Source organism: Myodes glareolus, chromosome 17 (assembly GCF_982192425.1).
Source record: "Myodes glareolus chromosome 17, mMyoGla1.1, whole genome shotgun sequence".
In the NCBI taxonomy this organism is placed as follows: Eukaryota; Metazoa; Chordata; class Mammalia; order Rodentia; family Cricetidae; genus Myodes; species Myodes glareolus.
In genome coordinates this window covers 56,028,311-56,099,771 of record NC_142042.1, presented here as the reverse complement: position 1 = coordinate 56,099,771, position 71,461 = coordinate 56,028,311, and the positions used below count along the sequence as shown (strand labels likewise).

The window sequence follows — 71,461 nt, the reverse complement described above, 5'->3', positions numbered from 1 at the left end:
CCTGGGACTGGCTGGGGGGGCACAGCCTACTGCTCCTGGGACTGGCTGGGGGTGCACAGCCTACTGCTCCTGGGACTGGCTGGTGGGGGCACAGCCTACTGCTCCTGGGACTGGCTGGTGGGGGCACAGCCTACTGCTCCTGGGACTGGCTGGGGGGGGGGCACAGCCTACTGCTCCTGGGGCTGGGACTGGCTGGCAGGTGATGGGGGAGCACACAGCTCACTATTCCCAGGACTGGCTCCAGAGCCTCCCTGTGACCGTGGTCTGTTTCAACACACATTCTACTTCTGGCCGGGAGCCAGACTCTGCCAAAGCCCCCTTTCTCCTGCCTGTCACTCACCCCACTTCCCTGTGATGGCGCAGGTGGCTGTCCAGGGACCAGGGGTTGTCCAGGGGTTTGTCCAGGGACCAAAGGGGATGCTAACTTGAAGCATGCAGCTGTCCTGCTGGTATCACTTCGCATTTCTCTGTCCCCTGGGAGCCCTAGAGGAAGCCATGCACCTTGAGGACGGGTGACCTGGTTGGCCCCAGCTTGTCCTTTTCTGCTGACGGGGAACCCCCTAAGTCTTGAAGGGATGTTAACCAGGATGAAAATGGGAGGGGCAAATGATTGGCACCAGCTGTCACCAACGTGAAATTCGCCAGCTGATTCTCCTCCACAGGACACACTTGGAGGACATTTTCCACGCGGTCGTGAGTGGCGTCTAAGGCCTGTGCCACTTCGCATTGGGATACTACAATCACATTTACAAATCGGGTTTCTGCTTCCCTGACCATCCCGTTTCCATATATCGTAGTCACACACGGCGGTTTAATACAATCTGTTTTCATATTTTAAGTCCATATTTCAAATTTTCTACAATCCCGTTTTCAGGTTTTCAGATTTTTCAGGCTGGTATGGAGGTGCATGCCTTTAATACCAGTCCTTGGGAGATAGAGACAGGTGCATCTTTGAGTTTGAAGCCAGCTTGGTTTTTTGGGTAAATTCCAGGCCAGCTAAGACTACATAGTGAGATATTGTGTCAAGAATAAACACACACACACACACACACCCCAGTTACCTTTCAGTTCTCCGTCTCAGGACAGGCACATTTTAAGTGTTTGGCGCAGGGTAGCATGTGGTAGCGTACAGGTTAGCCCTGGAGTAGGCTCAGGCCGTCAGTGCAGAAAGCTCTGTTGGCCAGTTCAGACAGGAGCTATTTGGGAGTCCTAATGCTCAGTGTGCTGTTTCCATATTACAAGCTACAAATAGCACAAAGCTCCCTTGGTAATGCACTGTTAGCCTGTGGGCTGTCCACTAAGCAATGTCAGAGAAGGCCATCAAAAGGAAGTTTTTACCCAAGGAATAAATGTTTTGTGAGGACAGATTTCTAAATACAAAATTTTAAAGGTGTAAGTGTGTGTGTGTGTGTGTGTTTAGCTTGCATGTATGTAAGAGCACCATATGTATGCTGTACCTGCAGAGGGCATTGGATTCCCTGGAACTGGAGTTAGAGGCAGTTTTGAGTCACCATGTGAGTGCTAGGAACAGAACCTTGGTCTTCTGTAGGAGCAGCCAGAGCTGTTAACTGCCGAGCCAGCCCTAGGAGTATCTGTAATGTACCACAGTGTTAGAATTACTCATTAGTCTCCAGAAGCTGAGGTCATGTCCTGCTCCCAGGATGCCTTAGCTAAGAGGAGGGGCACTGAGCACCTACGGGTCTTGACAACACTTTGGGCTAACTTCATTTAAGTTCCTTCAAGGGGAGAAAATGACCACCTCTGGGCTTAGTACAGTTTATCCTGAGGAACTTCCAAGAACTGATCCTTCAGAAGCACTCCCTTCCTTAACCTAACCTTGACGCCTTTAATTGGAAAGCAGTGTAACTCTTGACGGAGAGCCTTGCCGAGGGCCAGAGGCAGAGTGTGAACAGTCTACACAGCTGGTTGGAGGGGACAGATAGCCCTGTAGTCTATCCTGTGGTTGGGGCTTGTGGACCACGGGCCCAGCTCTAGGCTGAGCCCAGTGCCCTTTGTGGGGAGGAAACATGAGGTATGGGTGTCCACATGCCTGGGATCATCTGTATCAGTCTGTGTGGCTGTGGAGCATGGGACTGTGGCGGTCCACGTGTGTCCGACTGTGAGTGGAAAATACACAATGGAGTTTTAGGACTTAATCTGGCAAGATGTAAAATACCTCATCAACAACGTTTATACTGTGTGCTTGTTGGCAGGATAGCGTTTTTAATACATTGATATAAATAAGCACCAATCATTCCCTGTGGGACAATGGCAAAGTTCTAAAATGGATGGTAATAATTACACAGCTGTGAATACGTAGGTCTGTACCCTTTCAATGGGTGCATCGTATAGTATGTGAATTAGGCTTCAGTTGAGGCTGTTTTTGTTTGTTTGCTTTAAAGAAGAAAACACAAAGAATGTTAAGGAATTAGAGGAGGGTAGAGATTCTCATCTAGACCTCTCCCATCAGCTTTTTTTTTTTTTTTTTTTTTTTTTTTTTTTTTATTTACCTGAGCTCTTGGCATAGGCCAGTGTAGGTCCTTCTGGACTCTAGTTATTTTCCCCATGCTACTAGGGAAGGGAGTTTCCAGGGTATGAAGTACTTGGTTGGAAGCCCCAGAGCCAACAACAGTCTAAGCACACACAGGCTGGGGAGCGGGGGAAGGCTATTTCACCAGAATGTCAACAGATTATCTAACTCTCCTCCTGGGCCTGACCATCTAGGAAACAAGTGTCAGGGCTGCCTGTCTTGGGCTTCTGTCCCATCATGCTGTGTGCTCCCAACCCTCCCCGTTCCTCCTCCATTGTCCTCTGTGACACCAACATTCCAGCCAGCTCCAGTTCAGCTGCAGTCACCCCGCCCCCGCCCCCACCTCAGACCCTTCCCTATGGTTCAGCACCTTTTCTCTGCTCACTGCATTTTCTCCAAATCTCCTCATTCACCGTGAGTTGAAGGCAGAACTATTGCTGACCCTGTTCTTCCTCCTTCATTCAGTATTCTCTGCAGAGCAGCTTCCTTCTAATCACGTGAGCTTCACGTGGAGCAAAGGCACCAGAGACAGTGCCCAGCTCTACTTCGTGGCTCTAAATCCTAGAGGAGCCTTGGGTCTATGGGACTGAGGAGAACACAGAGAGGGAGGTCCCTAAACAAGGTGTTAGGACTTATTCATGTAAGAACAAATTCGAAGGACACTCAGTGGTTTTGAAAGACTTCCAGAGTGGGGAGACTCACTTAAGTCTCGGGGTAACACGACCCCCCAGGAACTCCTTGCTGCAATCACACGAGGTTTATTGACAGGAACCAGCACACTGGGGCCCGAAACCCATTTCCCACGCAGGGGTAGAGGAGTTCAACCCTGAGTAGCTGGGAGATGGGGTATTTAGGGGAAGAAACCACAACCCAAAGAGGGTAGGGAGGGCGTCATTGGAAAATTCCAAAAATACCAGTGATCATTGGAAAATTCCGAAAATACCAGTGGTAATCACAAAGGGGTAACTTCTCGATTCTCAAGATTATTCTCAAGATTATAATCTAACTTTATGGTCAGCTAGTTCCTGGAACAGAGTCACTGAACCGGCTAACCTAGATTTTTGGCTCTATTCTTTCTTCTAGAGGGGTCTGGATTTATCCGGGTCTTTCAGTTTGGCCTCCACTCCCTTGCATATTATGATCTCCCAGCATGCCTTGCAACAATTGCCCTCAACAGCAGCCTCCACTCCATCCCCACTGAGTCAGATTTTGCCCTGCAGCAGCCTGAAAATATAGCATGGGCTGGTGAGCCACACAGGAGTGGACCTGGCTGTGGCCAGTGCTGGGTGAGGCTGACAGCATTGGCTATTTTTTTCTTTTTCTTTTCTTTCTTTCTTTTTTTTTTCTTTTTTCTTTTTTGGTTTTTCAAGACGGGGTTTCTCTGGCATTGGTCATCTTGAGGGACACTATCTCCTCTGGGTCTGAATGGGAGGAGTGGACAAGGTCAGAAGTCAAAACAGCAGCAAACAGTGAGAGCCGCTTGCCAGAATACCTGACCTGATGTTTGGTGGTGGTGGTGGGGGGGTGTCTTTCCTCTCCTGGCACTTCCTCCTTCTCAACATTGCTCTTTTTTTCAATATTTCTCTCCCTCTTCCTTTCTTTAATACTTTTTAGTTGCATTTCATGTAGTGTGTGTGTGTGTGTGTGTGTGTGTGCGTGCGTGCGTGCGTGTGTGTGTGTGTGTGTGTGTGTGTGTGTATGTGTTCACACACACATCCCACTGTGAAGTCAGAGGAAAAGTGGGAACTGGTTCTCTTTTTCCTCACGCAGACTTCAGAGAAAAAAAACAAAGACCCCCCCGGCCTGGAGGGCAGGCTCAGCACCTCTAGCTGAACCATCTTGCCATCCTTTTTCTCACGCTTTTGTTCTTTCATTTTTGAGACTTCATCTCATGTGTAGCCCAGGCTGGCCTCACAAGTGTGATGACCCTCTTGTCTCAGCCTCCCCAATGCCGGGGTTACAGGTATGAGCCAACTTCTTGGCTTCCGCGGTGCCTTCCCCCAAGAATCTTCTCTTCAGAAGAACAGTTAGAGCTCATTAGAGCTGGCTTCCATGACCTAATGTAGAGGTCGCTGAGAAGCTCCCCAACCCCCCAAGGTCTCCTTCACCAGCCTCCAGGGTCCCCTCACCGCTCCTTGGAGGAAGCAGCTCTGGTAGTGTGTCAGGTCTGTGATGGGACATTGAGCTTCGCTGGCAGTTTTCTGGGAGGGACAGCTCATTAAACCACTTCATCAGCCAGTGTCTCCGGAGATCTGGCATCCTGCCAGCCCAGACGGCGCCTGGTGCCCGGAGCAAAAGAGAAATATGTGTGCCCTCACGAGCATATCTTTATGCTTCTTATTAATAGTTAATTGTTCTAGAATATTAAGGTAGCTTTAAAATATTGAAATGTAGGTATATTAAAGCTCTTGATTATCTTAAGTTTAAATATTTTATTTATTAAAATCAAACCCAGAATACATTAAAATACTGCTTTCCTGGCATTAAGGAAAGAAAAGCTATTAATAAAACTTCAATATCTACCTCTTTGCTTATCTTGTTTTAATTAATTTAATCAATTAGGAGCATTGACATCTTTGGGGATTCCTCCTGACCAAGTGGCGATGTTTAATGATCTTTAATTAACTTTCCCTCCACTGTTAGTTTTCTGGATGGTGTTTTATTTTATTTTGTTCATCTTTCATTGCATGCATTGTGATCTTTTAAAAAGTGGTGTCTTCTGGGAGAGGCCAGGGGGGGCTATTGTTGAAAGTGCATCCCGGTTGCAGCAGAAGACCCCAACATTTTGGAGAAGCCAGTACCACTGGGTGACCACCAAGAACAGCAGCAGCAGCGGAGCGAAGCCTGCTGGGCCTCAGAAGACAAGCTGTGTGCACTGCCGAGGGTGGGGCTGGACAAATGACCCCTTGGAAGAGTCCAGAAGATCGTGAGTGAATCACAGGCCTTGGACATGAAATTATTTACACTTTTGGAGTTTAGTTTTGCTTTGATTTGATTGTGACTGTGCCTTGGTTCTTCCTTCTGGAAGTAGGAGAGTATTTAGTTTATTTTTGATTTTATAGGAGTCCACAGTTGAGAGACTATGAATTTTAAAAGACTTTGGATTTAAAGAGATGGGCTATTTAAAGAGACTGAAGCTTTAATGTGTTCGAATCTGTAAAGGCTGTGGGACTTTCAAAGTTATTTATGTTTTTAGTGTGAGATCTTGGAGATGGATGGAAAGGAAAGGTTAAGACTTAACAGTGTTATGTTTGTGTGTCAAATTGACAGGGAGATAATAGTGCTGAATGGTTTTCTGTCAACTTGTCACAAGTTAAAGTCATTTAGCTTGAGAGGAGAGAACCTCAGTTGAGAAAAACGCCTCCATAAGATCTGGCTGTAGGCAAGCCTGTAGACCCTTTTCCTTTCCTTTTCTTTTCTTTTCTTTTCTTTTCTTTTCTTTTCTTTTCTTTTCTTTTCTTTTCTTTCCTTTCCTTTTCTTTTCTTTTCTTTTCTTTTCTTTCTTCCTTCTCTTTCTTTCTTTCTTTCTTTCTTTCTTTCTTTCTTTCTTTCTTTCTTTCTGTTTTCAAGACAGGGTTTCTCTTGGAGTGTGTCCTGGAACTAGCTCTTGTAGACCAGGGCTGGCCTCGAACTCACGGAGATCCACTTGTCTCTGCCTCCTGAGTGCTGGGATTAAAGGTGTGCACCACCTGGCTCCATTTTCTTAATTGGTGATTGATGGGGAGGGTCCAGCCCATTGTAGGTGGTGCCATTCCCGGGCTGGTGGCCCTGGGTTCCATAAGAAAGCAGGCTGAGCAAGCCAGTAAGCAGCACCCTTCACAGCTTCTGCATCAGCTCCTGCCTCCAGGTTCCTGCCTTGTTTGAGTTCCTGACCTGGCTTCCTTCAGTGATGAACTACGATGCGGAAGAGGAACAGGAAGCTCTGGAGAAAGTCATTTCCAGAGCCTCACTTCTATCCCTAAGAGTGGGCTCTTCCCCAGGCTCCCTCTCACTGCTACAGATGTACCCAGATGCTCACATTGTTGTGGCATAACCCTTTAAGAGTCTCACTCGAGTCTCAGAGTTCCTTGGTGGGTCTGGTAGAGTCATTCCTTCATGAACACAAGGGGTCAAATGTGATGACATGTAATAGAGTATTCAAAGTCACCCAGCACTAACCTGGGATCTGAAGCTGGGCCAAAATCCTGGGCCTATACTATATTGCCTATCCCAAGGCAGGATAGTAAGCCTTTTATCTGCTCCATCCAAGCCAGGACCCCAAATGTGCCACATCAGTCCCATGCTATGCAGTGGATTGCAAGGAGCCTGTAGTTTTCCATGCCTCCCCAGCCACACCCACTGTGTTTGTCAACCATCCATGGCTATGACAAAATACCTACGAGAAATCAACTTCCAAGGAGGGAGGGAGGCCTAGGGCTATCTTAGTGGCATGCTTTCTTAGCGTGCCAAGCCTTGGATTTGCCTTGTAACGCCACAGGAACCAGGCATGGATCCACAGATCGGTAATTCCAGCACATATGAGGTAAAGGGAAGAAATTCAAGATCATTCTTGGCAATACAGGCCTGGGATCCTAATACCTACGTCAAGGACGTAAGCCCAATGACCCAACTTCCTCCCCTAGGCACTATCTCCTAAGGGTTCTGTCGTTCCTAATAGTGCCATAGGCTTTCCGGAAGCCTTCTACACCTGGGTCTTTGGAGGATAGTCAAGATCCAGCCACAGGAGTAGTCATTCTCTTGTCATTTTGCAAATTTCAACACGGAAGCAATGACAGAGGGACCGAATGAGAAGAGTAGGAGTTACCCAACTCCTGGCACATGGGGCTTCTGGCGAGGTTCTGCTTCTAGAAGTGACCAGGTCACATGACCTTGCACACTGAGGAATCCTTCTCTCTGAGGAATACTCACTGCTGCCTCCTGTGGGTGCACTAGGTGCTCAGGCCAGAAGGCAGCCCGCATCACCCACCAAGGACCGGCAACTGAGACGTTGTTCTGTTGCTACTTCGTGTGCCTGGAGGAGCTGAGTTCCCAAGCCTCTTTTGCATCCGTTCTGTTTTTACCCATGTCAGGTAAACTGGTGAGATATGATTGCAAAAGAAAGGGAGGCATTGTTTCTGAAAAAAAAAAAACCTGACAGGTTCACAAAGACGAACTAAAGATGCTAAAAGATTATTGTTGAATGGGGTGTAGGCAAGGCAACGGGAGCGAGGAAGGGAGCCAGCACGTTTTCACTTGTTCTACAGAAACTAAACCAGAAATGACACACAGGCACCAGGGGCATGGTCTTTATCTGAAAGCCAGGATGCTGCACAGCCACCCTGAAGAGGCGTGCCCTCAGTGAAGATGGGGGCTCCATGTTGAAAGCATGGTGAAGCAATGTGAACCTAAGGCCAGGCATGGAGGTGCATACATTATCCCAGCACTCAGGAAACAGAGGCTGGTGTGTCTCTGCGTTGAGGCCAGCCTGGTCTACAGAGTGAGTTCTAGGACAGCCAGGGCTACACAGAGAAACAGAAAAGCATGTGAACCTTCATATACCTGTCATTTTATATTCTTGATGATTCCAGCATGCATTTTGTTCCTGTGTCGTTGTGTTCCTCTGACTCCTCCTTCCCTCCAGCCTTTCTCCTACAAAGCCTATCCAGTCAGCAGAGCTCATAATAGCAATGTGGTCTGATATTCTTTCCCCACTCATGGATCAATCACACGCCTGCATAGACATGGCATCATGACTTCATAAAGGTGATAGATTTATACCCAGTTTTTCTGCGCTTGGTCTGATCTCAGTTATTCACGAAAATCCTCAAATCTTCCAATGATACTGCCAAGTTATTCTCTGAAATGTCTGAAGAATAGTCCCTAACACTCTGCTTTTGAAGATCCTTAACTTTCTGTCCAGACTTTGTCTCCCACCATAAACAAGAATGTAGTACAGATACCATGCATATAACACCGTGTGCTCTGGTGTCTTCTACTTCTATGGAAATACAATGTTAAAAGTTATGTGCATTTTATGTTTAAAATAGCAGAGTGCACAAACCTTGCATGCATAAGGCCCTAGGTTCAGTCCCCAGCACTGGGGAAAAAAAAAAAAGGAAGGGAAGGAGGGAGGGAGGGAGGGAGGGAAGAAAGAAGGAAAGAAGGAAAGAAGGAAAGACAGAGGGAGGTGGGCAGGGAAGAAGGCAGGTGTATTTCAAGCTCATGCACAGAATAATAACTTTTTGTCCTGTGCTGATGGGTAAGATTTACGATGTCATAACTATTAGTCTGTTGCTGTCAGAAACCATTCTAAAACAAACAGGAAATGAAGGCTTAAAAGGCCTATATATAATGTGGAAGAGGCTAGAAAATTGAAAGTAAGAGAAACATGAAATATCAGGATATGAGCAAAGTTAGAATTTATGAGTCACGTGAGACACAAACTAGTACAGTATGAAAATGTAAAGTCAGTTGTTCAAAAGGAAAGCACAGGGAGGCACGCAGGCACACACACACACACACACACACACACACACACACACTACCATCCACTGTACATTTGCTGTGAGCTAAGCTCTGTGCTAAGTGCACTGGTTGCATCTTGTCCTTTCTGGGGCCTTGGCAGTATCAGTGCTTGGTACAGATGGGAAAGCGGAGTCTTAGATGAGAGCCCGCAGGGCAAAAGTCAGACTCAGCCAGTAGAGAAACAGCATTTAGCCTCAGTGTGCCTGACCCCATGTTCTTAGCCGAGAACCACCCAGAAGGGCTGTCCCCACTGGGGACTAAGCTGGCACCAGAAGATTGAGGCTGGGTTCCAAGTTGGGCTTGAGCAGGGGTTGAGAGGGAAATGGGAAGGGCCAGAAGTGCTGACACTTGGTGTAGTCACTTTCCTGAGACGTCTCTGGGGACCAGAAGGCTGGTTCCAGTCATATAAGGCTTCTCAGGGCCTGAGGTGGGGCAGGAAGGGCAACAGACATACTGTTTATAAGGGTCACTGTACCAAATGAGGTCTCATCGGATGAAGTGAGCAGCAGCGGGCCCAGACGTTACACCACACCAGCAGCCAGTCATCATGGGGAAGCTCACTGTCACAGCGAGCTTAAGGATATGGGTATTTAAGGGACCGCCACTATTATTGGCTCAGGCTTCAGAGGCAGCTAAGAATCTTGTGACCAAGGCTTCTGCTCTTGCTGACACCTCTTTCTTTCCCTTCCCCCACCGGCTTTCCTGTGACAAGAGCCTCGAGGACAAAACGCAGAGAGAGCTGGAAGAGCTACAGGCTGTGGCCCGCAATTGAAGGGAAGTGGCGGTTCCGTGAGTGAGTGAGCGCAGAAGCTGGAGCAGCTCCGAAGACCACATGCCTGCTGCTGCCTGCTGCCGTCCAGTCAGGAGGCCCCTTGATGTCACTGCATCAGCTCCGCCTGCCTCCCAGGGGCCCGTGGGAGCCCCAGGCAGCCCCGAGGAGTTAGCAAGCCTGAATGTTTCTGAGGGCGCAGTGTGGTGGTAAGCTAAAACCCGTGCTGGCTCAGGATCCAGCTGAGAGTGGCCCTGGCCCTGGGTGACGGTGCTGCTGCTCCCTGGCTTCCACTTCTTCCCCCACGACAACATGGATATGAGTTAGGTGGGGTAGTGCGTACCTATACTTCCAGCACTCCGGAAGCTGAGGCAGGGGGATTGCCGCAAGTTTGAGTTTGATACCAACCCATGTCACATCGCAAAGTCTCTCTTCAAAGACTAACCAAACAGCCAAACAACAACACAGGCTATAATATGAGGCTGCATCAAGTACACCCAGCCCCCGAGCAGGAAGTGGCCCAGAACATTGGCCTTTCTTTAGGTCAGTCCCAGAGTTGTGGCTATGAAGCTGGGAGAAACCTATGGGGCAGCATCAGCAGACTAAGATTTAAACCTCCGTTATTCCATGTATAACGGGCAGCCCTCCCCTGAGCCTTGGTCTCTTCTGCATGATAGAGCCGTAGTGCCCACCACCTTGTGATTGCTCCAGTATTCAGGGTTCAGTGTCACACGTCAAAGAGTTGAGGAAGCTGGGGCACATCACGAGCGTGTACTCGATAGACCCAGCACGCCCCTGATGGACCTGTGATTCAGCTGCACTCCTGACTCCACTTCGGTTGCCTCTCCCCAGGGAGAGGTGTCTTGTTAGGGTTTCTGTTGCCGTGAAGAGACACCACGACCATGGCAGCTCTTATAAAGAAAAGCATTTAACTGGGGGCTGGCTCACAGCTCAGGGGTTTAGTCCATTGTCGTCGTGACAAGAAGCATGGCGGCGTGCAGGTGGACATGGTGCTGGAGAAGGAACTGAGAGTTCTACATCCAGATCCTAATGCAGCAGGAAGAGAGAGAGAGACGCTGGGCCTGGCTTGAGCATCTGAAACCTCAAAGCCCACCCCCAGAGGCACACTTCCTCCAGCAAGGCCACACCTACCCCAACAAGGCTACACCTCCTAATAGTGCCACTCCCTAGGAGGCTAAGGGGGTCATTTTCATCTAAACCACCTCAAGAGCACAGACAACACTTATAAGAATTTCACTTGGCACAGGGTTCCTCACTGTTGGGTCACTCACTCACTTACTCTCTTGCCCACCTTGTGGGAGGCGAGGCCTCTGGTCTAGACTTTCCACGTGTTTGACAGCCACTCAGAGAGGGTGATCCATCTGCCTATAGCCTCACTTTTTGAGCCAGGCTTGACATCAAACTCTGTGCCCTCTGTGGGATGGCACAGCAGCAGCTGATTCAAATCTACAATTACCTTCATTTTTACAGTAAAAGAAAATCTCATACCCGCAAATGAGATAACACGCCAGTAGACTCATGGTATTCAGCCACCACTACCCCTATCTCTCCCTCAGGTGACAGCCGGTCATGATGCCCATTGCTTATATCTCTGCCTCCACTCTCAGACTTGTGTTGGAGGAGACTTAGAGGTTGCCAGGCAGTGGTACACTTCGATCCCAGCATCCAGGAAGTGGAAGCAGGAGGATGAAAACATTCAAAGTCATCTTTGTCTGCACACATCTTGGCCTACACGAAAACCTGTCACAAAACAAAGCCAAAAGACTAAGAGACCATGGATCTGGTCCCCTAAGGGCGGGAACACTGAGGGTCAGAGTGCTCGGTGCCAGAGTCACTCACCCCAAAAGAGGCCTGGCTCCTGCCAGTCAGACCCTGTGGCCGCTGCTCTCTCCTGGTGAAACACTGACAATACTCTCCAGCCTCCACACCTCCTCTCAGTACCAGGTAGCATTCAGGCCTCCTGTGATCTATGCCGCTGACCGCCACACCTACCTCCTTGCTAAGACTGGGCTATCTCATTGCCAAAGAATTCATGCTTCCATGGAAAGTAGGAACAACTCATTTTTGCTTAAAAAAGAAGAAAGGAGGAGGAGGAAGAGGAAGAAAGGAAGGAAATTTTCCTGTTAGCTTCAGCTGTCAACTTGACACAGCCCAGTTTACCCCAGGGAGTCTCCCTTTAGGCACCGGCGCATGTGTGTGGGGATTTTCTTAATGTTAGTTGATGCAGGCGGGCCCAATGGACTGTGGGTAGCAATGTCTCTAGGCATGAGATTCTGGGCTGCGTGAGAGAGGGAGCTGAGCAAAGCCAGGATGAGCAAGCCCGTAAGCAGTGCTCCTCCAGGGTTTCTGCTTGAGTCCCCGCCCCGATTTCCCTCAGTGATGGACTGGGAACTGGAAGTGCAGCCCAAATCAACCCTCTGCTCTCCAAGATGCTTTTGGTCACAGTGTTTCTCACTGCAACCGAAAGCGAACTCGGGCTGAAGGATGTGGCTTAGACGAATCATGAGAATATTAACTAAGACTCCACATTGAATTTGTATAGTGTTTAAGTGAGGTCCTTTGTAGTTGTCCCTCCCCCCCACTCAAGGCCCTTTATGAGTCTCACCAAATAGTGTTCTTAGTGGTTCCCTGCCACCACCGCCACCAGATTGTGGCTTTTTTCCTTTCTTCTTCCAGGCTGGTTATCCCGGCTAGCAAGCTTAGCCATAGTACTCCCAGGGAAATCAGGGCCATCTTTCCATCACAGAGAGTCCTGTCCTGGTATGCCCACAGTGCTCAGTTCTACGTGTGGAAGAATTGACCTGTTCTGCCCCCATGGGAGAGGGGAAGTCTGGGTGTGCCTCTGCAGGCATCATCATTTAGTGGTGGGGGGGCGGGGCGGGGTGAGGGAGGGAGGGTTATTTACTCCAGGCCAGAGAGGCCTGCCTGGGCTCAGCTAGAAGCAAGTTCAGGCTGGGAAAGAAATGGACCCACTTGGAAGCTTGGACCCAGCATTCTGCTGTCCCGCTCACCAGTTTGCAGCCTTGGGTAAAGTTCTTCGGTTAGCCCATTTTATCTGGAGAAATATGGATGCCCCAGCAGATGGTGGAATTATGGTTTGTTTTGTTTTGTTTTGTTTTTGGTTTTGTTTTTGGTTTTTGGTTTTTCGAGACAGGGTTTCTCTGTAGCTTTGGAGCCTGTCCTGGAACTAGCTCTTGTAGACCAGGCTGGGCTCTAACTCACAGAGATCCGCCTGCCTCTGCCTCCCGAGTGCTGGGATTAAAGGTATGTGCCACCACCGCCCACTGGAATTATTCTTAAAACAAAACAAAAAGCCCAAATTGCACTGAGTATGTCTAACTTCAGGACAACCGAAGTGTAACAACCACCGACGCGTAACGACGCTTGCTGGACAACCGTGGTGTCTCCCTTCCATCGCAGGTGGGCAGGACTGTGACTCAGCCACACGAGGGAGACTCGTACTGTGCATCATTAGCTCAGGAAAGAGCAAACTTCCCAAGACCAGTTTCCACCCAGTAACAGTTTTCACAGCGTGGCAAATGGAAAGTCCTGGGCTGAATCATCGTAAGCGGGGGACCATGTCATCAAAGTCCCCTCCTTTCTCCCTCCCTTTCCACTTCCTTCATGCAAATCTGATCTATGTTCTTCACTAGAGGTGCAAAAGTCGGTGGATGTAACCCAGTCCCTCTATGATGGCATCTTGGGCCTCACGGACTGGTAGGGTGGAAAGTGGTCATCAGGTTGCCAGACCTGAGATGGGGAGAGGCCCAAAGTGCCAGAGTAGCTGCCGGGGATCTCAGCCCAGCTGTGAGGTCAATGGATACAGTACTGTGGGCAGTGGCTAACTAGACCCATAGGCCAGAAGAGCAGCCACAGGCTAAGAGGGCAGGAGACGTGGGAAGGGAGATTTCCTGACTAAGGACCGGGCTGGTAAAGTCTCAGTAGATGGGGGCACGAGTGTCATACAAACTGGAAGACAAGCAAATGCTGGAAGAATTTGGGGTGGGAAGGGCTAAAGGTACTAGAGACAGTGTGGAGGCTGCTTGGCTTTGTTAAAGGGAAGGTTTTTAGTCTCCTAAGGATACCTTGTTACTCAGACGGGGATAACAGTGAAGGGTGGTTCACTTTACCTTTCAAATCATTCATCAGGGTCAACTGTTGAAGGCACAGGGCAAAGCAGTGGACATTTGGACAGGCGAAGGGGTAAGGAGGGGGTCTGGAAGGGGAAGAGCCCCAAGTTTGGACCTAGACCTCATAGCAAAGCTGTGTCCCTTGGGCCACCTTGGAGGACCTCAGAGCACTAGGCACCCAGGATCAGAGGGATCTCAAGGCAAATGCTCAGCAGAAAGCAAAGGGACCTTGCACATTTGCCACAAGACACTGCCTCCCTTCATGGTAAAGGTGAAAGCTAGCCATTCTCAGATCCGTTATGTACAGAAACAAAGGGAACCTCAGTGATCGGGAACTTCTTCCTGGGTTGATCACACATGACCCAAACCACGGAGGAGCCCATTTTCCAACAGGTTCGTAGCTGAAATTCGGATCAAGCCCGGGCACTGAGGGAGATGAGGCCTGATGGCTGCTGTTTTCTGGGTTAAGTCCAGGTCTCTCTGGCCATGGTAAAGGCACACAGATTGCGTGCTCTGAGCCGTGGGCAAGCTGTTTAGGCTACGCACTCTGGTTCCCGTCTGCAAATTGGGAATCGTGATGCCTGGCTCGGCGCATGAAATGAGAACACGCAGGGGTTCAGCACGGCATCTGCTCCCCCTGGCAGCAGCGATTGGAATGATGATTCTCTATGATAAGTGGGAAGCAATCAGGGACAGGAAGTTGGGGACATTTGCCTCTAGAGAATCCTTGCCTGTCAAACAGGACAGCCGCTCCTTGGCCTCAGCTGCTGGCTTCTGAGTACTTTGCACCCCAAGAACTTGAACAAGCATCACCTGGTTGTTCCAGACACGCTGATAGTCCTAATGTATGATGTTGGTACGTAATTAAAATATACTAGTAAAATATACTAGTAAAATGGCAGCTTGAGTGAGATTACACCAGTAATCTCAGGACAAAGGAGGTGGAGGTGGGAGAACAGTGAAGTCAAGACCAGCCTAAGCTACGCAGTGAGACCCCCATCTCAAAAACAACCTCTGCCCCCCAAAATGAGGACAGTGAGGTGGATGGGCAGGCCAAAGGCTCTTGCCACCAACCCTGAGTTCGATCCCTGGGACACATATGGAGAGCTAATTACATCTGGCTGCCCTCTGATAGCCACACATGTATGCTAGCACACACACACAACCCAACACAAAATAAATCCATAAAATGCAATAAAAATATTTTTTTAAATATTTATTTATTTATTATGTATACAATATTCTGTCTGTGTGTATGCCTGCAGGCCAGAAGAGAGCACCAGACCTCGTTACAGGTGGTTGTGAGCCACCATGTGGTTGCTGGGAATTGAACTCAGGACTTTGGAAGAGCAGGCAATGCTCTTAACCGCTGAGCCATCTCCCCAGCCCCCAATAAAAATATTTTTAAATCTCCACGAAAGTTAACCACAAAATACTTTCCAGAAAAAAGCTGAGCTGAGGCTTTCCACATGTCAAGTTGTTGTGGAAGGTCGAATCTGTCTGCAAATTGAACTCCAAAGCTCATGAAAGACCGTGATGTCCGGGCTGTAGGAAAATCCTGCAAACGGCTATGTGCAATGGCTGTTAGGAAATGCATGCAAGAGCCTCTTCTGAGGGGTTTTGAAGACAGCAATGCTATTTAGCTTTTTGTACTAGGGAAGTTTCTCAAAGGCCACAGTAGCCCTATAAAAACTACCCCTTATTCCGTCTCTCCCCCCCCCCCCCCCCCCCCCCCCCCCAGTTTAGAAAATTAGTGTCCTGGTAGTTAGCAGAGCAGATGGTAAGGTAGACAATACCACAAATGTACCCCAGAGGGCGCTCTCACACAAGCGATGTGGTAGCAGTTCAGGTTCTAAAGCAAATGGCAGGCTGAGAAGGCCAGTCCACGCCAGGGTGGGAAGACTGCTGCTGCCGCTTGGTCACAGTCATGTGACAGTCTGTTACAGATTTACAGAAGCCAGACTTGGCTTTTAGTGGACTTTTTGACCAGTCTTCTTTCCTATGTACTGAAAGCTCATGGTGACGCTGTCTGCTAGCTGAGATTACTCCTGGGTGTCTACTGCCTCCTGGGCCTGTTTTGCTCACATTAAACCCCGAGATCTGTTGCTGCCCTGCTGCTGGGGCTGAGAAAGGAGCACATTCAGGTTCCAGCAGCAGCTGCCACTGCCCACAAAGCCCTCTTCAGAGTGCTGGGTTCTGGGTTTGCCACTTCCTGGCTGTGTGGGCAAGGCCAGCCATCACCTTCCTGGGCCTCCATTGCTTCATCTGTAGAACAGGTGGTGCTAATTTCAAACTGATTTCCAATATTAAGTGAAGGTGAGTGGTGGCTTAGTCAGGGTCACTATTGCTACCAGGAGGCATCATGACCAAAAGAAACAAGGAGGGGAGAATTTGTCTGGCTTCCACTTCCATAGTCTTAGTCTGTCATTGAAGGAAGTCAGGACAGGAACTCAAGCAGGGCTGGAACCCGCAGGTGGGAGCTGATCCAGAGGCCATAGAGGGGTGCTGCTTGCTGGCTTGCTCCCTGTGGCTTGCTCAGTCTTCTTTCTCATAGAACCCAGGACCACCGGCTCAGGGTTACCACCCCACAATGGGCTGGTAACATCTCCTATCAATCAATAGTTGAGAAAATGCCTACAGGCGTGACTACAGCCCAATCTCAACCGAAGCTCCGCCCTCTCTGATAACTCGAACTTGTGTTAAGTTGACATAAAACTAAACTGCACAAATGGGAAACACCTTTAACATGGCATATGTTGAGTTAGCCACGTTATTACTTCAAGCAGGGCTTGGCAAACATTTCCTATAAAGGGTCAGTCAGCGACAAATCTGACAGATGAGTATGGTTATGTTTCAATAAAACTTTATTAAAATGAGCAGTGAATTGTGTTTGGCCTAGGGGCTTTGTTTTACCAACCCCCCCACTGCTTTGGAAAGGCATGTGAGCCTGGAGTGGGGTTTGTGTCTAAAAGGAAGTAGGAAAAACAAAAGAACTATGTTGGTGCAGTGAGTGTTTAAGCTGTCACGTGAGAAGCTGAGTCAAGAAGATTACAAGTTCGAAGCTTGTCTGTCTTGAGTTACAGAGCGAGGGCAAGATCAGCCTGGGACTTAGCAACAGAACACTTGACTGGAATACACGAAACAAGTGGTATAGACAGATGAAGCGGAACTACCCAAGAGATGGGTGGGAGCCTGCCTGGTAGAGATGAGTCTGAAAGAGGCCTGCATGTTTAAAGGCAAGGTGGATGAGAGAGAACATGTTGGAGATGTACAGGCCACAGTGACGACCCTGGATTGCCGCTGGGTGAAATATAAGGCCTTGAACAGAAGAACGCTGTGACTGACCTTAGGTTCTCAAATAACCACTCTGGATGGAAAGAAGCGAGGGCCTGGGGTCGGGAAGGCAGTGGCATCCCTGCGAAGTGGTTTAAGAGGTGATCACAGCAGCAGCTTCCAAAGTGGTGGAACCGGAGGCAGAGGAAGTCAGCGGCCCTCCTGTTGAGCCTTTGCCCTCTCCTCTCCATGGTCTTTGAGAGTTCGTGTGGAACCCTAGGGTACCTAGAAATACAGTTCAAAACTGTATTTGTGTATTGAGCACAGGCTGGAGTGTCTCTACGGGCCCATTCAGCTCTGGGTTCCCATGCTGTGTAATCCTCCTTCTTGGATGACTCTGGGCTGGCTCATTCGGAGGAGCAGGCCTGACCTCTGTTAGCCAGGCCTCTGAAAACTGGACAGGTTTCAGGGTCTGAGGAGAGGGATTTTAAAAATTAACTCTGCTCCTACAAACTGCGTGGGGAGCCCTGTGTGGTGGGGATTACAACATGAAACAAGATCAGGGAAACTTGCTTGCTGGGGTGAAAATCACATAAATGGCCAAGTCCCATATCCGAGGCATCCCTGGTCCTCTTTCCCTTACATTTCTTCTCTATGGCTCTGAGCCAGTGGTTCCCAAACCAGGCTGGCCATGACGTCATTCCAAAGAGCTTGAGGGTATGCAAACTCCCATGGTGCTCCTCGCTAGATTCTGACTCGGTTGACCAGGGTGCGGCCTAGGAATCGGCAGGTGAACAGTCTCCCAGGGATAAAGAAGAGCAGCTAGGTTTGGGACCTACGGGACTGCGCATCGCAGATCACACTGGGGGCGCGAGGGGGACCCTTTCAGGGGAACCCAATATGGAGTAGGATCCCCTGTCCAAAACCTAAAGGAAAGCAGACATTCCCAAGCTGTAGGAAGGAGCAGGGAGGGAAAATGAAGAGGTGGTATTTTTCCTTTGGTTACCAGGAAGGGAGCCCGGGCCCAGACCATCAGCTAAAATGATTTCTGACTCAGGCTTCTTTCCCGGAAGCTGTGAACTTTATCCTCAGCAGCCATTAATCTAATATTAAGCCCCTTAACCTTCCTAATTGTTCTCTTTCAGTATCAGCTGGCTTCATATTAACCTTTCAATCTTGCCTATAATGCAGTTACCTCCAATTCCAGCTGGATCTGATTTAGAAGCTGCTGCGGCAGGTCTAGAACTTTCCTCTTGCTGCCCTTCCCCCCCACCTCTTCTCCTCACAAAGTGTTCGGGTTTTCCTTAGCCTGCTGTGAAGAGGCCGCCTGACTGCAGTAGGGTTTGGGAACATACCCCGGACTCTGGGGTTCAGGCTGCCTCTCTTATTTGACATGGGGTTTTCGGTGGGAAACAGCTACGGCCTGCCAGAGGGGCCTCAGGTGGGCGCTGAGGTACTACTGGTGCTGAGGCATTGCTCTCCCGTGTTCCCTTCCCCACCACCTCTCTCTCAGGAGAAAGCCACCGAACCCCTGGGTTTGGAAGGTGTGATGGCGCTGGCCCAGGTGCAGGGGAAGGAAACATTAGGTCCCTGTCTGTCTTGGGCCCTTCCTTCAGCTCCAACACTGGGCTGTGACTCTGCCTCTAAGCTGGGGAACACTCAGGGGCGGTCCTGTGACTGGCTACACAGCCTGAGCTGAACGCCGGACTCCGGACTTCGCAGCTTTAAAGAGGGGGCCTGTATCTTTTTCTGTCATTGTTAACCAAACATAAGCCGTGAAGGCCTGGAAGAGCTTTGGTTTTCCAGGGAAGAGTCCTGGGGGTGCCTCCTTTCTCTGTACACTCAGGATAGAAAGCTAATAAGAACTTAAAAGCCACAGCTCTAGCCCCTGCTTCATGAGCCAGAGCTACAGAGTTCAGTTAGGAGTGATGCATGGGGAAGGGGGAGAAGGGGTGGGCTTCGCCAGCTTCACCTGCCCACCCTGAGCAGGCTGAGAGAGCCTTGGGACAGCCTCCCCATCAGGGCTCTGGCTAACAAGGCAGAGGAAAAGGGTGAGGGAAACTTTCTTTTGACCTGTCCTGACAGAGGCCTCCCAGCTACCATGGGTCAAAGTAGCGCACCGCCTCCCGACCCCTACCCCCGTGTTCCATGGTTACTAAGCTAGGTGTGTGTGAGCTTTTATGTCTTGGTGAGGATGCCTTGCCTAACACATCAGCATTAGGTTCCAGAAAGACCTCCTTCCCAGCTCCCTCCCTCACTGAAAGAGAACTGAGGGTGTGAAAAGGCTACCTGTCGTGTGTGACTCTCTTAACCAGGCCTCGCGCACACACTAAGCACACACCTTCTCCCCATGTCCTGCCCTTGGGCTCCGTCTCCACAGTTCTCTGAGTTGCTGGTCTGAGTGACGTCCTGAGCAGCGCTGGCATGACTAGACAGGTGTGGGTTCTCCTACGCTTCCTCCCCCAGCGGCATCCAGGGCCCTAGGGGCCTGTCTTACTGGTTAGTGGTCTATGTCAGAACCCAAGCTTGGATAACCACGGTGTTGAGTAGACACTTCTCCGTGACGTGGATAATGGAGTCTTGTTTGCACACGTGCACACCCTAAGCCATAGGTAGGGAGTGCTTAGAGAAACTAGGCATGCCAAGATGGAAAAGTCTTGTAAAGAAAACCACACTCAGTGGGTTTGTGATCATTCCGCCATGAATGAGGAGGGGCTCGCGAGGGCCCTCCCATAGGCAAGTTAATGGTTGCTGGAAAAGGGCTGACCACACTCAGAGGTGTAGCCATTGTTACATTGTCCTTGGTCAAGTAAATATATCTCCATCTCATGCTGCCAACAAACACGTGTCCCTAAACAAAGACGTGAACAGTGTGAGGGGTCATTTAATAGGAAAGAGGGGATTGGCCAGAGCGGGAAGGGAATAGAGAGGAAAATAGGAATGTGGTCATAATACAGTGTGTGTGTGTGTGTGTGTGTGTGTGTGTGTGTGTGTGTGTGTGTGAAAGAATACATGTTTACTTTCTAAAAGCCACTCTCAGTGATTGGGAGCTCATGAATGACGCTTGCATCAGACCCTAAGCCGCGTTTAGGATCCCTGCAGCCCCACCCCCACACTGCCCTGCCTGTCCGCCCAGGCCGCTGCTTCTCTCAGGCTCACGCCTGGGGTGGTGCCGGCATTTCCATAGCAACCAATTGTTCTGTCCCAGAGGCGCGATTCCGATGACAGGTGGGTCATAACAGAAGCGACAGAGCCGGAGTTTTCTAGGGAGCCTCTGCTAACACCAAGAGGATGAATGGAACGGGATAAGCAAGTGTAAAATTTTCCATGCGGTCTCAGCTGTTTGCTTAGACAGCAGTGACCATCTAATAGGCTCAAAAGGAGAGCATTGGCTGGGCGAAGGTGCCTCGGAATGGCTCCTATGGGTCTGCAAGAGTGGGCAGAGGAAGGGCTTTGGGGTCTTTTTTTTTAAAAGCTTTTATTTAATGTTGTTTTATGTGCATTGGTGTTTTGCCTGTATGTATGTCTGTGTGAGAATGGAACCAGACTTAGAGACAGTTGTGAGCTGCCATGTGGATGCTGGGAATTGAACCCGGGTCCTATGGAAGGGCAGTTAGTGCTCTTAACCGCTGAGCCAACTCTCCAGCCCCGGGGCTTTGGGTTCTTAAGGCAGAAGAGGGGGTGCACCGATGGTGGTCTTTCACGCTGGCATGCATCCCTAGCTGAAGGAGGCACCCCGTTGATCTGGAGTGCAGAGCCGAGGCTCCCAGGCACTTTAGTTACCCACCTGTCCTGGTCCTCGTCTTATAGATGAAGTGGTTTAATTGTTCCACACTCAAATTCTGCCTAATGCAGAGGCCTGTTTAAATGGTGGGACTATATAATGCCACAGTGAATTGACTTCTAAGTTGTATGTGAGTATGTATGTATGTATGTATGTGAGTATGTATGTATGTATGTATGTATGTGAGTATGTATGTATGTAAGTGTGTGTGTATATGCAATATGTGTTGAAAACGTGTTATTTGTGTGGGATATGTGAACCCACCATGCCTTCCCCTATCAATGCCAGGTGTCAATTACTTTCCTTTATTTTTTTAAAAGTTATTTTGGGCCAGTACTCAGGATTGAACCCAGGGCCTCACCCAAGCTACTGGTCAGTTATACTATCACTAAGCTACAGCCCCAGTCCACATGTTATTTTTTAAGGCAGAGTGTCTCACTGAACCTGGAACTCATTAATTGGCCAGACCAGCTGGCTGGAGAGCCCTGAGGCCACCCCCCCGCCCCCCCCCCCCCCCCCCCCCCCCCGTCTCCAACCTCCCAACCCTGGGTCACAGGCTCATGCTGCTAGAGCTTGGCTTTGCGTGTGCTGGGGATCAGAACTGAAGTTCTCACGCTTGTGGCTTGTGTAGCAAGCGCTTCCCTAGCAACCATCTCCCCTGCTCCCAATGTTTTCACAGGGCAGAACAAGGTCATTTCTCATCCATCATTTCTGCTTTTGATTAATAATGACTGACCACCGTTGTGGCAATATTAGGCCCCAGGAATAAAGGTTGAAAATAATTGGGGCCCTCAAAGCAGGGTGATAAAGTACTCAGATCCACAGAACCCAGGTTGGCATTCAGATGTGAGCAGTGATACCCAGGTAGTAGCTGCAGAGACCTCTCTATAACCCCAGGTGACCCCAGAACTAAAGGCAGGAAGTGGTAAACCTGCCTGAGGGGTGGTGTTGGGCAGAACCATTATCTGTGGTACTTCAGAGTGGCAAACAGGATGCTGGGGCAGCACTCTGACCTCTTTGTTCTTCCCTAAGACAGGTCAATTTAGAAGAGACTTGAGACCATTGTCATCACTAAGACCCTGGGGTAAGGCTGAGAGATATGTGCTCCCGGGGAGCCATGAATACTAAGAAAACAGACAAAACTGCCCAAGGCCTGGACTACATGGTTGACCTCTGTGTCACCCTCCCTAAAGCTGGTAGGGGGCAACGGACAATTCTAGGTCAGGGCAATATCAACATCCTTACTCAGGAAGGACTGGGGAGGAAGGATTATGTTCCTGTGGTCAAAGGTGAGTCTCTCAGTCTAGGAGATCGCCACTCTGAGTCTTCTTTGTCCTAGTGATTTGAATCACTTTGTTCTAGTGATTTGTCAGAATCACTAGACCATCCCATGGTGTCTCCAGTAATCTCTCAGTATGCCTTTATCAACAATTCCTTGATATTTTCCATTATGCTAAGAATTCTTGTGCCCCAAAAAGCTTTATCTATGCCTTCCAGGGTTTTGGAGTATGGCCAGGAGTTGCATATGCCCATGAAAGTTTATATGAACTAGTTAAATACTATTTAAGGGCTAAGTCAGGAGTGTAAGCAGAAAGGGCCATAGGGGGTGGGGCCAGGGAACATGGGATTTCCCTTGAGACTGGCTGATCAAGAAGTCTTTGTGGAAGAAAAGTGGGATTCAAACGGGACTTGCAGGGTAGATACAAAAAGCAAAAGAGGTCAAAGCAAAGATGAAGATGCACAAAGGAGAGACAGGCTCAGAGATGCTGGCATTTAGCCATGGTGATAGCTAGCATTCTTCTCAGAGGAAACCAGGAACCAGCAGGGAGGCAGAGCTTTCCTGTCCTAAGGATGGTAGTGCCCGGTCAACATGGACCTAGGTTGACATGCTTGGTGTGCTACTCAGTGACCAGATGGCCCGGATGAATGCTTTCACGTCTGTTTACTTAAATTTCCTCAGCTACAAAATAGGATTTGGTGATAACTGCTTATCCAAAAGGCTGTTGGGAGGGTAGACTCTCAAGTGACATCAGGTAAACCGCCTTCAAGGATAATGGTCCCTGCTACCTGTCATGGTGTGCTGGGAAATGTCACAGCTAAGGGAATAAATAATCCATGTGCCCTTTCCAAGTAAACACACAGCTTGATCAACAGGGAGAAAAACCCATTCTCTTCCAGCCTGTGGGAGAGTTGACTGTGCATACTGTCTCCGGATGTTTGACTTCCTGAGCCTTCCCTGAACAATGCCACTACTGTCCTGGCACCCCTGCCTGGCAAGTGGTCCCATGACAGCCAGGTTCTTGTCACATGTCATTTTCCTGGAGTGAGTCACTAGAGAACTGAGCTGCAGTCCTAACCTTCAGCTCTGGGAGGGGAAAGTGGCCCCGGAACGGACACAGAGTACAACTTGGCTTCGTGTTCCCTTCCATGGACATTTTGCCCCAGGCCTCAACCTTGTAACTCAAGAAAGCGGGACCTTAGGATGTGTGGGGCACACTAATGACCAGCTTGTGGCCGCTATACAAAAGGTCTTCCGACCCCCAAGATCTTATCTCTTCCCTTCCTATCCTAGTCATTGCAAATTGGAGAGAGACTGGAGCTGTTAGTCCTGGGTTCCAAAGGAAAACCAGGGTGGCTCTTTGATTCCCTCCCCAGAGGAAGGGGGAGCAACCAGGGAAGCCGAAAGCTCAATTTGTGGACAGGCTGGGTGTCTTCCTTCTTCCAGTGTGAAAGCAGCCATTTTACCACAGATGCAAAGCAGGGCTCAGCAGGGTGCACATCTGTGTGTGACCTTCATGCTGCAGCTCTCAGGGTGAGATGTGACCTTGGGGTGGATTCTGTCTGCAGCCTGAAAAGTAGTGTACCGCAGCAGCCAAAGGTCCAGTGGTAACTGGGCCACAGGAGTCCTCCTTCCTCCCTTTCTCCCTGTCTGTGTGACCTTGGGCTGTGACCTCCTGCAGTTTTGCTTGCTAAGACTGGGATTCCACATCAGACAAGTGGTTTGCCTAGATCGCTTGATTCAAGTACTTCCCCCACCCCAGGCTCTAATTTTCCTGGCTACTCAAATGCAGAGATTTAGAAATAATAAAGGAGAAACAGCTATACTTGCATAGCTGTGATCCCAGCGCTTGGGGGGTACAGCTGGGCTACCCAGTGAACCCCCCTTTCCCTTTCTCTTGCTCTCTTCTCCCTCCTGTCCTTCCTTCCCCTTCTCCCTCCCTCCCTCTCTTCTTTCTCTCCCTCCCTTCCTTTTTTCCTCTCTTTGTTTCAAGACAGCGTTTTGTATAGCCCAAGGCTGGCCTTGCAATCATTCAAAATGTCTTTGAAGATGCTATTAAGCTGCCAATCCTGACTCCTTCTACCTGCTGGGATTGCAGACACATGCCACTGTGCCTGGGATTGAACCCAGGGCCACACTTATGTAAGTATACTTATACACTTTCTTAACTGAGTTATATGCCCAGCCTGATCCTTTCTCAAAAAGTGGAACAAGATACACACACACACACACACACACATTTGAGACCTAAGGAAATAAATTTCCAGTCTGTGGGAGAGTTGACTGTGCACACTATCTCCGGATGTTAGACTTCCTGAGCCTTCCCTGAACTCTATCTATCTATCTATCTATCTATCTATCTATCTATCTATCTATCTATCTATCTATCTATCTATCTATCTGAATATATATAGAGAGAGATGACAGCAATCTTTTACAATATCAACTCCACACTTCCCAGCTTCCCTGCTCCCCCAAATGCAAGCCCAGAAGGGGCTTTATGAAAGCAGATCCTACATTTGTATATTCAAATGGAGCCCAAATACCTGTGCTCACAGTAACACAAACAGCTTCCCGACCTTTGAGTTCTAAAATACTCAGCAAGTCCTGCCATGAGCCGTTCCCATCCGAGGCAACAGCCTTGGAAAGAGGAACCATCCCTTTGCTCTTTTCTGTTGCTTCCCAGCATCACTCTGCTACTCAGTTCTTCAAACGTTCCCTGCGACCCCCCAGGAGGCTGCCACTGGCAACACTGTTACCACTGCAAGCCAGCAGCCTGCTCTGGGGAAGCTTGCCTTCTAGCAGGGAACAAAGAAGCACTTGCCATCCAGCCCCAAGAAAAACAAACTACAGCTTCCGGAAGAAGGGAGCCTCGCTGCGGAGCCTTGGGAAATGGGTAGAGTTAGGAGTTGATGCCAAAGGAAGAGAGCCAGCCAAGCCCAGGACAAAGGCACCGGAGTAGAAGGTCAATGTAAGGAACAGGTAGGGAGCACAAAGTAAGCCATACAATGATGCGATTTGGATTCTAGGAGTTTAAGGTATGCTTGAAGGAACGTGTGGAGTTGGAAAGATCCAGGGGACGGCACTAAGGTAAATCCAGGCCAGTGGAGAGACCAGTTAGTTTGGATAGGAAAGTGACACTCAAAAAGGCTCATGTGTGTATGTGCGTATGTGTGCATGTGTGTGTGTGTAGATGTCTTAGTTGCTTTTGCAGATGGCCTAAGTTTGTTTTCTCAGCACCAATATTAGACTGCTCACAGACACCTGTAACTCCAGCTCCAGGGCATTCCATGCCATCTTCTGGCCTTAGTGGGCACTTGCACACACACACACACACACACACACACACACACACTAACATTCACACACGCATGAGCTTGTGCACACATGCATAGGCACACACACAAAATAACACAATCACATACATACACACTGATCGTACATGGGTACACATACACAGGCACATGCTCGCATGCATATGCATGTACATACATAAAATACAAAATAAATCTACATAGAATACAAAATAAATCTTGGGGCTGGAGAGAGAACTCTAGTTAAGATCGCTGACTGCTCTTCCAGAGGACCTGGGTTCAATTCCCAGCACCCACATGACAGCTCATAACTGCTTGTAACTCCAGTTTCAGGGAATCCGAACCTTCACACAGACATACATGCAGGCAAAATATGGGTGCACATAAAAAAAGTAAATTATTAAAAAATATATCTTTAAACAAGGCTCATAGGTTGGAGGCTTACAGCTTGAGACAATGTTGCGAGGCAATCAGATATTGAGGGTACAACCTTATCAATTAGTTAATTCCTTGGTGAGTCATAGCTGAGTAGACCATTGGAGGTGGGGCCTAGTTGGAGGAAGTGGTTCTCTAGAGGGTGAGCCTTCATAGCATACATTGTTTCCTGTACAACTCCCCTACTTTCTTCTTTCTCTCTCCCCATCTCATTCCCCCTCCCTCTTCCTCTGCTTCCTGGCAGCTATGAAGTGAACAGTTTTCCCTGACATGCCTTGCCACAGCCCTAATGCAACGGGTCCACAGACTGAAACCTCCCAAGCTAACCCACTCTGGATCTTCAGTTATTTACTGTTAGTGTTTTGCCAGCCATGGAAGGTGACTAGGAGATATGGAAGGAAGGGAAACTTTAGGAAGACTGATGTGGCAACAGAGTGGTCAGCCTGAGGCAGGAAGATGCTACAGGTGGGACCTGGCAGCCTCCCCACACTGGGCTTATGGGATGGCTTTGGCATGGGAGATTGTTGTATAGACATCCCTGAGGGAGCCATGCACAGGTATAGGGGAACTGACCCCCTGTTATCTGCTTTAATATTAAAACAGAACCCTTCAATTTTAGCCAGACACATGAATCGTGTGTTTCTTATACCTAGGAAAAGCCACATAACTACGTATGGCCTGTAGTCAGAGACTGTGCTTCCCTTTCCTGGCTGCCCAGACCTGAATAATCACACAGAAATTGTATTAATTATAACACTGTTTAGCTGGTGGTTCAGGCATATTCCTAGCTAGATCTTACATCTTAAATTGACCCATTTCTATTCATCTGTGTATCACCACAAGGCTGTGGTTTACCAGGTTCTGGCATCTTTCTCCTTTGGCAGCTACATGGCATGTGCCTGATTCTGCCTTCTTTCTCCCTACTTTCAGTTTAGTTTTCCTGCCTAGCTCTATGCTGCCCTGCCCTAGGCCAAAGCAACTTCTTTATTAACTAATGCTAATAAAACATATTCACAGCATACAGAGGGGAATCCCACATCAATGGCCCATGACTTGGCATCCAGAAAAGAGTTTTCCCATGGACTAGAAGGCAGGTGATGGCTGGAGTTCAATGACCATCTTGAGTCATGAGGAGGTAAAGCTTCACACCTAGAATGATGGAGCCGTATGATGCCGGTTCATGATGAAGATCGCTTTACCGAATCTGTTGCACACTGTTGAGCGCTGGACTTTATCGACACGGGAGAGAAATAATGGTAGATGGTGTTCATGCTTCCGTCTTCTGTTTCTGCGGCCAAATTAATCTAGCTGTAGTCTGTGTAATGCACCACAAAGAGATGTGGCTCACACTTACCCAGACTTTCTCAGAAGAGGAATGTTTGTGTCCCTAAGATCATCTCCCACAGCTGTCTGCTGTGATCTCAACTCAGAAGACCCTGTTATTCATCCAAAGGTCGCTCTGTGTGAGGCAGATGTTTCGGAGGTGGGAGAGTCCCTGACACTAGGCCACCATGGCCTATAGACGCCCTCATTTTCTTCAGCGCACTGCTTACTCATCCTCTTGTGTTAGGAAAGCTCATGTCCTCTATGCCCCTCGGCTCACTCTCCTGGAAGGACACTTCTCTGTTTTCCTAGGTCCTATGCAATCTGCTCTTAGCTGACATAATCTCTCTTCCCTCCAGCTGCAACACACTCAAAGGCAAAGCCAGGGGTTGTGTACGCCTGTCCTGGAGGTAGGGAAATTTCAAGTTCAAGGGCAGCTTGGACTGCACAGTGAGACTCTGTTTTTAAATTAAGTGAGGACACTGGTCCTTGACATTGGAATTGGATGTGTGCACTGCTTTAGTAAAAGGGGAGCAGCTGCTGCCCGGCCACCCAGCTAGTTTACACCTGAAATAATTACATGGAAGCTGTATCCATTTAAACACTGCCTGGCCCATTATTTCTAGCCTCTTATTGGCTAACTCTCACATATTGATTCAACCCATTTCTAATAATCTGTATCGCCACTTGACTGTGGCTTACTGGCATGAGTCTAACATGCGTCCGTCTCGGAGAGGAGAGCCATGGTGTCTGCCTGACTCTTTCTTTCTCCCAGCATTCTTTTCAGTCTACTCTGCCTATCTAAGCTGCTGTTCTATCAAAAGGCCAAGGCAGTTTCTTTATTTGACCAATGAAAGTGACACATAGACAGAAGGCCCTCCTACTCCACACTGGAGCTTGTGGACTGGACCTTGTAACTGACCAGTGGCTTCTAGATAGAAAATCTTTTGGGTTGCCTCTGTGGGTGCCACTGTTTAGTTCTTAATGCTTCTTAGTTCATGATGCGACATATCACATGATCTCTGTCCTAAAGGATGCCCTGTGCCAGATCCTGACTGGCAAAGTGGAGGAAATGACGATTACAGGAGAAATAGTTAAGTGTGAGGCTAATGGAAATGTTTAGAGTTGACACTGGGTTTATTCTATTTTATTTTATTTTTGAGACAGGGTCTCACTGGCTGTTCTAGAATTCTCTATGTAGACCAGGCTGGCCTTGAACTCACAGAGTTCCACCTGCCTCTGCTTCTCAAGTACTGGAATTAAAGGCATGTGCTGCTAATCCAGGCACGACATGGGTTTTAGAAGGGAGTTGGCAAGCTCTGTTACAGAGCTACTGAGGCGCCAGTCCATGATCGATAACATCTAATAGGTTCTAGGTGCCTGTTTAGTGCCTGGTGATGCCCTGACCCCTTGCTGCCATCACACACCAGGCAGAAGGGGATCTGGGAGCTGAAGGGGTGACACAGTTAGCATTCAGGAGAACCATCATTCTAGTTCCCGCGTTTCCCCTTCCAGAAGCCCTCAGCTATACATGTGTTTATTCTTAGGGAGCCTGAATCAGCTCCTTCTTTGCAATCTCTCCATTATCAGGACAGATGCTACCCCCCTCCTCTCAGTGATAACAGTCCCATGCTGGGTGGTTGTCTGAGAACACCCCTGGGGTCAACTGAGGGCCCTGTGCATGCAAGCTCTTCTAGTGCTGAGCCTTCCCCTCCCCTCGGCCCCTTTGTAGGCTGACAGGGCTTCTTGCAGCGCTGACAAATGTGCTGAAGAGGTTTGGGAGTTGGAGAAAGCTCTGACTTGTGGCATTTGCCCATTTCCATCATGTAAATGCTGCCGCTGAGACCCATTTCAAGCTGACAATGCAACCTGTAAAATTCCTGAATACTTAATAATTGACTGCAGTACAGCAGGCTCCAATGGATTCATGGGGGCCAGAAACTCCACAGCAGCTAAGAGTGCTTGTCTGGGTCTGAATGATAGGACCCCGAGACCTCAACAAGCCTGTGTTCTGGCCCTAGACTGCCAGCCTTCTAGGACTCTACCCTGTACCTCTCCAGGGGTCCTCATCTCAGTGGGCTAGGGGATGGAACAAGGCAGGCTATGCTGAACTCCCTGAGGGAGAACGGCCATGCAGACGGCAGGTGGCAGTACTCTCTCGGTCAAAGATCTGCCTCCCGGCCTAATGAGGGGCCTTTGTTCTGAGCCAGAGGCTGTGTCACCAAGAGAAAGGCCCCACAGGGCAAGTTAATCAGCCTGTCCTTAGTTGACCTTCACCTCCTGGAGTCTAGTAGACAGGTCCCTGCACCTGACAGAATGAGAGCCATTGCAGCAAAGAATGGGGACAGCACGTGCACACACACACACACACACACACACGACACACACACACGACACACACATGATACACACATACCACACACATTACACACACGATACACACACACCACACACGACACACACACCATACACGACACACACAATCACACACGACACACACACACCACACACACACCATACACACACCACAGCACACCACACACACACATGACACACATACACACACACACCACACACACACATCACACACACACACACACGACACACATACACATGACACACACACACACACATACACACACACACACACACACACATCCCAAGGGCTCAGGATCAGCCTGGCTTCCATCACAGGGACAGCACCCAGTGTGATCAAGAAGAAAACTGAACGCAGGAGGGGTTTCCAGGCTCCAGATTCTTCTCATCCTCACCTGTTGTCATGGCGACACCAAATGCTAGTCTATGCATCCTCTGGGGTGCCCACTTTCTACCGGGAGGAGCAGCTGCTCCAGTTTGTCTTGGGCTGTCCTGAAATAAATATGCAAAATCCCTGTCCTGCTCCCTCAATCACCCTGGGCAAATGTGTGTGTGTGTGTGTGTGTGTGTGTGTGTGTGTGTGTGTGTGAGAGAGAGAGAGAGAGAGAGAGAGAGAGAGAGAGAGAGAGAGAGAGAGTCTTTGTATAGTGTCTGTCTGAAAGGGCATTGTGGTTACCGCTGTAGGCCAGGCCATGGAGGAGAGGGGTCTAGAGCAAAGTTAGGGCTGGCCCAAGTCCACAGACAGGATCGGATGTCATTCCATTTTTGAAACTTGTTCCCTTTGGTTTTGTTCCCCAGAGGTGAGCACCCAAATGCATGAGAGGAAACCCACAACAGTGTGCCCCTCCCTCCCTCCCTTCCCATCTTTGACCTCCCTCTCCTTCCCACACACACAGCCTGGATCATGTACAAAGTCCATTGGCCATTTAGCTCTCCCGGAGTCTAGCCACAGAGGACTCTATGTTCCAGGGGAGAGTGAGGCCGGTCACAAAGGCAAGGTAACAGCAGGTGGGTAGGGTAGGCTAGGCTAAGAGAGGGCAAGGCAGGCTGGAGGCCTCTCAGCTACCAAAGAATGGAGGAGCAGAATGAAATCTCGGTGTCATGCGACATGTCTACTTCTGTCACTATGACCCCTTCTCCCCTCTGCCCACCACTTCCCTTTTCCTCTCCGTGTCCCACTTGCTCTGGGACAGCTGTGCCATGATGCTGGAGGAAGGCAGAGAGCTTTCTTAAGCCCAGACACAAGCGAGGGAACAGAGGAGCCTCTGCTCTATGCTGGGAGGAAGGACAGCCCCGCTGCCAGGGCTCCTGTCCGTACAGACTGTCCTAATCTAGTCTCTGAGCTTATCTCATTTAGCTTTTCCTGGCACTCACTCTGGTGGCCATCTTGGTCCTGTGCCAGCCCCGAAGAGCTCCAGGCTCCCTCCCATCAGCCTGTTTGCTCAGCTCGGTCCCTCGGCTGGCTCGAGAATAGCCGGTGGTTTGAGAATCCACGGTGAAATGGTACCATGGAAGCTTTGGAAGATGAGGAGGGGGGGTCACATCATCAAGCCAAGGCAGGGACAGACTTGACACATTCCAAGTGGGGTATCAGATCTCCTGTCACCCCCCAGGAAAGAGCTGCTAAATATTTAGAGGTAGACTTTTCGTGAGTTTTTGGCTTCAACGTTCTAGACGCTCTTGAGATCTGATTCGGTAATGCTCAGTGGGTTCACATTTTGTCCTGCGGGTGATAAGTTAACACAAGCAAAGGCTGATTCTGGATAAAAATTGACTCTGCAGGTAGCATCCTGCTGACTCCAGTTTCCTGGCCAGCGTTTGGCTTTGCTGTGAGCCTACCTTGGAGACAAAGGGCTTGGCTATTTTTAAATAAGAAGTACAAAGGCCAGGGGCCTGGGGACGTGGCTCAGTAAGTAAAGTGCTCGCCAACAACATGAGGTTCTGAATTAGGTCCCCAACATCCACATAAAAGCCAGGCATGGTGCCTCAGACCTATAAACCTAGCTCTTTACTTCGCCCTGGCTGTCCTGGAACTCGTTCTGTAGACAAGGCTGGCCTTGAACTCACAGAGATCTGCCTGCCTCTGCCTCCCGGGTGCTGGGATTAAAGGCGTGAGCCATTGTGCCAGCTGTTCTTTCTTTAAAGATTTTTTTTAATTGTGTGTATATGTGTATGTCTATGTGTGTGCGCATGTGAGTACAGGTACCCACAGAGTCCAGAACGGGGTGTCAGATCCCCTGGAGCTGGAGTTACAAGTGGTTGTAAGCCACCCAGTGCTGGGAATGGAACTCAAGTCCTCTGGATGAGCAGTACAAATTCTTTGATGAACCATCTCCCTGGCCCCTGTTCTGATGCTCATGCAGTGGACTGACAGGGCTAGTTAAATTAATTTTTTTTTCGGACAGTATTTCACTCTGTAGTGTAGGCTGACCTGGAACTTACCTCCTACTCCAATTTCCCAAGTTTTCCAGCTCCTCTCTCTCTCTCTCCTCTCTCTCTCTCTCTCTCTCTCTCTCTCTCTCTCTCTCTCTGTATGTGTGTGTAGATAGAATCTTGCTATTTCATTTCAATCTTATTGTCCAGCCCCTGAGTGCTGGGATTACAGGTGTGTACCACCGTGGCCTGTGGGACCTTGGTTCTGCTTCTGTGTTTCTAGTTGGCTGAAGGTCCTCTGAACTCCCTCTCTCTGCCTTTGTTCCCACCCCCACCCAGCCTGGCCTTTCTCCCTATCCTGCTCCCTGGAAACTGCACACCCCTCAGAACATGGGCTTCTCTGGGTCTTGGGGCAGTGAGACAGCAGGAAGGAAAGGGGGTATCATTCCCACCCAGAGCACTCTGGGCTTCCACCTGTTGTCCCAGAGTAAGAAAACGGGTTTTTCATTGATAGGAAGTTAATTCTTGCTTGTTGGGTTTAGTCGTCTTTATAAGCCCTGCCCCCTTGACTTTCCCTGCCTGTTTCAATAATACCACCCCACGCAGCAGAGTTCACTGGGTGCAGGGCACACTGAGGGCACAGTCAGGGGCACGGCTAAGTCCTAGCCCAGTGAAACTCGGACTGTAATTCGTGGTGGTGATATACAAGTTCTCTTCTGAGAACTAGTGTGCTGTTTTAAACACAAATGCCGGGGATTGAACCCAGGACCCTGTGCATGCTAGGCTATCACTTTGTCATTGAGCCACAGGCCTGACACTTACTGTTTTTCTTAAAGGATCCCAGTACTCATAGTAGCCAAGGTAGGGTTATCAGGAAAGAAGAAACTGTTGCCTAAACAGGCTCCCTTGCCGTCCCTTCCTGCCCGGCAGGGTCTGTAGCCTGAACTGCTTTCCCCAGAGTACTCTATCCCTCAAGGAAACAACCCGAGGTCCGAGACAAAGGTTGTGTGGTTGGGGATGTGCAGGTGACCTCGGGGTCAGCGATTCCTACAGCGGCAATGTGGAATCAAATTCCTTTACCAATGATCTCGGTGTGGTCAGAAAATTGAGTTCCAAAGCTAATTTTGGATATACTAATATAATTAAAAATTTGCATCCGCCTCCTTGAATATAATTTAACAATAAAAATGACAAAATACTGGCATATATTTATTATTATTATTGGCAGCCTGGATGTATCTCAAGGCAATTCTGTTGAGCGAGGAAAGTCAGCCCTCAAAAGTCACAGACTTTTTGATCTCGCTCTATTCTCTTTTGAAATTCTAGAGATGAAGAGCGAGGATCCTCTTAGCAGTTAGGAATTGTCGGGGAGGGGCCGGGTGTGGCAACAGGCAGCTGGCTCTGTAATGGTGACATGGTTGTGGATCTTGAAAGTGGGTACGCACTGAGAAACAGGTGGTTAAGTCTCAGAAGAGTGCAGGCACAAAGAGGGATGCGCAATTTCTTTTCGTGCACACAGGAGTGTGTAAGTGTAAGAGTGGCCAGGTCTGAATGAGCTATGGATTGCAGCAACATCTTTTCCTGGTTTGAATGACACTGTGGTTTTGCAAGGTAATACCATTTGAGGGGTCGGGTGAGGAATGTACAGGGACTTTTCTGTGTGTTTGTATGTCTGTGGTAAATACATGTAACATAAAACTTACCCTTTTAGTTAGTTCTACATGCATAGCCCTATAGATTGGATCTTGACTGTCCCGCAAACGCCTATGTGATGAAGGCTTGGTCCCCAGACTGTGACACTGTGGGGACATGGTAAAACCTTTTTGTGGCAGTGTGGAACTTGATGTAGAGAAGTCAGGTCACTGAGGTGTGTCGTGACAAGGGATGCTGGGACCCTGCCTTTTCCTAGTTCCCTGTTCCTGCTCACCACAAGGTGAACATTTTTTTTTAATTTACTTTTTATGTGTGTGGATGTTTTGCCTGTATGTATGCCTGGTACCGTAGAGGCCATAGAGTATACCAAATCCTTTGGAACTGGAATTACAGAGAGTCGTGAGCCACTATGTGGGTGCTGAGGCTCAAACTCAGGTCCCCCAGAAGAACATCCAGTGCTGTTGACCACAGAGCCATCTCCCCAGTCTCGTGAGCAGTCTCTTCATCCACTCTCGTCATGGGCAAAGTCTAATGAAGGAAGCTCTGATGCCCTGCACTGTGTCCAGCATGGCTTGGTCCTGGAAACCTGACTGGGGCAGTGACAGGATGAAGAAAGGACAGATACATAGACACATGTACAGAAAAACAGGGGTCAGGTGGGCTATGCTTGATCTGATGGCATGCACCTACTATGCACAACAACCCAGGACCTTAGTGTTTTTATTACATGCAGTACAGGAAGAGGGGTCGGCTAGCCTGGTGGGAGGTCTCTGGAGGGGAGCAGGCTGAAGCTGCAGTCATTTGGAAGGAAGAAGCTGCAGTTGCTGGTTTATACACACTGGCCAATGGCTCATTCACTCTTGGACCAGAGGAAGACTTGCCAATTCTCACTGGTCTAAGGCTTTGGTGTTCTTGGCATGGCTGTGCCTAGAACATTCATTGGGGACTACCTTGGCTCACCACAACCGTGAACCAAAACAGACCTTCCTTCCTTATGAGCAGACTCTCGCGGGCCTGTGTCACAGCGATGGGGAGCTGACTAACAAACACAGATGGCAATAATAAACCATCTTCAGATTGTTTTGAAACGAACACTACCGACCATCTCCAGAACCTTGTAATCCCCACCCCCAAATTAAATTAAAGTTCATAATTGTTAGGTCCTAGTTCTCCATCTAACTCCTTTGTGTGTGTGTGTGTGTGTGTGTGTGTGTGTGTGTGTCTATGTCTGTGTATTTCAAGACAGGGTTTCTCTGTAGCTTTGGAGCCTGTCCTGGAACTAGCTCTTGTAGACCAGGCTGGCCTCGAACTCACAGAGATCCGCCTGCCTCTGCCTCCCGAGTGTTGGGATTAAGGGCATGCATCACCACCGCCTGGCAACTCCTGGTAGTTGTTCATTCCACTTTCAAGCTCTTCGATAGTGTCTGTTCCATCTCCTGGCTTTTTTCGCTTACCTTAATGTCTTCGTGATGTGGTATATGGCAGAGCATGCTGCCACACCAAGACTGAGCAATATTCCAGTGTCGGAGTCTGCCATGCCCTTATCCATTCATCTACTGGTGGTCACCTTATTAGTTTTCACCCTTTATCGGTTATGATCCTTGCAACTCTTTTCTGCCACCTTTCATGCATTTAAAATCATTCCAAGGTGAAATTTTAGAAAATACCGTCAGAAATAAAACTCATGGATTGGCCAATCCTTCCCTCAGCTGATCACATAAGTTAGAGATCGTTGACCTCTGTGCAATTTCCCGTGACCGATTGTTTAAGGGAGTGTCAAACTCGAATTTTTCTGTCTGATTAGAGAAGCATATGTCCACGGGTGAGGCCTTAGGGTTCAGGTCATTTGAATCATCCTGGCCCATGATTAGAGGCTTAAAGCAGAAGGGAGAGGAAATCCAGGGCCCCGTTGAGACTGACAGGCGATTTCAGTAGGCAATGGCATTCACATAGACCTAGCTGCAGAACGCTAACGCTAACACAGCTTGACAGTATTTAGCAGGGAAGAGAAATCTATGTTTGGATGATTTGTTTACATCACTAGTGTCGTTCCTCCTGGACAAATGTCAGTCTCTCAGACCGTCAATGTTGAGGTCTTTCCTTTTTTTGAGATTTATTTATTTATATGTATACAATGGTCTGCCTGCATGTGTCCCTGCAGACAGAAGTTGGCACCAGATCTTATTACAGGTGATTGTGAGCCACCATATAGTTGCTGGGAATTGAACTCAGGACCTCTGGAAGAGCAGTCAATGCTCTTAACCACTGAGCCATCTCCCCAGCCACCAATGTTGAGGTCTTAATGACTCCATTGTGCCTTCACAGACAACTGGGACGGTGCTTCATATGGGTCTGTGAATAGCCTGGAGTGGTGAGGGGACCTCCCCTCTGTAGCCTATAGGGAGAAGGGGGAGAATTGGGCCCCACGGGGTTCAGGAGAGGATATCAATGTCCCCTCCCCAAATTGTCACTGACAAGTATTACAGAGGGATTGCAGACAGAGGTGCCATGGCCAAAGCATGCCCAGCTGAAAGGCAGCTTCATCCTAGTGTCTGGAGAGCTAGGGACTTTGAGTGAACCTCTTAACCCTGGAAGCAAAACTTCCGCTTGTGCATTTTTTTTTCTGGGAAAAAAACCAAAAAAACAAACAAATAAGCAGAACCCCTGAAGTGCTCCACATCTCTCATACCCCAGGATGTGGCCGGATAAGCTAAGAAGTGTCCTAGAGTCTTTTTTTCAATAACAAGACCTCTTTCCCATCAGTATGAGGCAGAGAGACCTCGACCTTTCCCTTGGGGCTCAGCCTGGTGGCGCCAGTCCAAGGAATGGTGCCCTCCCAACACCTACTCCTTTCTTTTCCCTTTTCCTTCTTTGGGTCTCTGTTCTTCCTCTTCTGTTCAAACTTCACTTTCCTTGCTTGCTTCTCCTGTGACACCAATCTGACATATTAATCACTGCAATGGCAGCTGAACGCTCCGCTGTGTTTCATTAATCCAGAAGAAAACACCATCAGCTGGTGAGCGCTCATTTGCCCTCCCCAGGGCCCAGGAGCCTGGAACTGTCTCCGTTTCCATGAGTAACAAAACAGAAAGAAGGCCTTCATGAAAGGCCACAGTGACCCGGGCGCTGGATGGTCACGGGAGGCTGAGAGTGCGGGTGGGCTGCAGTCCCTGACGTTGGAGGTCATCCGTCATGGACGCTGGCAGACACTGGACTGGTCAAGGACTCCATTGGAGGCCAACTGGTAAAATCCCATTAGGGTTGCCAAGACCAGAACAATGTGACTTCAATAAGGTTAAACTTTGGCGTTTTTACAACTTTTAGGATGATAAGGATTTTAGTCACGTGGGGGAAAAGAGCTAGGTAGGGTCTGTCTAAATTCTCCTGGTTGGACGTTAGGGTGCGGTCGGGCCTGGCTCCTGGCCAGAGGCTGCCCACTGAGCTGAGCGTGGGCCAAGCTTACCGGTTACACCTTCCGCCCTGCACGTGGACAAAGCCTGTTCTCTCATCTCTGGCCTCTGGAACTGATAGGGAAACGGATCTGGGCAGCTATTTCAAACAAGAAAAGTCCTCGGGAACAGCTGACTGAGATGGAAGCTGCCCTGGCCAAAGGTGTCACCCTGCCCTTGAAGTTCAGAGCCACCCCGCTACAGTAACAGCAGGGGGGGGGCGGGGTTTCACTCTCAAGTGAAGCTTTTCGTTACTGCCCTCTGGCGTGGGATACTGTATTGACCTCCTAGGCCTGTCCATCTTTCCACTGTCTTCTCTGGAAAACCTTTCCTAACCATGTCCGTCTTCCCTACCTGAGGGGATATCATCTGCTCACTTTCAGTTCTAGAGTTTGGGAGCTTCTAGGGTAGTGCCCGCCCCTTCAGGTGGTTCTGTAAGAAAGCAGAACGCTTGAATCAGCGGATGGCAAGTTCCATTCATGCCCCCATGGCTTTGGGCCTGTCAGGAGGTAGAGTATGGCAAGAGCGTACTGTAAAGGAGCTGATGGTGACCAGGCAACAGTGAGAAACAGGAAGAGACCAAGGTCACACCCTCTGCAGAAACACCCCAGTGATTTGATTTCCTAACACCAGGCTCTACCTCCCAGAGGTTCTACCAAGTCCCAATAGTGTCCCAAGATGACAGCCAAGGCTTCAGCATACGGTCTGGGAACTTACCCCAGCTGTTGTGCAGAGCCCTGTGTAAGTGGAAGGGTGCTGCCAAGGATGCGCTGTGCAGATGGTGGGTGAGATGCAGCTGGTGGCACAGGCCTATGAGTCCAGCACTCAGGAGGTTGAGGCAGGAGGACTGAGAGCTCAAGGCTTGTCTAGGCTACAGAGTGAGTTCATTTTCAGTCCGGGAAACTTACTAGACTCTATCTCAAGACTATAGGTTTTCTATACATGGCCGGCCACCCAGGCCTGGTTGGGCTATGACGTGAGGGCTGAGTGCCTGTCACATGCTAGGACCCATGAGCATTGCATGGACTGGCGATTTGCCAGACTTGGAAGGCGACTTCCATGTCATGGTTCACCACTCCTGGATCATCTGTCCTGATGAAAAATATCATTTCTAAGTGGGCCACATATTTCCTGAGGGTGAAAGGTTTTTCAGTTCACATATCACAGCATGTGTCATAGCGTTGTCCCTTTATGTCCATTTCGGATACATTAGGTGGTCACATCTGTTTCTATGGTAGCATTGGGTTGACACACTCTGAAAGTTTTCTCCAATTAGAAAATTCAAACCGATAGCCTCGGTGACATGCTTAAGTCTGGATCAGTGGCAGCGTAATGTCCTTCAGAAAAGCAGAGATTTAAGGGCTCTGGCCCTGGAGAAGCAACCTGGCAGCCATAGGCAGAGGTTCAAGGGCAGGGAGCACATGGACTCCTATCTCACGTGTTGGCTGTGCACCAGCACATGGAGATACAGGCGTGGCGTGTTTCCATCTGAGACGGCAGTCCATCTAGGGTGTTTCTCATCTTGATGAGAACCATCAAAGCACAGCTGAGGCGTGTAGAGATGCACACGGCCGTGGCCCCAGCCTCGTGGTACACTGGCCGTTCTCGTGTTCTCTGGGCTCACGGGTTGGTGAGGCAGGCAGTTCAGGGGGCGTGGAGTGGCCCCACGGAGGACCAACCTCACCTATGCTGGTGCTCAGGTCTCAGAGACTCCTGAGGTCACTTTCTTTGGGGTACAGAGCTAGAGTTCTTTTCCTGAGCCCAAGATGAACCTGAACCATCAGGATTCTTGGGAGTGGAGCTAGGTTCCCAGTCAGGCACTGGGATTACTCCTTCCAGGGAATCCTTGAAAGATGGGCATTGTAAGGCCTAAATTCCTGGCCTGATCTCAACATGATGGGTCATGACTCCGGGGTGGGGGCTTGTCAAAGGACCCTTTCTCCGGGGTCATATATCAGATATCCTGCATGTAAGATATTCACATCATGATTGGTAACAGTAGCAAAATTACAGTTATGAAGCAGCAACAAAAATAATTGTATAGTTGAGGATCACCATAACACGAGGAACTGTCTTAAAGGGTCCCAGCATTAGGAAGGCTGAGAACCACTGCCCTGGCCACTTTGGACTACAGTGGGCCCAGATTCTTCCCTGCCCCCAGCTCAGAACCACACTAGAACCTCTGACTTTCCAGGTGCCGGGAGTGTGGGTGAAGGGTTAATAACGAATAGCCAGGATTTGGGGGGGGGGTGATCCTACCAGCTTTCCTCACCTGTGACCTCAGCCCCTCAGTGTTCACCATATGAGCTCAGCAGACGTACATGTATGCCGGGAATGTGAAATCCTGGGGTAGAGGGGTGGAAGGCCAGCCCCTGCCACCAAGGGGGAGCGCTGCGAATCATCTCCCACGCTTGTCAAAAACCTGGACTGGGAGGAACACTAAGAAGAACCCAGCGAGGCACCTGAAGCGGGGGGGGGGGGGGGGGGGGTCAGCTGCAGTGACTCTCAGGTGAGTTCTCTGGATCATAGGCTCTCCTTGCCATGGGGAAGGAGACCTTCTTGCACGTGGCATTCCTGACCCCCCTACATTTCTCTCAGCATGCCCAGATAAGCATTCTCCGTTGCCCCCCCCAACCCCCACCCCCGGCCACTCCTCGCTTGTGAAGGAGGAGCGTGACTCACATCTGTGGGGAAGGCAGTTAGTTAGGTGAGCCTAATTCAAATGTCAGACAGATGCAAATCACAGGCTTTTCTATGAATAGCAGCCCCGTTGTTCCCAGGAGGCCAAGCTGCAGCATTCTCCTTCAAAGCACGTTTGCGCTTTTCCCATTTATGAGCTGCACCCTGGACTGCCTACCTTTGGCCCCTCAAGGCCAGTGCTGTGTTCTTTGTTCCCGAAAGCCTTCCCAGAGTGAAATATTAACAGGTGGTGGGACTGAAGGGCCCGGGAGCCTCCGAAGGCAGGGCTGATGAAGAAAGGATACCTGGAGGGTGTGTTGCTCACTGACCTGGAATTTTCCATTCCTCTTAAGCTCACCTGACCAGGGCAGTGTTTCCTTGAAGTCACCAAACTAAGATGGCTGCGGAGTGGCATGTGCTAAATAACTGGTCGCTGGCCACAGCTGTTTACGGCGTCGCGGTTGCCAGGGAGACAAAGGCCTGTGTGTGATGCAGCGTGGTGGAAGTGCTTAGGCCTGCATGTCGGGAGGCCGGAGACCTGGCTGTGGCTGAGCTGCCTCAACAGTCCGAGGAATCCTGGAGATGCCAAGAGATGCCCTGTGTTTCCTTGGCTGGCGGACTGACTTTAGCGGCTGAGCTCTGTTTATTCTGGGGCAGAGCTGTATTTCTCTGTCACCTCTGAGATTTCACTCTCTCCCGCCCCCCCCCCCCGTTTTCTTTCTTTTCTTCACCTGGTTCTCCATTCCCGCCTTCCTGTCCTTATTCACTTCCTTTATCTTAAAGCAGGGGACTCCTAAGCCAGGCTACCGGTTGATCACGTGTCTTTGAGTCGCCAATGACTTACTTTTGACACTGTCGAGGGCCGCCTCTTCTTAGCCTCGTGACCCAGGCCTAATTATTTGGTTTCCCTGGCGCTCTGTGTCCTCACCTGTCATGAGGGAACGGTTAGGGCTTTGGTGAGGTTTACAAACAGGACCTCTCCCACGAGGGCTGTGGGAGCACAAAGAACTTGTTCCTCTACCAAGGAGTTCCCTCAGACTCTTCCTGTGAACGGCAGCGCGATGTCTAATCGATAGCCTTGGCTTCTTTTTCTTGTCACTTCTATAGAGCATTCCTCTCAGGTCTCCTGGGGTTCAGAGGTCAGGGGTGTATGACTTGTGCTCAGGCCAAGATCCCTGCTGAGGTGGAACGCTGCCTTCGGGACTCACCGGTTTCAGTTTTCAGGCACTCCGTTGGGGAGCTTAGCTTTTAAACTGTGATGAACTGACTAGGAGCCCCCGAAAGGGGGTGTAACCAAAGCCATAGACCAGACTCATTTTACACTTGAGGTTGACTTCCAGAATCTGCTTCGTATAGATTTATGTTTTCTGGACACTGCAGGCTATTTTCAGGGGTTACTTTCAGAATGTCACTGTCATGCACGATTAGAGAATGTGGACATTACTAAATACAATATAAACTACTTCTGGGGACATATTTAAGTTTACTTCTGTAGGATACGCCTCTACGGGCATGTGGCTCAGTGGATTACAGGCTGTGCTTTAGAATACAGTTGTCCCATTGGCCAGGAACCTTGGTGTGGGGCACAATGTACCCAACTGAAAGTGATAACTAAGTCCTGGCACGTGCCCACATTTTTTCCAAACTTCCAGTAGGGCATGTTCCGTGGATCGTTTATCAGTCAAGCCCCAGGGCCTTGCAAAAACCTGGCATACTTAATACTGCTGAATCTTGAATGACTAGCTCCTGGCAGGGTCCTTCTAACTAAGGTCACCTGGTGTAAGCGGTGCCCGAATGCTCTGATGTCAGTACAGAGAGGCAGTTAAGTACTTTGAACAGGGCGGTGGTGATGCAAGCCTTTAATCCCAGCACTCAGGAGGCAGAGGTAGACATCTCTGAATTCAAGGCCAGTTTGGTCTACAGAATGAGTTCCAGGACAGCCACGGCTACATAGAGAAACCTTGTCTTAAACAAACAAACAAACAAACAAACAAATAGTATTAAATAAATAAAATTTTAAGAAAGAAGTGCTTTGGGAGCAGATAAACGGTTTTGAGTTCACCCAGTCCTTGGCAGATGTCTGATCGTCCCTTCCCCTGTCTCGCTTTCTATCTGTGATGCAGGAGCACAGCAACCCCTGCGTCGCTAGTGTGCAGTGATGAGTCCCTGAAAGGATGTGTGGACACCTGTATCAGTGTTTGACAGCCAGGTGTAGAGTCCATATGGCCTCCTGGGCAGCACTGCGGCTGGACGTCCCCAGGGCCTCCCAGGTGGCCGTCATCGGGTTAGTCCAGGCGTTCTCGGCAGAGAGCTCGATATGGATTGAGTGCTTTGTGGCTGCAATGATTGTTTGCTCCTGGCACCCGTCCACAGACACTTACTGGGGCCTCAAAACCCATCGGGCACTCAAGCGCCCAGTACACTAGGCATTTCCCAGAAAAGGCAGGACTTCTGTTGTTGCGTTACAAATGCCTGCTGCGGCTTACTGGTTCCCGATACCGCCTAGTGCGCACTTGCCCCTGTTGCTTGGTCTTGGAGACCTGCCATGTCTATAGCTGAGCTCATGCTATCAGCAAAGGAAACAATGGTCTCTCTGCAGGACTTTGCCCTCCACAAGCTCAGGGAGTAAGAGCGCTACCAGCCAGGCTGGAAAAGTAATGCCTGCAGCTTCGGAGAGTGCTCACCTGAGAAAAGTAGTTTATATACACATGGAGTGGGTGTGCATGTGTGTGTGTGTGTGTGTGTGTGCGTGTGTGTGTGTGTGTGCGTGAGCGTGTGTGTGTGTGTGTGTGTGTGTGTGTGTGTGTGTGTGTGTGTGCTGGCCTTGAACTCCATTTGTAGCCTAAATAGTCCTTGGTTTTGCCATCCTCCTGCCTCAGCCTCTCTGGTACTGGGATTACAGACCCCTGGAGCCTCAGCAGGTCGCCTGAGGGACTGTGTCTGTATGGTCCAGTGTTAGCAGTACCATCACGAATGGGGATTTCTAAAAACCTTTGTCAGTTAAGAGGAAGAAAAGCGCTGGAGTGAATGCAGATTGGAGCAGGGTGTGGCAGTGAGTTGTTGCCGGGTCTTTGAGATCTTATCTTGATTTCCTACAGCCTACAATTCTGTATTTTAAAGCATTAATGTTGACCCGTGTCCAGTTACTTTGCAGCGGTGGGTAGAGTGGACGTAATAGCATGGACACAGACTGCAGGGTCAAAGCCCAGATTGAACCTCAGTTTTGCCCACAATTGGTTTGATCACTGTGACAGTTCACCAGGGCGTTATTTTTCTCTCCCTGTTGTTTGTGGACACCGTGGAGATCACGTAATTGTGACTGGCAACAGTGGCACAGCTGGTAGTCCCGACACCTCAGGAAGCTGAGGCCAGAATTTGAGGCCAGTTTGAGCCACACAATGAGACCCAATTTCTTGAGGGGGTAAGAGAGAAGGCCAGGCGGGTAGGAGTGTCTCCTGCTCTCGCAGAGAACCTAATTTTGTTGCCAGCACCCACATGGCAGCTCACTGTGATTCCAGTCCTGTGACTGGAATTCCAATTGCCTGTGAGTCCAATCCCAGGGGACCAAACACTCTCTTCCGGCCTTTGCACGCTCCCCCATGTACGTAGGCTCACACACATAGGCATAAAAGTAAATAAATGCAAATAAGGCAAAACCCAAACCAAATCAAAACAAAAAAAAAAGGTCTTGGATTAGTTTGGACATAAAAGCGGGTGGATGTGACCTTTATAGTCTTCCAGGCAAAGCTCCCGTGTTCTGGTTCTGTAGCCTGTCTGTGAGGCTGGCACTTGGAGGAAGGAGGCAGGAGAGATCTGTAGAAGATGAAATCTGTTTTCCACAGGACAACAGTCAGGGGGCCTGTCCCTTCCTGCCCAGGTACTGAAGAGTTTCTCCCACGATAAAACAGGCTTGTCATGGGCAGAGGGGCCAGGAGGTTGAAACAGCCCAGATGATTGAGAACACAAAACCCCCATGAGATATACACCGCATAAAGACCCCAGGGAGAGTACAGTGCAGACAGCTCAACCGCTGAAGGGAAAGGACAGCCAAGATGGGAAGGGAAGAAACCCAGCAAGCAGGGACCCCTTCAGCTGGGCAGCTGAGCCCAAGTGACTGCTGATACAGAGAACTCTCCCTATTGGAGGGCGGACTGAGTGTCTCCTGTACTGTGTGTGCTAACAATCAGACCCCACAGAGCTACCAGGACTGGGAGTGGGGAGTGTGTGTGGGGGGGGGCGGGGAACTTAGTAATCTAAATAAATAATTGTATTTTAAGGCAATTTAAATAGGTCTTCCCTGACTTATGATAGGGTTGTATTCCACTCCACAAAAGCAAACAAACAGAAAAACCACATAGTATGTTGACAATAATCACCCACACCTCACCACACCTATCCTTCCCGATTCTGGCTTAGATCTCACTTGTAGTCTCCGGACTAGCTGGTAACTCTGCTGTGTTACCTCTGCTCAGCTCTGCGGAATACGGTGGGGCCATCCAATCAACCACCTTTAAGAGACCAAGGACCAGAAATTCAAGAATGGCTTCTCCTGAGTGGGACGCACTTCTGCATCATTGTGGAGTTAAAAGACTGCAGATCTTTCTGGACAAGCCTGCTGCATGGTGGGAGAAACTTTCCAGTGCCTGCTCTGAAGTTCTGTAACCTGGCCAGGAAAGAACAGGCCCCCTGACTGTTGTCCTGTGGGAAACATTTTAATCTTCTACAGATCTCTCCTGCCTTCTTCCTCCAATTGTCAAATAAATCATCTGGAGGGACCATATGAGCGTTTTAAAAAAATCATGCAGTGTAAAAAATGTAAATAATACGATGTAAACAAACAAATAATACCTGAGGGCTGGAGACGATGGCTCAGCAGTGCTTAAAGGTGTGTGCTGCTCTTGCAGAGGACCTGGGTTAAATTTCCAGCACCCACGTGGCAGCTCAAAACCTCTGTAACTCCCGTCCAGGGGAACCGACACCCTCTCTGACCTCCGCCAGCACCGGGCATGCACGTGGTGCTCAGTCATACATGCAGGCAAAACACCCCATCCTTAGAAAAAAAGAAATGAACCAAAGCGCACATAAAGTCAACATCTGATTCCCGTTGGTTTGACCTCATCTTAGCCTCACCCTAGCCCTGTTGGGTGCTAGCTTGGCAATTGAAAGTCTTTGTTTTGAGGCTTCCTTTTGTTTATTTGAGACAGGGTCTTACTATGTAGCTCTGGTTGGTCAGAAACTCTGTGTAGATTAGGCTGGCCTCGAACTCACAGAGATCCACCTGCTTCTGCATCCCAAATTACCCAAATTAGAGGCTTGTGTTACTGTAACTCACCCCATTTTTTTAAGATTTATTTTTACTATTTTCAATTATGTGCATTTGTGTGTCTGTGTGAGGGTGTTTGTACGCATGAGTACAGGTGTTCTTGGAGTCCAGATGAGGGTGCTGGAACTCCTGGAGCTAGAGTTACAGGTGTTTGTGAGACACCTCACACAGTTGCTGGGAATTGAACCCTGGTCTTCTGCAAGATCCATAGGAGCTCTTGACTGTGGAGTCATCTCTCCAGCCTTCAGAACAGCTTTTAAATAGGAACTTTCCTAGAAAGTCCATCCCCAGCCCAAATGCCTACCTCTCTGTTAGGGTTGGAAGTGACACCATTAATAACTCTGGGACCTTTTCTTTGTACAGGAGGATAAAGTCCAGACAACATGTGTGCACATTTTCTCTTCATACAATGAGCACACAATGCATATCCCACAGGAGTGAATGTGCTGGGAAAGGGGTGCGGGTTGAGTTGGACCTAGTCATTTGCAAAGGGTTTCGTTTATATATATGAGTAAAGATATATATATATATATATATATATATATATATATATATATATATATATATATATATACTGCTGTCCACCTTCTTGGCAGTCAGGTATCGAAGGCTGGGCATTCACTCATGTGTGCAATTAGTAAACATTTATCCTGCACTTATGATATCACCGCTATCAGCTTGGTGCAAAGAAAACAGGTCAGTTAAACAGGCCCTGAACTGGAAGTGCTCCAAACCCAATGAGGGACATATTTGAGCAAAAGCGTGCATAGGATGTTAGGGGATTATCAGTGGGTGTGGCAATGCACTCACGTAGAGTCTCTAGTGGGCCATCAACACAGCAGAAGCTGGGGTGATGCAGGGTGCTAAATTCATCTGAGAAAGGAGGGAAGATGTTTCATGCAGAAGCAAGTGTACATGTTAAGCAATGGCTCCCGAATGCCCTCCGTGTGCCAAGGGCTAATAGGGCCATGCCCTCAGCACCGCCCTACAGGCTCTCTGAATAGATTCACAGTCCATGCAAAAACAATGGGCCTTAGATTCAAGTAGAGCTTCCTGGCAAGGGCGTCTTAGTCCTGGCTGGCTAGATGCTCACGGGGAGTGTGTGTCTAGTAGCCTGCCTTTCCTCCTACAGCATCGATCTCTTGCTTGTAATCTCCAGGGTCCTGTTTGTACCCCCACAGGACTATATGCTTCATGATGTCGGAATGAGCCTGTCTTGTCCACTGGTGTGCCCCAAGGCTCAGCACCAAGTGGTTCATGGTAAGTGCTCAATGAAATATTTATTCAAGGAATGCATAATAAATAAGTGGAGGTGGAAGCAGCAAGGCCAGGGACCTGCAAGTCACTTAGAATCTAGATTGCTTCCTTTTATTTTCCTTTCGTATTTTCTCTCTGTGAGCTTTAGATAGAACCAAGGCCCAGTGAAGACGTGAACATTCTGTTTTTAATTGACAGATGTCAAATTATACTCGACATGATAATTTGAGGCACACTGTAGGAAAGGAGCAGTTTTGGGTGATCAGCATTTCCATCTCCTTGACCATTCACCTCTGCTTTATGTTTGGAAACCTTGAACACCTTTCTCCGTGTTTTCAAGTGTATCCTGAGTTGCCAGTTACACTTGCCCTATCTTGCTATAGAACCCTAGAACAAATTCTTTTAATTGGCCTGCATTCTGGTACCCACTACCCAACGGCCCTCTCCATTCCCTCCTCCTCCTCCTGCTTGGTCTTTTATAATCACATTTTATGCTCTTCCTTCCAGATGTACCTTTATAGCTTCCGTGCACGGATGAGAACAGTAGCATCTGTCCTTCTGCCTTATTTCACTTAGCACAATGTCCTCTGGTGCTGCCTCCTTGTTGCAAATGCAAGGATTTCGACAAATCAAAGCCACAGTGAGGCAGCATCTCGCCCCTGTCAGAATAATTATCACACTAGCAGTACATAACGAATCAGGCAAGAAGGCAGAAAAGAGGGCTTTTATACGTGGCTGAAGGGAATGTAAGTCAATATAACCATCTCTGGAGACCAGTATGGAGGCTTCTGGAAAAATAAATAAACAAAAATGACCCAGGAACTCCTACTGGAGATATAGCCAAAGGAAATGCAATCAGCATAGCAAAAAAGTCCTTGTGTTCCTATGTTTATTGCCCCACCATCCACAACAGTCAAGACATTAAACAAGGTTCCTATCAACAGAAGAATGGATAAAGAAAATGTTGGCTATATACCTAATACACACATAATTACTTTCCTGTCACTGAGGTCATGGTACTTGACAGAAGCAACTTAAAGAAAGGAAGGCTTAATTTTTCTCATTATTTTTCAAAGACCGTCAAACTATCATGGCAGAGAACGTGTGGGGAAACATCTCGAGTTATAGCGAGAGTAGTCTGAGGTGCAGGCTGTCCACACTCTGGTACGTCAGGAAGCAGAGAGGGACCAGAGGACACACACTTGAGTGGTGCGGGAGAATTTTCTGTATTCTGTCAATCATGTTTTAAATAAACGCTTATTGACCAGGCAGGAAGTATAGGCGGGTCAACCAGACAGGAAGTAGAGGCAGGGCGATGAGAACAGGAGAATTCTAGGAAGGAGGAAGCCCATTCCTCCATTCCTGCCCAGACCACCGAGAAGCAACATGTAACCTGCTGACCGTGAAAGGTATGAGCCGTGTGGCTAACATATATAAAAAAATGGGCTAGCATAAGTTATAAGAGCTAATAAGTAGCCTGAGCTAATGGGCCAATCAGTTTTATAACTTATGGAGATCTCTGTGTGATTTTCTTTGGGGCTTGCTGGCTGTGGGGTATCGGGCGGGACAGAAACCCCAACAAGCCAGCCCTTCATGTTACACTTAAGACTGACTTCCACCAGTTAAACTCTACCTCCTACCTTTTCACAACCTTCCAGCATATTTATTGTATATATGGTGGGACGGGGCATGAGGACGCCATGATGTACACGTGGTGGTCACCAGTTGCAGGAGCCAACTCTTTGCTTCCACTGTGTGGATCTAGGGCTCAAATCTCAGTTGTCACTCTTGACAGCAAGTGCCCTTACCCACTATCATTGATCAGCCCTATAAAACCCCAGTTGATTGGGAGAGCTACATTCATGGCCTAGGCTTCACCTAAGTAGAGAGTGACCACTCCTCTCTTTCTTGCCTGTCAAGTCCCTATGGAAAGTCCTTACCTGCATGATGAACCCACGAAATTGACTGATTAATCATTATACTTTATAACATGAAAACGTGATATTTAGCATTGCAAAATACAGTGGTTTGAATGAACACGACCCTCACAGATTCTTATGTTCGAATCCTGAGTCCCCAGCTGGTGGAACTGGTAGAGACCGGTTAGGAGGTGTGGCCTCACTAGAAGAGGCGTGTCACTGGGGGCCGGCAGGCTTTGAGGTTTCCAAAGCCCACAGCATTCCCAGTTAGCTCTCTGCCTCCTGCTTTGGGATCAGGGTGTGAGCGCTCAGCCGCTGCTCCAGCTGTCTGCATCAATTCCTTCTCTCCACCATCATAGGCACAGACCCTCAGGAGCTATCCGCCCAATTCAACTCTTTTTTAAGTAGTTTCTTTGGCCATGGTGTTTTGTTCCAGCAATAGCAAAGTAACAAAGACACAAATAAAACTGAGAAATGAAGAGCTGTGTTAGTGAACCGTGGCCAGAAACAAAGCCATAATTGTAGGGTAGATTTAAATACCCTACATGAATGTTTCCTACTTTTTCCAAACACTTAACTGATACTATAATGAGGAAAATGCCCCCCTTATGTGTATGTAGGTGTGTGTGTGTGCATGCTTACAGAGGACAACTTTGCAACTTTGGGTATCTTTCCTCACTTGCTGTAGACCTTGATTCCTTTTTTTTCTTTTTTTCTTTTTTTTAAAGACTATTTCGGTCACTGGTCTAACGTTCACCAAGCAGGTCTAGGTTGGGTGGCTAGCCAGGCCCAGGGATCCATGCACTTCTCGCCTCCCCAGATCTGCGGTTATAGTCACACGCCACCATGCCCAGCTTTTTATGTGGGTTCTGAGGACTCAAACTCAGTCCTCGTGCTTATTTGACCACATGAGTTCTTACCCCAGCCCCTTAATGAAGTCAGTGCTTTAGCTATTGATCTGCAGTGTTCAAAGCCTGGCACGAGGCTGGAGCTGTGAGGAATCCTGGTAAGAAACAGATCCTACGCGCGGTCTTAGAAAAACTCCAAGAAGGTATCTCTTTACCTGTTTATAAATCTCTGGACCTCTCTTCAATGCTAATGGTAAGATATGGTATGCCTATCAAAAGAGAGGGAGAGAGGAAGAGAGAGAGAGAGAGAGAGAGAGAGAGAGAGAGAGAGAGAGAGAAGATAACATCACAAACCACAAATACCCCAGAAATGTATGGAATTGTCTTCATTGTCATGAACTGGCTTCTCATTCTACAAAAGAGTAAGAATAGTAATCGAATGAGACGTGAAACTATTCAATGTCTAAGCATGTAAGGGTGGGAGAGCAAGTGTTGCCCTTCAATCCTTTTGCTCCTCTGTCAACCCAGAACCGGAAGTCTGAGGAGCAGGGGCGCGGGACAGCCTTCTGACTGGGAAAGGCAGTTCTGTCTCTGGTGCATGCCCTCAGCTGTCTTTGGTGTGCACGTCACTGAAGGCCCCGTTACAAGGCTTCCTGTCTCCACCTCAGGAAGGGGAGCCTGACGGTGATGGAAACCTAGGAAAGAGAAACCCTCCGCTTCTTGCTTTCTCACGCCAGCTGTCCTGTGCCGCTGTGCCTCTGAAATCTAAAATCTGAGGGTGGGAATTGCTCAAATACACATCCCTGTGCCTCTTCTGGATTCTCTCTGGTCACAAGCTGCTTAGGAACATCTCCTCATCTTAAGGCTAAACCCGATTGGAAAGATTTCAGTGGAGTAAATAGGTGATTTAAATAGGACCTGCTTATAAAGAAACATGGAATGCGCATACAAATGACCACATGAAGCCATAGCCATGGTTCATAAATATTATTAGAGAGGACCAAATTCAAGTAGTGGAATCTAGATGTTTTTTATTCTGGTCCCAGACAGCATACATAGGGGTGATGGATTGGTATAAGCAAAGAATTGGGACCAGATATTAAAGAAAGCATTCTGACTGTCTGAAAAAGAATATAGATAGAATCATTTTGCACAGTGAAGTCCACTGAAATATACATTCGTTTCGTAGGAAAGCAAACAATTGAATCTCTCTCTCTCTGTCCCTCCCTCCCCTCCCTTCCTTTCCCCTCTTTCTCCTACTCTTCCTTTCTTCAGTTGTTTTTATGCCTAAGCCTTTGGTTTCCTAAGTGCTAGAAATAAAAACGCTCCTTTTGAAAAAGATTTTGTGTTTTTTATTATCTATTGTGAATGTGTGTGTATGTGTGTGTGTGTGTGTGTATGTGTCGGGGTGGGGTGTACCTATGGAGACCAGAGGAGGGTGTTGGATCTTGGGGAACTGGAATTACAAGTGACTGTTAGCCTCCTGACGTAGGTGCTGGGAATCAAAGTCAAGTATTCTTCAACCTTGAACCATTTCTCCACTTCCCCATGAGAGTCTTTAATTTTTTCTATTCGTGTGTGCATGTGTGTGTGCGTGTGCGTGTTGTGTGTATATGTGTGCGTGTGTGTGCGCATGTGCGTGTGTGTAGGTCAAAGGAGAATCGGCTCCCCTGGAGCTGGAGTTTCAGGCAGTTGTGAGCTCCTTATGTGGGCACTGGGAACCAAACCCTGTCCTTTGCAGTAACAGTATGCTCCCCTAACCACTGGGCCACCTCCCCAGCCTGCAAAACTGTGTACTTAGTAAGCAGTCCTGGAGCTCATGAAAATCACTCAGGGCAAGAAGTGAGCACTGGAGACATGAATATTCAAAACTGTCCCAGGCAGCAGGGTCTCACGTGGACCTTGTATTGGGTGTGGTACACGCTGCAACGAAGCTGTTCAAAATGGTGGCATGTCAGACCCTGTCTCTGACCTGCCCTGGCTACTCAAGTCAAGGTAATATGCCCATCTTGGAGATGAGGAAAAGCCGGCTCAAGGAATCCAGGTTACCCAGAAATAGAAGCTTGAAACTTGATCTCCCCCCCCCCCCCACTTTTATCCTCAAGCAGGTTCAGGTACAACAAGGATCTTCAATTCTCTTTGTGTTGGTGTTTGTTGTTGTTGTTTTGTTTTGGATTTTTCCCTCCTGTTGTGTTAAGAATACCAAAGCGAGCTACAAATGGTAGGCACAAACCAGCACAGGTGTGCTCTCAGGAAGCTCTGTGAGAAGTCCCTGAATTTCCTCATTCCAGACCCCACCATTATCTCCAGAAACCACACGGTTTCCAATGCGGCTACATTCTGTTCATGGGGAGTCAGTGGGAGGAGAGGCTGTTGGGGGATCTTTCAAGTTGATAAGCGCTACCGACCAGGTTGCACTAATGACAACATGCCCCTCCCTACACAGCCCCTCTTCCTTCCTCTTCATCACCATCTTTGATTGGTTCCTCATACCACCTGCATCCCACCATCTCTGACATCACACCGTCATCACAGGCATTATTAACACCTGTCATTACTGTCATCCGGACGATCCTAACCCCTACCAGCGCAGTTACCACCACTTGTACAGAGAACATTTTAACGTCATGTATTGAATTTCATTTATGAACATTATTACTCATGCCTGTCCCCACCCTAGAGAATACTCTGTGCTCAACTGTTGTCTGGCAACATGATGTATGTGTATCAGATTATGCAAGAGCTGTCATGGAGGTGTACATCTGCTATCCCAGAACTTGGGAGGCTGAGACAGGAGGATTGCAAATTCCAGGTCAACCTGAGCTATATAATGAGCATCCCTTTCAACCCCCCCCCCAAACCAGCGTTGGTCACATAGTTTAGGCTCCAGACTTCCTGTAAAACAAGTGCAGATATGAAGGAGACTCAGCTTTCTTCACACACCAGGATAGGAAAAAGAAGGTTCTGGTAGACCCAGGCTTCATAGTACAGTGCATGTCTTTGGGTGAGGCCTGAGACCACGCTAAGGGGGCACTCTAGACCACGGCCTTCCACACAAAAACCAGAGAAACTCACCCCATCGGAGACCTCAGGCTTAAGAAGCCAACCATCAGCAAGGGAGAGGCTTAGCGGTGAGACAGGAGACTTGTTTGTTGGAAGCTAGCAAACCACTCAGGCAACTGTTCTCCCTCCCTAATTACACCCTTGCCGGGGAGGTCTGGGAGGGCTCTAGAGGCCTCTGGGCTTGTAACCAACAGGGCTTAGGTAAGAGCCCTGTGCAAACAAGCCTCTGGGGGCCACAGCCCTGTAAACAGCTCTGCCTCTGACACTCACACACAAGCTGGAGAATAAAACAAGTGCCGGCAGATCCCAGGGTCCCGAGCCAGCACCGCCCAGCCTTCTGCCAGGGGAAGGGATCCCAGGAAGTCTGCCGATTCTCCTGGGACCTGAGAACAAGCTGTGTCGAAGAAGAAAGGCCCTTGGGAGGAATGGTTGTGGGACCAGCCAGTGTGACTTCCTCTGTGTAAGGGCTGGAATGGCTTCCCTGAAGGAGCGTGACACTTCCAGACAGATCATAGTGAACTGGACCAGAGAGACAGGGTACCCCCAGTGTGCAATGGAGCCACCGGAGCAGCCCAGTCTCCCTAAGGGGTTGGCATTGTCAGAGGCAGGGGATGAACATGTCTCTTTGTGTTCTCCACAACTACAGCTGGTACTGGCTGCTGAGGACCACGTGGGATCCGTGGATTTAAGACCTCTGCCCTGCACCGTAAAACTGGTTAAGACGGCACATGTTATGTTTTGTGTATTTCATCACAAACAATGGGAGTGGTTAAAGGATCTAGGTAGGATTTGCCCAATAGTAGGGTGTCTTTTATGGGGATTTATTTTTATTTTATGTGGACGAGGAGGACTTGCCTCAAAGTTTGTTCACGTGTGGTACCCATGGAAGTCAGAAGAGGACATCGGATCCCCTGAAACTGGAGTTATAAATAAGCCGTGAGCTGCCGTGTGGGCACTGGGAATTGAACCTGGGTCCTCTGCAAGAGCAGTCAGTGCTCTGAGCTGCTGAGCCATCCAGCTTCTAAGTACTTTTTTATCCATTAAAAATATTGGAAGTAAAGTTCTCTTAGGAATGGAGAAACTGAAAAATGCATGCCTAGCTCTCCTCATGGAGATATTTTACACTTTGTAGCTAGGGGAAAGTGAGTAATGGCTATCTTTCTTTTTGATGCTTAGTTTGGATTTATATGTGAATTTTTTTTTTTAAAAAAAAAAGAAGACAGGCTCTTATTCTGTAGTCCAGACTAGCCAGGACCTCATAGGAAGCCCAGGCTGGTCTCAAACTTTTGTTTCCCCCTGGCTGAGAGATGGGATTACAAGAGTGCAGTGCCATGCCAGATTAACTCCCATTACAGGCCCCATTGGGGCACACAGGAGGCAGAGGCAGGTGGATTTCTATGATTTCAAGACCAGCCTGGTCTGCATAGTAAGTTCCATGCCAGACAGGGCTGTGTAGTGAGATCCTGTCTCAAAACAAAGTATTGCAACAGCAGCCACAATTCCATGACACTTTCCTTGAGTATTTAGCTAAGACTCCCCATTGCCTTCAATTCTGTGAAATGTAACTTTGGGTGGTATTTCCCCCATATTGTGGCTCCATGCAAAGAGGGGACTTCATTTCTGGAGTTTCAGCTAGGATCCCTGTGGCCAGCCTAAAAAGGCATGACTGCTGTCCTCAGCCAATTATGATACTCCCACTGACTTGCACGGCCCAGGTAATTTATGAGGAACGGAAGTTGGGCTCCTGATTCTGGAGGACAGAAAGTGCAAGCATGGGTGCTGACGTCTCCTGGAATCTGATAAGAGCCCTCCTTCTGAGCTGTGACAAAAGTCACGTGGTGGAACAAACCAAGGGGTCAACTCAGAGTTCTCCCCCTCGTCATCATTGTAATCATGGGACCCCAGCCGCATGATCGAATCTAACTCTGATCATCTCCCAAAGAGCTCCCCCCCCATGGATCCCCTGGAACTGAAGTTTATGTCACCATGTGGGTGCTGGGAATTGAACCTGGGTCCTCTGCAGGAGCAGCCAGTGCTCTTAACCACTGGACCATCTCTCCAGCCCCTATAGCATTGGTTCTCAACCTTCCTAAATCCTCGACCCCTTAATAGATAGTTCCTTATGCTGTGGTGACTGCCCCAGTCATAAATTTATTCTTGTTGCTACTTCGTAACTGTAACTTTGCTACTGCTGTGAATCATAATGTAAGTACCCAATGTGCAGATTATCTGACATGTGACCCCTTCGAAAGGATAGGAATCATTTGACCCTCAAATGGGTCGAGGCCCAGGTTGAGAACCACCACTCTAGAGTTATTTTTTTTTAATTCCTAATTTTTTTTTTTTTTTTTTGGAAAACAAGAAGTAGTCTTAAAACATGAATTTGGGGATTAAGTGAGATGTTTTGGTGTTTTTGCTGTGGGGTTGATTTTTGTTTGTTTGCTTGCTTCCTTCCTTGACAGCCCCGGGGAGGGATTCTCGAGCATCTTGCATGGGAGGCCAGCACTCTACCAGCCATGGATTTAGGGATTAGGTTTTTAACATACGGATTTGGGGACACAGTCAGACCTTAGCCCTTTCTAAGTGCTGCCTCTAAGGGAGCTTCTTGCACCAGCATGGCAGCCTTCCTGCCTCTGTTTTATTTTCTGGCCTCACCAGTCAGACCCCAAAGGGAAAAGAACAACAGGGCCTTTCTATTTCAGTTAAGAAAAACGCTGCTGATGCTGAGATGGAGGACGGCAGATGCCCCCTAAAGCCTCCACAGGGCTCACCTCACCTCCTTGCCAGGTTTTCTCATGGGATTATGTATTATTTAAAAAAAAAAAAAAACCTTCACAGTGATCTGTTGTTTTATGCAAAACGAGATATCCCAGGGCTGACAAAGTGTTTCTGAAATAGGAAACCTTTTCTACTGACTTCATCATGACCACAGATGTGTGCCTACAAGAAGAGAAAAATCTCCCAGTAATCACAGCCGATGCTTTACCACAAGAGGAGGGAGACTTAAGCAGAACCCAGTCCCATGGCAAATGGGATCACCTGCAGTTCTGGCAAGATCCTACCTGCCTAGAATCAAATGACAGGGATAGAATGGGGCCCTGAAAAGGGCGCTGGATGTGGACCCAGTTCCTCTTCTAGCAGGTATGAGAATCTTGTTAGGTAACCTGGTTAACCGCCGACCTTCAGTTTCTGTACCCATGAGAAGACATTCATCATGCCTGTTTCCAAGGGCTCTTGTGAGGCTTTGGTGACTTGGTTGTCAAGTGCTTGACACATAGTAGGTCCGCATGAGTGGTGACCCGCTATGACCTACTGGCTCTCTTCCATTTGCAGAAAAGAATTCAGAGAGCCCGCTGTGTGTCATTTGTTCCCCATGGGCTTTTTCCATGCCAACAATGGCTATTCTACCTGTAGCACACAGCCAGTGGCTGAGAACCCTGTGCTTTATGACTTCATTGATAAGCCTCCTGCAGTTAAAAAACACAGGCTTGAATTTCCATCCAACTCCCCTTCATACCTGAACCACTGTAGGAGAGCATTCTGGTTTTTGTGACCTGGACTCAGATCCCAGGCTAGTCTTCAAGTCCCTGTGTAGCTGCGTATGATCTTGAACCCTTGACCTTCCTGCTCCCACCTCCTGAGTAGTGCTGATTGTTGCTGTGTGCCTATACACAGTGCTGGGAGATCAAACCTACAAGCTCAGGCAGCTGGGCAAAGACTTCCCCAACTGAGCACCAGCCTTGGCCCTGAGGAATCTCTTCTACTGGTCACTTCTCCACTCTTGGGGTCATCGGGGGTTCTTATCACTTCTTGGATTTAAGGGCATTGTGTTTAGCAACTAAAACAACACCATGCCTAATTATATCTGAATTTCAGATAAAAAGACACAGTTTTAATGTGAACATGTCCTATGAAATATTTGGAGTGTAAATACATTAAAAAGACAATTAATCATCCTGTGCTTATCGGGGCTCTCCCTGGGACCCCGCTCATGGCGTTAGTTCCCTCTGCTCCATTGGAGCTGCGGCTGGGTATGCGGGCAGGTGCTGCTCTCCTTTCCCCTTACAAAGCTCTCTTCCCTGCTTTCAGCGATCATGCTCTCTCCAGCTCAGTGGCAGTGAGCATTCACTGGGTGGGTGGGTTTCAAACAGCCATATGTGCATTTCCTCTGAAGAAAAAAGAAAAGAAAATCCATGCATTTATTTCTGCTGATCTCGGTAAATATTTCATCTGCTGCGCCCATTCAATCAAAGCTCCCAGTTCCATCCTGTTGCAGCTGGCGAGTGTTTGAAGTGTTCGGCTTTTCAAGCAGATATTTAACTTAATTGGCCGCTAGCCCATCAGTTGGAGGTGCTTGTGTTCACCTTGGCCTGAATGACAAAAGAACTTTTGTGCCTAACTAGCCCACTAGTCACCACTGGCTTTAAAAAATCCCTTGGCTTATTGTCCTTTTTAATGAAGCCCGTGTGAGCTCTCAGCAAGTTAAATGTCAGCCCCCTGCCCTAAAAAGGTGTGATGAGTCCCCATCTTCAGTGAAAATGCCAGCAGAAACACTGGAGACAGAAAGCAGGGGGTCCTGAAGGGCAGGACATTGAGGCAATCTGAGGCCAAGTGCACAGGTTGGGCTTGAACCCACAGCTGGCAGAGCAGATGTCTGGGGTGCCCTGGGGATATGGGAGGCTAAGGAGAGGTGGACTGACTCTTTGGCTGTGCCTGGGGAGGCAGGGAAATGGGGTATCCCAGGGAGGGTTAGCACAGTTCTCTCCACCAATCAGTGTCTGGAGTATCCATTTGCTTGCTTGCTTCCCTGGAAAAACAAAGGAATCACCAGCATCCAGGCTTGTGACCACCTGCCAAGCTCCTGTGGGTATTAGAATCTAATGTAAATGATTAGACCTGCGTGGTGGGTAGGGATAAGCTTCCTTGGTATGATTCCGGCTCTTCTGCTACTTTTAGCTGGGGAAATTACTTTGCCTCTCTGTGGCTCAGAGTCCTGTATAAAATACAGATATGGCCAGTGTCTGCCTCATACATATGACCAGATGTGGCTGGAGTTGCTAGGCAATCAGAGCTTGTGTTTGTCAAGTGTTTAGAGCAGAGCCTGCATGTAGTTAGTAGAAGTTCCTGAGTTTCATGTGTCTATCATATATATGTATGTGTGTGCGCGCGCGCGTGTGTGTATGTACTATGTATATATATGTGTGTGTGTGTGTGTGTGTGTGTGTGTGTGTGTGTGTGTGTGCGCGTATGTATGTATGTATGTATATGGGAAGGTGTAGGCTCTTTGGATGGGTACCTTTAAGGAGAACTCAGGAAGGGCTATTGAATGTCTTTTAGGAACCCTTAGCAGAACACGCAGTTCTGTGTTGGATTTTGCCCTATCTCACACAGGCTACAGTCATGGTCTCGGTTTGGGACTTAGAAGCCAAGTTAGCTCCTCAGTGTACTAAGCGACCATGGCACCTGCCGAGCGCACCACCCAAAGGGAGCAGACAGATAACATCAACAGAACAAACACCCAGAGAAGTGACGCTTGCTCTCAGTGGCTGTGGCCAATGCGGCTCGTAAATCGATCAGCCAAGCTCTTGGCAAGGTGCTTGAAAGCAGAAATTCAGCAGTCCAGCTCCTGAGATCAACACACCAACTCTCAGCTCGGCTGGTCTGCCCATGCCAATACACTGACAGGGAGATGGCACTGGCTGAAACCCCTATGGCCCCCAGACAGTCCGGATGGGACTTCAAGTCTGTGGCACTTGAAGAAATGAGGATTTCTTCCCCCCCCACCTGCCACTGATTTCTCCAGGCTCCTTCAGACGCAACCCGACTTTAGCTAGCTCTGTGTTCTGGTTATAGGATCTGAACTGTCTGATACAGGCCCATATATTAAATACTTGTCCCCTAACTGATGGCACTGTTATGAAGAGCCCCTCTAGGAGATAGGGTCTGGTTGGTCTCCAGGGTAGCCTTTGAAAGTTTTAGTCCCGCCCCTATCTCTGGCACTCTCTTTTCTGGCTCACCACCATCAGGATGCAGCTGCCCTTGCTTCCGTCTCTTGTCTGCCATGATGGATTGTGTCTAGATGTCTTTTTAAAGGATTAAACAATATTTCATGGTGTGTGGAATATTTCATGGTGTATGGGTGTGTGTCTATCCACTCACATGTCAAGGCCCTGACAGTGGCTGATGTAAACATCAGCATGGGCACAGATGTAAAAATGCCTCTTTTTCTTGAACTGTAGACGCGATGGCGTTTGGCAGGGAGCTACCACTGTTTGGTCATGTTCTGCAGGCAGGGATGGTTCACTCTGTCCCTTTCTTGTCAAAAACAACTGAGTCCCCTTAGGCTGGTACAAAAAGACCTATGAGGGACATAGGCTTAGGAGGAAAGGAAGAACCAGCCACCATGCCTTTCCCACTGTGATGAGAGACTGTAGCCTTCAAACTGAAATGAACCCTTCCTTCTTTAAATTTCTTTTTAAAGATATTTTCCCTAGCAATGGGAACTAATGCTGACCCTAACAATGTAAAGCAATAGCACTGTCCTGGAGTTCATGAGATCATGACAGTGTTGACCTAAAATTTGCCCTCCAAGTTTTCTAAGTGGTAGGGTCTGTTTTCTGTTTTATTGTTTGATGATTTGTTTAATTAGATTTTAAAATTATGCATATTTACTGTCTTTTAAAATTAGAACCAGTCAAGTGTGGTGGCACATGCCTTTAATCCCAGCACTTGGGAGGCAGAATCAGGCGGTTTTTTGTGAGTTCAAGACTAGCCTGTTCTACAAAAGGAGCTCCAGGACATCCAGGGTTGCACGATGTCCTGGCTCAAAAAATAAAACAAAGAGACAACAAATTTAGAAGTCATACTTCATGTATAACATTACAGTTTACTTATTAACATGATACTAGAATGTTTTGGTACGGTTTTTAAACAGAAGAAAAAAGGAAAAATTTCAGGGTACAAAACCCTGTTCCTCCAAACAAACAAACAAATATCACCTTTCGTACATGGGTCAACGAGACAAATGGACTCAGTGGCTAGTAGTAGTTAATTATCTACAGTAGTGGTTCTCAACCCTCCTGATGCTGTGACCCTTTAATACAGTTGCTCATGTTGTGGTGACCCCCAACCATAAAATTAATTCATTGCTACTTCCTAACTGTAATTCTCTATTATTGTTGTGAATTGCAGTGTAACTATCTGATATGTGACATGTGACATCTGAGGGGTTTGTGACCCACATGTTGAGAACCGCTGGTTTATAACATTAGAAGTTGGCTTTCGTTAAACCCATTGACCATTAGAGATGCTTGTTTGAAGGGTGGAGCCTGCTTGCGTCTGTGGCAGAGCAGGAGTTTGAGGCTCCCACAGATCTCTGTTCTCAGAGCCTTTGTGAGTGCAGAAGGGGTGAAGCTGCCGGGGATGTAGGGCTGTCCTTGCACTCTCTGTGGGCCACTGGTGTCTCATCCTGGGATGTCCTTTGTGTTCTCAGGGACGGGCAGAGTGGCCTCCCCAGGCGGCCCTGTTGTTGGGCTGTGTGTGAGAGGGATACGGTGACAGGACATTGGTATTCCAGTGGGCCTGCCCAGCTGCGTCCTATGCCATCAGTGCCTGTGCCTGCCATCAGCCTGGGGAGCCACAGATGACAGGCAGCTGCGAGTCATCTGTTGTGGAAACAGTGTCAGCTGGTACCTCATCATCCTTCTGGGATGTTTGCCTTAAAGTCCCACGGGGCGAGGGTAGGGTGTGAAGGGGGGCATATTTATAGTTTGATCTATAAATAAGTCGTCTTGGGCAGCTGTGGTCCGACTGAGGTTTTGAATGTGAGCATAATGGTTGAGGGGGTTTAGATGATCTCCTGGAAGCACTGAGGCCTCTTTGTTCCATCCCCAAACTCTGCGGACACTTTCCCTCACTCCCGTGGCTTTGGAAGTTCCCACGGCACATGCCTACCCACTCCACACACCCTTCTCACACATCTTATCTTCAGATGGTTAAGATACCCTCACCAGACCAGTCTGAACTCAGAGCTACCTGGTAAAAGCCTCCAGCACACGACTCCATAGATGAAGTGAAAAGACAGGCTCATCCCAAGCTGCCTTTGAGGATTCTGGGATGCCTGCCTTCCTAGACTGGTCTCTGACTCTGGCAACTTCACAGATATTTGGGGGTGACATTTTTCAGCAATGAATGAAGAAATGGCAGGTGACCGGGCTGGTATTGAGAGCTCTGAGCTGTTACTCTGGGTTTGGGAAAGGGGCAACAGGTAACATAACCACAGCACTGGCCTTTTGGAATGGGAACGCCGTGTGTGGGAACCTATTTGATGCTGGTCCATCATGTTTGGGGAGTAAAGGGTGGGAACTAATCAAAAGTCCATCAGTAGGGGCTGGAGAGATGGCTCAGGGGTCAAAGCCCGTGCCACTCTTATAGAGGAGGGGATTCAGCTCCCAACACCCATGTGGGGCCGCCTTCATGGATGGACAGATATGCTGGTGGGTTCATAATCTAAGGGCAATTTTGGGAGGTGGTGGAGAGTAGGCAGAGCCTAGCAGGAGCACACTCAAGAGAGATGTGTCTTGTCTTCACCTTTTTTCTCTGTTCTCTCTTTCTCAACTGCCTGACTAACCTCTCTTCTATATGTGAGCTCCCCAGTCTTGAGTCTTGGCTTAATCTTCTCATTCAAGCCTGATAGTTTCATTATTGGCTATATTAAAGTACTACTTTCTGAAAATTTCTCTAGTTTTTATGCCCTAGCTGCTTTTATTCATCCTTATGTCCTTCTTGAGATCCAGACATAAAAGACCAAAGCCTAGACTTGGCCCTTTCTCTGAAGGCACACTGGCTATCCATGCGTGGCTACTTGTGTACCTGCTGTCTGGCCATCTCTCCTCCCCTGGGGTTCTACTGCATTTGGGGTACACACCAGACCTGAATCAAGCAAGATATCACATATGGTGAGGGCAACGGCATAGGCAAGGTCCCTTCTGTGTCAGGCTAGCAACTGTCTTTGAGAGGTCTGGGCCAAAGGTCAGCAGGGGTCATAAAGCCTAACCGCAAGGTCGTGTGGAATGGCAGGAATCTGGGGCAGAAAGTCTTCCTGAGAGGAAAGGATGTCCTATTAGCCTGGAAGCATCTCCAGGGGCCTCCTTGTCTGTGGTATCTGCTCGGGCTGACTCCTTCCTCCCAAATCTCCTCAGAGATAACTTGATTTTCCTTCTCTCTCACCCTCCTCTTCCTCTCCCTAACCTGATGGAAGCAGGATCTGGCTTCATCTCAAGAAGAGACTAACCCTTATGAATTCTCATAAGGCATTGGCAGTAGGGGCTACATGGGCAGTATTTACATGGCCATCACAAACTGCAGCCTCAAATAAATCTGTACAAACAGGAGGAGCCAAGTCCTTTCCCAGTGTCCCACCTGGAGCCTGGGGTTTTAGTCTCTGTTGTTTTGGGGCCACTGTCAGGTGGGGCGTGTTTCAGGGCAGGATGTGTGAGATAAGGGGTTAAACCCTGACCAGAACCAGTGTGCGAGGCCCCTGAGCCATCCCTTCCCCCAGGGCCTGCTCCTGGCTGGGCAGCACCAAGGGGATGGGAACTGAAAGCAGGAACTTCTTTTCCCCTCTTCTTCTGCTCCGGCCAGGGTCCCAGGAAGTGGGCAGGAAAGGAGGAACAGTGCCATTCTGCCCTTTAGGGCCCAGGAAGTCAATGCTGGCTCATTGTAGGTCAACCTGCCCCACTTCCAGAAGATCTACATCTGGTTCATAACTCACCTGTCTCTGACTCAGAAGACGACGGTTCCCTCTGACCCCTTTTCGTCTGTAAAATGTCTGCCCCACAGGACAGATAATGCCTGTAAGAGGCTGACCCAGGGCCGGCTGGAACATAGCGAGCACAGAGACCGCCTATGATTATGATAGTTAATTGTCATTTCCGTGAGCCAGAGGACTTAAGGGATGAGCATAAGTCACCCTGAGAAAGGAAGAATGATTGAAAATAACCTGAAAAGTGCTGACCCTGGTGGTTCAAGCCTGCAATTTCAACAGAGAGAAGCACCTTAAAAGGTAGAGACATGAGAATCGGGAGACGCTCAGGGTCAGCCATAGCTTTACAGTGAGCTGAAGACCAGCCTGGGCTACATGAACCCTTGTCTCCCCTCCACACAAAAGACTGACTTTGTGAGATACGTGTGGTGTGTTTGCATATGTGGTATGTGTGTGATGTGGTGTGTGTGTGTGTGTGTGTGTGTATGTGTGTGTGTATGTGTGTGTAGAGAGAGATGTGTGTATGGTAAACAAGGTGTACATTGTGTGGCATGTGTGATATGTTGGGTATGTATCGAGTATGTATGTGTATGTGGCATATGTATAGTGTGTGTGTGATATGTATTATGGTATGTGTGATGTGCTGGTGTGGTGTGGGGTGTGTTGTATGTGTTGTATGTATGTATGTATGGCATGAGTGTGCGATGTATTGATGTGATACCTGTGTGTGTATGTGTGTCATGTGCTTGTGCATATCATGTGCTTATGTGTGTGCGATAGTATGTGTGTGATGTGTGGGTGTGTGGTATGTGTGTGTGGTTTGTACGTATGGTATGTATTTATATATGTTGTGTGGTGTGTGTGTGTGTGTGTGTGTGTGTGAAGACCAGAGGCAGTATTTCCTTGGACATAAGGTATTTTCTTGATTTCTCTTCAAGAACTCTTCTCTTCACCTTACCTTTTTGAGATAAGGTCTCCCTCTTAACCCGGAGATCACCAAGGCTGCTTGGGTCAGTAATCTTTAGGGATCTTGCCTTCACCTCCCCAGTGCTAGATTGCAATCCAGGGCCATCACACCTGACTCCCTACCCGCCTGCGCTGCCACACACACAGGTACTGGGGGTCAAACTCAGGTCCTCATTCTTATGCAAGCCCTTCACCAATGAATCATCTCCCCAGCCCCAGCATGTTTCTTCATGTGTGGTCTGTAGTCTAGATTGTTGATCTCTCTGAGCTGTTACAAGTCAGTGAATCCTCCTTGCAATCCTGTTTTTCGGAAAAGAAGCTCATGAGTGTTTAAGTCACACCCCCACCACACTTTTGAGACAAGGCCTTACTCTGTGGCCTAGGCTAGCCTCAAACTCATGATCCTCCTGCCTCAGCCTCTGGAGCCCTGGAATAACACATCCATGCCAAGCTTGTTGCTCATATGTTAAAGATGAGAAAACCAAGGTTCCCTAAGGTAGAGGCAGCTTGTCCTAGGCTTTCCATTCAGCTCCACAGAGAGCCAGGCCTTAGCGAAGCTCCACCCTCCCTGCACCTTGTTGCCATAGTGTCTCACAGCTGCAACCTTCAGCATCCCTGGGGCCTCTGTCACACTCCCCTGACCCAGTGCCACCCCTGGGCTGGTGAGATCATGTCTCGCAAAGGCGCCACTTTGGTTCAATTTTGCCGTTAGACTGAGACGATTGTTTCAGGAACCTCCATGTGACAAGTCCCAGACACCAAGATTATGAAAAATCACAGCGTCTCACTGAGACCTTAATTGCGTTAAGTCACCAGTCAGCCGACGCTGGACACGGCCACGCCTCCGGACAGGATTCCTGATGCTGCTCCTAGTGCCATGCTTTGTCTTTTGCTCCTCTCTTTGCCTCTATCTTTGTCTCTGCCTCCCATCTCCTCACCCTGTCTTCCTCTCCCTCTCTCCAATTCCCAATGAGGGCATCAGATAGCCTCAAATGGGCAAGATCACCACAGAATGCAGATTCATCACAAGAAGGCTCAAGGCTCAGAATAGAGTGGTTTTCCTTTAGGCTGAGTGAGCCTTGTATCAGGGCTGTCAGCGGAGCAGTAGAAGGCAGGCTAGCAACATCGCAGGGCTGTTGGCCGTGCCGGAAGATCAGTGCCGGCCTGATTTCAGTTGGGAGAGCGGAGCTAAGCACTGGAAGGAGGCTGTTCTTGGGTCCAGCTTGCCAAGAGTGCAGCCCATCACAGAGAGAAGCTGTGGTGGGCAGAGGGGCATCCCTACGTGGTGGGCCAGCAGGGGCTGTCCTGCAGAGTGTGTCTGGGCTTCACCTTTCCTCTTATCCTGCTATCCACATGACACTTACAATCTGTTCTACATCACTCCTTCTGTTCTGGTTCTGAGTTCTCACAACACTCTCCGTTCAGTTCCTGCAGGCCCTGATTCCATTCATCCCTATGGAGCAGTCAGGGTGGCTACTGGCTACTACACTCTCCCGCTGACTCCTGATGCTTCTCTAGACTGGGGACTCCATCTCCATCACCTCTGGCCTTTGAGCCAGGCATGCATTGGTTCAACATGTGAATCAAGGAATCGCTCATGAACCTGAAACTGGCCAATGCAGAGATATTAGCATTCCGTGGGTAGGAGACAAGAGCCTATACTGTTTGAGATGTGAATGTCCTTTCTAATTTTCTGAACTTTTCTGCTTTGGTTGTTTTTTGTTGTTATTATTGTTACACAGGATATTTTATAGCTCAGGCTTCAAAGTCACCATGTTGCCAAAGGCGATCTTAAACCTCTGATTCTCTTGTGCTTTCCCTTCCAAGTGCTGGGATTACAGGTATGCACCACTATGTTCAGATTTAAGTGGGACTGGAGCTCAAATTCATGACTTTGTAAATGCCAGCCAAGCAATATAACAACGAAGCCACATCCCCACTGCCTGAGGCAGTTTCGAAAGTTTGGCGGGGGGTTATTTATGCGTAGATATATACTTAGACCCCAAGAGATTGATCATTCTCATTGAAGTATAAGATGGTACCCCGCTGTCCTTCTAGGAGAGCCAGTAGGCGTACACATAGATGTATATGGAACAGGTTGGCGCTTTATGCAACCCTCCACCTGGCATGAGGTGCTGAGGTTGGGCTCATCTTTGGATGCCACCCCCAATCTAGAATGATTCAATTTTCTTGGGGAGAACAAGCAAGATATCACAATGACTCCCCAGACACATCTTTCCCAATAGCTTGTATTCTGCTCCGAGTGATGAGAAACCACAACCTCGAATAGACCTTTGTCCTGGGTTCTTTCCCTATGGGCTTGAGAGTACGGAATGAAACCCGTGCTTCTTCTCAACTTCATAGTCCCGAGTCTCAGCCCTCACCGTCAGGGATCTACAAACACCAAGTCTCACCTGGGATTTCTTCAGGACATACACTTTATTAAAAGAAAAAATTGGATCTGGGGGCATGATTCAGCCGGAAAAAAAAAAAAGCTTACTGTGTAAGCAGGGGGACTAGAGTTTGATTCCTAGCACCCCTATAAAAAAGCTAGGTGTTACAGCACCAACCTGTAACCCCAGTGCCGGGGAGAATAAGACAGGGGGATCCCTGGGGGCTCATCAGTTAGCCAGTCCAGCTGAGTCAGGGAGCTATAGGCTGAGAGAGAGAGAGAGAGAGAGAGAGAGAAAGACCCTGTGGTACTTTGAATAGGAATGACCCCTGTAGGCTCATATGTCTGAATACTTGATCTCCAGGTGTTGGAATGGTTTGAAAAGGATTAAGAGATGTGGCCTTGTTAGAAGACACGTGTCACTGAGGGTGGGCTTTGAGGTTTTAAAAGCCCTTGCCATTCCCAGTTAGCTCTCTCTGCTTTGTTCTAGATAGAGATGTGAAGTCTCAGCGACTGCCCAAGTGCCTTGCCTGCCTGCCTGCTGCCGTATTGCCCACCATGATGGTGATGGACACTACACCTCGGGAACTCCGAGCCCTAAGTAAGTTCTTTCCTCTCTAAGTTGCCTCGGTCGTGGTGTCTTCTCGCAGCAAGAGAGAGGCGGCCGAGATGATCTCCAGTGTGGGCTGCTGGCCTCCAAACACACCAGACACAGATCCATGAACGTGGACCTGCACACGCAAAGGGAATTTCAGGGCCTCGTGTGTCACAGTTACAAATTGTGGGCTTTCTCGGAGTTTTGTTTTTAACCCTCGATGAACTGAAGAGCTGTAGCTAGGAACTGCCTCCCCAAACTCAGCATTTGGGGCTGGCGCTGTGACATGTTGACAGAGCTTTGCTAGAGCCCTTGAGGTACAGATATCTGAAGGACATTTTTAACAATTTCCCCACAGGACAGCAGGCAGAGCTAGCCCTTAGTGGTGGCCACAGGATGAGGCAGGGGCCTCCGTGAAGCTTTGAAACACAGCCACCCTGCATAGGAAGGAGCCCAGGGACGGCGCTTTCAGAGACTGATGTGCTGAGGACCAGTAAAAGAAGATGCTCAAGATGTGGAAATCCAGCTCCTGGGGGAAGACGAGTGACCTCCTACACACAGCCACGCCCTCCTGTCCTGGTTCATCCTGACCAGGAAGTCACTTTCCCCCTAGCTTCTCCAGGGACATCTGAGATTCCTTTAGAAGATGTGAAGGTTTAAAATGCATCCGCCTCTGGCAAAAATAGCCTTCAGGTGACGCTAATGTGCTTCTTATATCTGTACGGATACAAGTTTCTAGTCACATGTAAGTCACGTGTGCTAACTTAACTCATCATGAATGCCAACAGCAATCCATGTAGTAACCCTGTTTATGCTTCGGTTTATATGAAGAGAATGAGGTCCAGAGCTCTTTCTACTGTATGCAGGGTACACACACACACACACACACACACACACACACACTCACACACATGATGTATGATCATTTTAGCCTTAAACCCTGGGTGTCCCAAGGGAACATGGCACAGCAAAGCTGTAGAAGTAAAAGGAACATTCCAGTTACCTGGTGGTGAGTCCATTTGAGTTTATAAGTGGCCACAGGAAATCCTTCTGGTTCTCAAAGCCCCACCCATACCCCCTTTTTAAATCATTGTCTGACTTGCCTGGAGCCATGGATGTTTTCTCTCCAGCTAAGCAATAATGGAAGATGGTGAACTCAGGCCAATTTGGTGCTTCCTCAGGAGCCCTTCTGGGCTGTGGTGTTTACACAGGATGAGATAAGAGAGCTGTTACTGGAGAGTCCAGCCGAGCGCCGCAGGGTACGTGGAGATGGTGATGGAGCCTGGTGGTGGGAATATGGCCCCTCTGGCTCAGCCTTGAAAGAACAGTGAGAGAGAGGGCTCCAATTTCTTACTCAGTGACTAAGAGCAGCTCAGGGTACTGTGATCTGTGTTCTCAAAAAGGAGAAAAAACAAATAGACACAGGCTTGTCTCCCTCCCTAATCCACTTAGTCCACACACATCTGTGGAGCCATATGTAAAATACTGGGGTGTCTCAGATCTTGACCTTGAAGAGAACAGGTTCGTCTGGGGACAAAGGAACGTCAACATGGAACCGCAGGTCTGAGTGCTGAGTGCCACCAAGGAGGACCTAGCGAGGCACAGCCATAGTGGAGAGGGGCAAGGCCGCCTCTGAGGGAGGGTGTTTACAAAGGCTTCCTGGAGGAAGGGCTGTCTGGGCCATCGGCACACAAAACAGCTGTACAAAGTTGTGGTCTACAGCTTGAGGAATCCTCACACATCAAAGTAACCTGTGGAGGCGGCACCCAGATCAGAAAACATAAAGGCACACACCTTTAATCCTAGCAGACAGATCTCTGTGAGTTCTCGACCAGCCTGGGCTACACACAGTGAGACCCTGAAAGAAAAGAAAAGGAATCCTAGATATGAATTGCTGCCCCCTCTCAGTCACTAATCTCCACCTCACTGCCTCAGTTGGGATTTTTTTGTTGCTGTTGTTGTTTTTAGGTCCATTTGACATAAGTTGGAATTATCTGAGGAGTGAAACTTCTGTTAAGAAAATGCCTTTGTGAATTTTCCTGACGAATTCCTTTTAGGCGAATCTGTGGGAGCATTTTCTTGATTGCCGATTTATAGAAGAGGACTCAGACCAGGGTTGTGCCGCCCCTGGGCCGGTGGTTCTGGGCATACGGTACAAGAAAGCGAAGTGAAAAAACTGTGGCGAGCAAACCAGTGAGCAGCATCCCTCTGTGGCTTCTGCTTCAGTTCCTGCCTCCGGGTTCCTCTTTCCCTAGGTTCCTGCTGTCATTCTCTTCAGGAGGGACTGTAAGCTGAAGGGTGGAACAAACCCTTCCCTTCTCAGGTCGCTTGTGGTTGTGGCTTTCACCATGGCAACAGAAACCTGCGACACCCACCAAGGTGCCATCATCTCCTGACTCCAAAAGCGTTAGCCTTGCTTTTTCTGAACTTGTAGACAGAAGCCGTTGCCTATGAATTTCTTGGCAGTTGGGATGGAGCTGGAAGGACACCCGGGAGCCCACCAGAGAGCAAGGCAGACTAGCGGGAGAATCTTAGAGCAGATACAGAACTGAAGTACACGGGTGGCTCTCGGCTTTAAGCATTGATAGAGCACTCAAGGTGGAGGAAGAGGCATGAGATGATGGGAGCAGGGAAGGGGGTGGGAGCTGGGCGAAGAGAGCCTTCCACACCTGGCAGAGGAGCCGGCCTGCCAGCTGGAACCCTGGGAATCCAGTCTTCCCGGGCATCAGGTATCAGTCCCTTGTTTCTTTGCTGAGACCAGATGCTTGAAAAGAAACAACTTGAGGGGGAAGGATTTGTTTTGATTCGTTGTTTAAGAGGACAAGCAGTCCATGATGGCAGGCAGGCGTCGCAGCAAGACCAAGTGACAACTAGTCACGCTGCATCTGCAGCCAGGAAGGAGAGAGAGAGAGAGAGAAAGAGAGAGAGAGAGAGAGAGAGAGAGAGAGAGAGAAAGAGAGAGAGAGAGAAGTGCTAGTGTCTGTGCTTTCTCCTGCTTGCCTTTTTATTCAATCCTCTACCCTACTTCATGAAATGGTGCCTCCCACACTCAGGGTGGGTCTTCCATTCCCACTTAAACCTCTCTAGAAATTCCTGCAATGACACACGTCACCAAGTGTCTCTTAGGTAATTCCAAATCAAGTCGACAATGAAAGTTAGCCATCAGTCAGTCACCTAAAGATCGTAGGAGCCACATCAGAGATTCCTGTTTCGGGCTTCCTCAGATGACTCTACTAGTAAGCTAAGTTTAAACCCAATTCCTGGGGCTGCCAGGACTGTCATCTCACATTGACTGTCAACTGGACAGGATCTAGAATCACTTAGGAGACAAATCTCTGGGCATGTCTATGTGGGAGCTTCTTGATTCTGGTATCGGAGATGGGAATACCCACCCTAATTGTGGGTGACGTCATCTGATGGATAAAGGGGAGAAAACAAGCTGAACACCCATCTTTATCTACCGTTTCCTAACTTTAGGTTACATTGTAGATACAATGTTGCCAGCTACCGAAACGCTGCCTTGCTTTCGGTACCTCAAGGGACTAAGCGTCCTCAAACCGTGTCCTGTCACAGCAACAGAAGTAACTAGTATGGCAAGGCATACTTGGCAGAGTTTTGAAAGATATTGTTAGCCTGTCTGCATCCACAATGCTAACAGGGAGGGGTTTTAGTTAGGATGCTGGAGTGATGGTCCAGAGATTTCTTGACCTGATATGGGAGGGAGTGACGGATTTAAAGCAGAGAGGAGAACTTCAGTGCTTAGGAAATAAATGAGCCAGATGTGCTGGTCACAAATCAGATTTGGATGACGAGAGTATAGAAGAACCCAAGGAAGATCTCCTGGGCTTCTGGCTTGCGTCGACTCCATAGAGGTGAGCAACTTTGTGGGCAGAAAAAGCAAGATCAGATTTTTGTCTGATTCATTTAATGTAGTAGCATCATGCAGGCATCTTTGCATAGGACAGGCAGTGACTATTGTGACCTATGTTAGTTCCAACTCCTCACAGCATCTCTGTCCACACCATGGTCTGCTTCTGTCGGGGGAGGCTCGCTGAGACAGGCTTTTAGTATGTCCCCCTGGCTGTCCTGAAACTCTCCAGATAGACCAGGACTGCCTCTAAGTCACCGAGATCCACCTGCCTCTGCCCCTGCCTCTAGAGTGCCTGAACTTAAGGTCTGTGTGGCCACTTCCAGGCACCGCATTGTCTCCATTTTTATCAAAGAGAAAATGAATCCTTGATAAAAAGCACCTCATCCTGATACTCACAGCTGGTAGTTCATGTTGGTTAAGTATGAAACTAGGCCTCTCTGCAAACCAGAGGAGGGAGTAGCCATCCCTCATTGTCATATGAGGAACCCAAGGCTGTGAGGGGCTTGATTCAGGGCCTGGGATTGACCAGCAAACCAATGACAAGGCTGGTGTTTGCCTGTGGCTCTGCTCTGAGGATACACAGGCAGCCATAGCCATCTGGGAGGATCCTGTTATTGGGATGGGGTTCACAGAGGTCAGGCTCAGGGTCAAGTATAACTGTATACTTGTTGCCTTGCTAAAGAACCCAGGATAGGACACAGCGGGAGGAAAAAGGAGCGCAAACTGACTCTTCTGCCATCTTGCCCAGACAGTCCTGGGGTTGTCAGAAGCACAGCCTTGACTTTAAGTGCTGGATTTACCTTCTTAGGAGTTGATTTGGTCTCGGGGGGAATCTACAAATGAAGCAAAGATGAGCACAGATGTCTTTAGCAATGTGTGATCAACCAAGTCAGAGATTTGCTCTGTGAGGGAGGAACGAAACATCAAGGTAGGACTGAAGGCCCACATTACATCCAGAGAAATAGTTAGCGTGAGTCTCAGTCCTAAGGCCGCCAGAGCCCTTCCCTGCAAGGATTAATTGAGCTCCCAAAGGATCTTATTACAGGGGTTGTCAGAACCTGTGCTAAGGAGGACAGGAATGATTGGATCGCCTGAAGTGTGGGAACTGAAGCTGGACAGAACGGAGGGCACAAAGAGCAAGGCTTAGCAACCACAGTACTGACATCAGCTCTCAGAGGGTCTGGGACTCTCTGTCTAAACATCCAGATTGGACAGATCTGCAGGTCAGGAGGGGGAACACCTTTTTTCTGCATCTCTTCCCAGGGTGCCCTGGCTTTGCTTCGCCCTTCTCTGACTGGGGCCTCCTGCTGCTCATTAACAGGGTTGGCCACTGAGAACACAGTCATCTCTCCCTCCCATGCCCCCCCACCCCGGCTGACTGGGAGCAGTCGGAATCCTTAAAGGGAATGTGTCCAAAACAAAGCCTAAGAAGATGACTGCAGGCCGAAACACAGCAGTGTGACTGCCTGCGTCATCGTACACACTGGACAGCCAGCCATGCAGCCGTGTGAGCAGAAATCCAAGAAGTTACCAGAAGGAGGAGGTAAGCCAGCCTGAGCCTACACTGTGGTG

General features: G+C 48.7%; 2 long non-coding RNA genes across 4 annotated transcripts in view; one reads left to right on the top strand and one right to left on the bottom strand.

The window, feature by feature from the left end:
• Positions 1-33,307: 33,307 nt before the first annotated feature.
• On the bottom strand, positions 33,308-40,572 carry LOC146891275 (uncharacterized). Of its 2 annotated transcripts, none has more exons than XR_015735355.1 (3): positions 39,896-40,572; positions 39,486-39,675; positions 33,308-39,176 (listed from the first exon to the last, which is right to left on the bottom strand). It is a non-coding gene; the product is annotated as an uncharacterized LOC146891275 (long non-coding RNA). The 2 variants fall into 2 exon arrangements; XR_015735356.1 differs by having other exon boundaries at positions 40,251-40,572.
• Positions 40,573-71,203: 30,631 nt separating this feature from the next.
• Positions 71,204-71,461, top strand: part of LOC125405619 (uncharacterized) — a 19,469-nt gene continuing 19,211 nt past the window's right edge. Inside the window, exon 1 of one of the 2 annotated variants that reach the window (XR_015735354.1) lies at positions 71,204-71,432. This is a non-coding gene — a long non-coding RNA (uncharacterized LOC125405619). The remainder of the gene's footprint in view (positions 71,433-71,461) is intronic. The other variant, XR_014997821.2, reaches the window with a different exon arrangement.